The sequence below is a fragment of the Aphelocoma coerulescens genome, chromosome 2 (assembly GCF_041296385.1).
Source record: "Aphelocoma coerulescens isolate FSJ_1873_10779 chromosome 2, UR_Acoe_1.0, whole genome shotgun sequence".
Taxonomy (NCBI): Eukaryota; Metazoa; Chordata; class Aves; order Passeriformes; family Corvidae; genus Aphelocoma; species Aphelocoma coerulescens.
The window spans coordinates 57,108,852-57,166,789 of record NC_091015.1 but is presented as its reverse complement, the minus strand read 5'-3'; the positions used below and the strand labels follow the sequence as shown (position 1 = coordinate 57,166,789).

The 57,938-nt window shown below is 40.4% G+C and overlaps 2 protein-coding genes across 9 annotated transcripts; one reads left to right on the top strand and one right to left on the bottom strand.

Moving 5' to 3' along the window:
- The first annotated feature begins 6,300 nt into the window (after positions 1-6,300).
- MLH1 (mutL homolog 1) lies at positions 6,301-24,368 on the top strand. Its single transcript, XM_069007652.1, has 19 exons — positions 6,301-6,449; positions 7,719-7,809; positions 7,938-8,036; positions 9,121-9,194; positions 10,271-10,343; positions 10,621-10,712; positions 12,061-12,103; positions 12,740-12,828; positions 14,882-14,994; positions 15,523-15,616; positions 16,134-16,287; positions 17,012-17,370; positions 18,135-18,283; positions 20,232-20,340; positions 21,176-21,239; positions 21,783-21,947; positions 22,859-22,951; positions 23,310-23,423; positions 23,954-24,368. Exons 1-19 carry the CDS (start codon positions 6,343-6,345, stop codon positions 24,119-24,121), a joined length of 2,250 nt encoding a protein of 749 aa, XP_068863753.1. The 5' UTR covers positions 6,301-6,342; the 3' UTR covers positions 24,122-24,368.
- A 4,585-nt stretch (positions 24,369-28,953) lies between these two features.
- Positions 28,954-54,089, bottom strand: STARD3NL (STARD3 N-terminal like). 8 transcript variants are annotated; one of them, XM_069007643.1, is made up of 8 exons: positions 54,005-54,089; positions 39,363-39,659; positions 36,523-36,600; positions 34,635-34,712; positions 32,869-32,922; positions 32,657-32,774; positions 31,027-31,125; positions 28,954-29,023 (listed from the first exon to the last, which is right to left on the bottom strand). In XM_069007643.1, exons 2-8 carry the CDS (start codon positions 39,585-39,587, stop codon positions 28,971-28,973), a joined length of 705 nt encoding a protein of 234 aa, XP_068863744.1. In that variant the 5' UTR covers positions 39,588-39,659; positions 54,005-54,089; the 3' UTR covers positions 28,954-28,970. The 8 variants fall into 8 exon arrangements, with proteins under 8 accessions (XP_068863744.1, XP_068863745.1, XP_068863746.1 ...); XM_069007644.1 differs by lacking the exon at positions 54,005-54,089 and adding an exon at positions 53,482-53,650; XM_069007645.1 differs by lacking the exon at positions 54,005-54,089 and adding an exon at positions 48,140-48,980.
- Between the last annotated feature and the right edge of the window lie 3,849 nt (positions 54,090-57,938).

Genomic DNA, 57,938 nt, shown 5'->3' with positions numbered 1-57,938 from the left:
TCACACAGGAAATAAGTTACAAAAACGAAGGAATAAAACAGCCCTTTTGTTTCATACTTCCTGAATGGCCCAGATGTTTTGTTTCAAAGGAAAATATAAGTAGAATACCAGAAAAACTACTATCATTGTGAACAGCACCGTGGAAAAATCTAAACACCATGGAATGATGCAATTACTGGAATGGGGGGGAAAAAAAAAGGTAGCATAAATTTGGTCTCAAAAATTCCATCTTTATGACGTTTTAAGACCACGGAAAATGCTGTTTTCATAATAACATGTGATTAATTTGCACAAGCATCCTGCTTGTGACAGTTTTTAATGCCAGATGAAGAGATAACAAGTAATGCTTTGGTATGGTTGCAAAGGACAAATGCAAACTGTCCTTTGTGCCCTCTCTAAAAATCAGGACTTAGTCTGCGGTCAAGTAAACACCAGTTTTGCTGCTACAAATGAAAGCCTGAAGGATTTGCATCAGCTTGACAGGGCAGGGTCTCAGCACTTGTCTGGGTTATGCTGGCCCAGGCTGATTCTGATAGATTTTAGTGGTGATAGCAACCACCCAGTGGTCACGCTGGGTTTAGGTTACCTTTAGTTGATTGTGACAACACAAAGTTATTTTCTGTTGACTGTGTTATCTGGTATCCTAGAACAAAACTGGAGGTACAATAATCAAAAATGGGATGGTACCAGAGGTCCCAAGGTGTGAGGACAAACCACAGGGGTCAGTACAGGAAGATAAGCTTGTTAAACCAGTTCAGCTATAAAAGAAAGAACAGAAATTTGAACAGTTGAGAACCAATAGAGAGCAAGTTCCCCTACATACACTGCATTAAGGGAACTCCAACTATATAGTGTGCACCATTTTTTCCTGCAAGACCTGGAGTGTAACAAATCTTCAGCTTGTACAGTAGAGTATTTCTTTTTCCCTAGGAAATGCAACTATGAGTGTTTTAAGGTCCATAGAAAAAAATGCCCATATTCTAGAGAAGTGATTTTATGGTTAACATACTGACAAAAAAGAATTATTCCAAATATAGGCATATCCTATCGGGCCTTGCACAAATCGTCCTGTTCCTCTGAGTGTTCCAGGGCCGGCTCAAGTGGACTTAATAAGAACTCCTTACCTGACAGGACTGCCTGAGCAGGGTGTGACGAGGGGATGCAAATACTTCAGTTATTTTCTCATCATGAGCTTCCAGAACATGTTTTGCTTCAGAACTCATAAAAATGCACTATAAACTAGGGTGAAAAAAATTCATCTTAACTGGGGCAATATTGTCCAGCAAAAACTCCTCTTGCCTTACACAAATGCCTGATGCTGTGTATAACAGAGTGTGACACATACTCTTGAGCAGCTGTTCTACTCATAGAAGCACGTTTTCACCAAAGCCTGGACCATGAGTGACCAACCCAGAATAAAATTACTGTGGCTAAACAAGTGATCCTATGTCAGTTAATGTCCTGAATTATATATGGGATCATCTGATTTCAGTGGAACGAGTCTGAGACCTTTTTTTCTGTCATGGGATGGGGGGTTATGTGGGGCAGGCGGGGTTAGGTAGGCACTGCATTAACTCAAAGCAGCTCCTTGTCTGTAAGTAGTTTTAGTAACACAACGTTACTGCCAGTACTGTTTCTTCTGTTGTTGATATACAGCTAACCTTTGTTGCACAAATTTTGTGTTAATACTTTATTCTGCATCTTAAAGAATTCACTGCAAGAAGTGTGGGTCTGTATTCTGCAATAATAAGGGTTAAAAGAACTGTCTGGACACTCTGGGTGCTTGTCAAGACAAGCTGAAAAGAAGCAGAGGTCTGTGAATCAAGGTTATTTGCATTCTTTCAGTTATCTCTTCCTTGGCAACTGGAGACATTTTTGAGAAACTGTGTTAAACTATGCTGCAGTTTGGCATTAAAAACTGCAAGAAGGGGTGAAATATGCCATTTTCCACTAACATGCATATCATGGGAAATTATTCAAGGGCAAATGAGAAGACATTTCCAGATACAGGCTGGTCACCTAGAAAAAAAAAGCAGCTGTTTTTTACAAGGAATTCTGTAAAAGTAGTAGCATACTGGAATGCTGCTCAACTTGCTTCTCTTTAAAAACAAACAAAAAATCAGGCTTTTTTTGTTCAAGCAATACTCATCTTTTAACCTCCTATTCTGCTTGAGCTGCAGTCTAAAACCCTAATAATCTTAAGCTTTCAAGCTGATTTCAACAATCATCAGTCCTTTCTTCAGTGTAGCAGATCTCTGCCTTTTTTTCAGCCATGTCTCATGTTACAGGATGTAGTCTTTGGTTCCAGTTTTGCACAGAAGACAGTGTTGTGCCAGCCAGGCTTTATTTGCTTCCCCTGTGTTATAATCCCATGCTCCAATTCTTTCTTAAACCTTATTTACTATTTCTTAATACTCTCTTTTAACTGCTCAAGGCAAATAAAGCAATGTTGACTTTGAAGGGGTCAATAACAACTTACAAATAAGCTTCAAATATATTTGAGTTGGAATAATAAGTACGTGCTGCAGATAATGAGTGGTAGGACTTCAAAATGGTATAAAGTCTCATAGAATCAGAACAGTTTGGATTGGAAAGGACCTTTAAAAACCATTTAGCCCAACCCCCCCTGAAATGAGCAGAGACATCTTCAACTAGACCAGGTTGCTCAGAGCCCCATCCAACCTGATCTCAAATGTTTACAGGGATGGGGCTGCCACCACCTCCCTGCACAACCTGTTCCAGTATTTTACCACTCTCATTATAAAAAACTTCTTTCTTATATCTAAAATAATATATTAGATTAATATTATCAGACCCAAAACTAGACAGATCTTTGCATTTAAGAAAATAGATTTTATAATTAAAAAAAAAAAAAAGGCATTCAAAATCCATATTGTTTATTGACACGTAGGCCACCTCTTCCCAGCATGAGAGATTTTGGTAAGATTGCAGCTCTTCCATTGCATTATTTACTTTTTTCTTTAAAATTAAATGATCCTCTGTGTGTCAAGGGAAAAAAGTCGCTACATTTCTCTGATGACTGTGGAGTTGTTTCAGTTTCATGTCTTTCTAAGAAACTAATTCTTGTCTTCTGAAATTTCATAGGATTGATTGCTAAATATATCAGCTTTCCTCTCTGAGATCTTAAAAAGCCTTAAGAGTCCAACAGGCTCTTTCCATTCATTCTTCACCACTTCTTTTGCCCCAACACCACTTCTGAGCTCTGGCACCAAAATACACTGGTTATATCTTCCTAAATAATTGAAAAAGAAATCTAGATAATTTTCTTTTTATTTGCTTTAATAAAAACAAATTCATTTTTTAACATGCTGTCACACAAAACAATCCAAACTGGAATGGGTCAGAGCAAAGCTTGCAAGGTATGAGCAGGCACGGCTGACCTCCAGTTGGAGCAGTTGCGATGCAAATATGAAAAAGTCTTTTGATGGCTGCTTGCAGCCAAACAAAGAAATAGACTTCTTCCCACTGCTTCCACATGGACATTAGGATTTTGGCACAGACAAACAAAATTTTAAAGCTTCATACAGGCAACATCCAGTAAAATGAGCTGCATCTCTGTGCTACAAACTGTAACACCAGTATAAGGTACAAAGTGAAGATTTTCCTACTGGCTGGTCCAGGGCAGATACTGACAGGGCAAATAGCTGTCAGCAACAGCATGGACAAGGAAGAATTGGAGTAAATGTCTTCTGTCCCAGACTGACTGTGAGATCCAGCAGATTCCTACTCCCATTTCCAGCTGCTCTGGGTGAGGCTTGTGGCAGACTGCCCAAGGCCATTGAAAACAGATTCCTCCTCAAAGTTCAGATCCTGGAGCAGAGCCAGATTCATTTGATCTGAAGTTCAGTGCTCCCCACACTCCTGGTGCTTCCCAGGCCAGTACAAAGTCAATGTTAACGTACAGTAGGTCACCCTCTCTTTGTCCCTATGAACCCTTTGCTCCCTGCCCCACTCATCCTAACAGCTCCTGAATCTCTTCCTGCAAGTCAAAGCAAAAGTGCACCGTGGCCAATGTAGTTGTCACTGCAACCTGGAGGTTCAGGAAGCCACAGGTTGGGGAGGTGGCAGGGCAGGACTACTGTCTTCCATCCAGGTATTTCTGCCAAGGTCAACAATTGGGGAACCTGAAGTCAGTCTCAAAAGGGGCTTTTGTGGAGATCTGTCATGTCTGAGGGCACCGCAGGGAATTGGACAGAGGGAAACTTTGTAGCAACCATCCCAGACAGTGCTGAGGACAAAATGTCCTTGGAAGGCAAAGCACCTTATAGCAAGGCACCACCAGTCCAAGTCACACACTTAAGTGGTTTTGTTTCTTGCTTTCCATGTTCATTCCTCAGAGAGACCGTATCTTCTTCATGCCCTTGGCCAGGATCATCCTGTTTAAAGTGACACCTGTGAAGGGATACTTGCAGGATAGAGTTTTTTTTCTTCTCCCTTCTGCAAAATGAAAACTGCTTTGTTTATTGCTGTCAACATTTCACAAATAATGTATAGTTTCAAAGATGAAGACAGGTGTTTATGAAGAGGATGGGAAGAGATGCCAGTTGTAGAGCATCTTCAAGTGGAATGATGCCCATTTCTTGGCACTGCAGCTACAAGCAAGACGCCACAAACATGAATATACTCTGGTGTTTTACAAAGCAATACACTTGCTACATCACCCTGACAAGGCACTGCAGTGACACTGCCATCCTGGAGAAGCTTTTGGGGATAATATCTAAAAGAATGTATTAGAACTGGCCCAAATCCACGCTGGGTGTGCAGCAATTTAATTCATGTGTGTTACACTAACTCCTTTGTGTACAACCCTTCTAGTCAAGATCACTCTGAGAGCAACAGGTTTCATTGCATCATGGCTATGGTCTCTTCCTCCACTGCAAAGAAGGGAACAGCTTCCTGTCTCCTGTACACTGGTCATACTCCAACCACGAGACCCAGAACAACGCACGAGGTTGTACAGAATCACAGAATTACAGAATCATTCAGACTGGAAAAGATCTTTGAGATCATCAAGTTCAACCTTTGACTGACCTTGTCAACAAGACCATGGCACCAAGTGTCACATAAAATAGTTTCTTGAACACCACCAGGGCTGTTGACTCCACCACATCCCTGGGCACTCCATTCCAATACTTAACCACCCTTTCCATATGCACTGGCAGAGAAAGCAAGAGCTCTGCTGGACAAGTGTCTCCAAACCTCAAGAGACCCCAAAGCTTGGGAGTTTCTGCCAAGTTTTAGCCGTTGCACAAATAAGGATCTGCTTTATATTTTTAAGTAATTACTGAGTAACAACATGTAACTGTGATTGCCTGGACATATATCACTGTGGACACAGGGACACCCTGAAAAGCATCCTGCAACTGGAGACATGCAGTGGCGGCCACACAGCCAGTGCAGTCCTGCTGTCATAAGCACAAAGCTCAGCCTTGATGGACACACATGCCACAGTGCTCATAGCATTTCACAGAAGCACAGAGTGGGTCAGGTTGGAAGGGACCACAGCGGGTCATCTGGTCCAAACTCCCTGCTCAGACAGGGTCATCCTGGAGCACATGGCACAGAACTGCATCCAGGTGAATGTCTCCAGTGAGGGAGACTCTACAGACTCTACGGACAACCTGTTCCAGTGCACAGTCACCCACACAGTGAAGTTCTTCCTCATATTCAGGTGGAATTTCCTGTGCATCAGTTTCTGCCTATTGCCTTTCTCATTGCATTGCTTGGCTCCACCAGGGAAACTGGCTCCATCTCCTTCACAGCCACCTTTTAGGTATTTATACACATTAATGAGGTCCCATCTCAGTCATCTCATCTCAAGGCTGAACAGGCCGAGCTTCCTCAGCCTGTCCTCGTAAGAGAGATGCTCCGGTCCCCCAGTCATCCTTGTTGCCCTCCTCTGGACCTGCTCAAGTCTCTCTGGCACCCAGGAGCCCAGAACTGGACACAGCACTCCGGATGTGGCCTCACCAGGCCTGAGTAGACGGGCAGGATCACCTCCTTCGACCTGCTGGCAATGCTCTTCCTAATGTACCCCAGGATACCACTGGGTTTCCTGGCCGCAAGGGCACTGATGGCTCAGGGACAGCCTGCTGGCTCAGGGACAGCCTGCTGTCCCCCGGCCGCCCGGGTCAGACACACGCGGGGCTCCTGCGCGCCGCGGCCTCGGCGGCTCCGGCCTCCGCTCCCTCAGCGCCTTCGCGGCGCGGCCTCCCGCCGCCAGGGGGCGCGCCCCTCCGCCGCGGCCTGCGCGCTCCCAGCCCCGCCCCCGCCCCGCTTCCCGCCCGGCCGCGGCGCGAGCGCGGCCCCCGCGCGGCGCCCATGGCCGGCGTCATCCGGCGGCTGGATGAGGCCGTGGTGAACCGCATCGCCGCCGGCGAGGTCATCCAGAGGCCGGCCAACGCCATCAAGGAGATGATCGAGAACTGGTAACGCGGGGTGCGCCCCTCCCGCGGCCCGGCCGCGCTGCGTGGGGCGGGGGGGGCTCTGCCGGGGCTGGCACCGCGTCCCGGCTCCGCGTCCCGGCTCCGCGTCCCGGCGGGCAGCGAGGGGGGAGCGGGAGCCCGGGTGCCGAGGAGGGGCGGTACCCGTGTGTGCTCGTACGGAACGCGCGGGAGGGCAGCTCCGCTCGGAAAGCCGCGTTCCTGTCTGCGTTTGTGCTCCGGCTGGTTTTGTTCCTGTTTGAGAAACCTATGAATCGTTTGGTTTCGGAGCCAAGTTAGCATTCACAGAATCATTTAGGCTGGAAAAGACCCTTAAGATCGTCAAGTCCAGCCATTAACCCACCACTTCAAATCTACGGCTAAGCCATGTCCCTAAGCACCACATCTTCAGGTCTTTTAAATACCCCCAGGGTCAGCGACTCAAACACTTCCTTGGCTGCCTGTTCTATGCTTGACCACCCTTTCTGTGAAGACATGTATCCTAATATCCAATCGACACTTCTCCTTACACAAGTTGAGGCCGTTTTCTCTTGACCCATCACTTGTTCCTTGGGAGAAGAGGCCAATCCCCACCTTGGTACAACCTCCTTTCGGGGAGGTGAGAGCAATAAGGTCACCCCTGAGCCTCCTTTTCTCGAAGTTAAACACCCCCAGCTTCCTCAGCCTCTCTTCATCAGACTTGTGCTCCAGACCCTTCATCAGCTCCACTGCCCTTCTCTGGACATGCTCCAGCACCCCAATATCTTTCTAGCAGTGAGGGGCCCAAAGCTGAACGCAGGATTTGAGTTGTGGCCTCACCAGTGCCGAGTGCAGGGGAACACTCCTTGTCCTGCTGGTCACACTTTTGCTGATACAGGCCAGGATGCCTTTGGCCTTTTTGGCCACCTGGTTACACACTGGCTCATGTTCAGCCAGCTGTTAGAGCAGCACCCCCGGATCCTTTTCCATGTGGCAGCCTTCCAGCCACTCTCCCCTCAGCCTGTAGCACTGCATGGGGTTGTTGTCACGCAAGGGCAGGACCTGGCACTTCATCTTGTTGACCTTCATACCATTTGCCTCAACCTATCAATCCAGCGTGACCAGATCCCTCTGCAGAGCCTTCCTACCCTCCAGCAGATCAATGCTTCTGCCCAGCTTGGTGTTATCTGCAAACTGACTAAGGGTACACTCGATCCTGTCATCCAGGTCATGGATAAAGATATTAAGCAGAACTCTGGGATTGAAATTGCTTTCTTGGTTTCTTGGTTTCTGCAGTTTGGATGCTAAATCTACGAGTATCCAGGTAATAGTTAAAGAAGGTGGTCTGAAGTTCATCCAGGTCCAAGATAATGGCTGTGGTATCAGAGTAAGTAAACAGAGTTGACAGGTGTATGCTGTTGTTTAATACTACCTTTTAAAAATTATTTCAATTTATTAATGTTTCTGATCTTGAAAAAACTCAGAGAGTGACTATTGCTTGTCCTTTTCACATAGAAAGAAGATCTGGACATTGTATGTGAGAGATTTACTACGAGTAAACTGCAAAAATTTGAAGACTTGGCTAGTATTTCTACATATGGTTTTAGGGGCGAGGTAAGGTCTTCATCAAGGTTTTGAAACTGTTCATTGTTATTCTGCTGTACTGGGCTGTACATACTGTCTCATTCCCAGTACTTTTTACAGAAGCTTCTGTTTTCTGAGAGAGTCTGCTATGTGAATATTGTATTCAAAATACATTTCAGTGTCTTTCAAGATTAGGTGGATTCCTATAGGGAGGTATATATTCTTTTTGCTTTCTGGATTAAGATTTTTTTTTTTAATTGAAACAAAGCCTGTCTTCTCAAATGATGGTTCAGGAACCTACAGATAAAAGTGGAAGATTTGAGTTGAAGGTGAATCTTTGATGTCAGACATTTGTCTAAATACCACATTTAAAACTAAGTCTTCAAAATGCACAGTGGTCTTCCTTTTCTTTTGCTATTAGACAAAGTTAGTATCTCTTACCCCTCAGATATACTGGTTCTTTATACTCTTACAGGCTGTATCTGAACTCTGGAAGAAAAGTCAAGGATGAGCTTAACTTTCTCCTCTGGATGAGCAAGATATATAAGTGTGTGTCCTGTGCTCAGATACAGAGATCCTCACATGCTCCAAAGAGTAGACTGCTTGAGTCCTCTCTTCACACACTTTCGACATAATCATCTCCACAGTCAGTGGAGTCTAGTCCTGAGGCTGGTTTCATCTGCGTGGACATGTCCATTGAGTTTTCCAGGAAAACCATTATGACCTAACTTTGTAATATTACTTACAGCCAAGAGAAGGACTTGGGCAGAAGTGAGAAAGTAACAGCTAAAACCTTCCAACTGCTTTCTTGTTAACATGAAAAAGGCACAACTGTAATAATTTTGCAAATTTCTTTTAGTTATGCTACGTGGTTAATCACTTGCATTGTCAGCAATAATGAAATATTAGGGGAGCCAGAAGGATCTCCTGGATTAAATTCAGTATTATAGATACTAACATTTTTTTAAGCTTTACTGACCAGCAATTTCCTTGTAAGGACTTTTATTAATTACTTGCAAGTGGTATACTGAAATTTAGTGATGGTGTTTAAAGTGTGGACATGCCTCAGTGTTCTCCAGAGCAAGGTTTACAAAGATGCTTTCTCTTTTCCTAGGCTTTGGCCAGCATCAGTCATGTTGCCCATGTTACAGTAACAACTAAAACAGCTGATGCAAAGTGTGCATTCAGGTATGCTACCTATTATCCAGGTGACTTCTGCTGCATGCAGTAACAGATGTATCTATTTCAGAGCTCCTATTACGGAAGAGGGTATGGTAAGGGTAGGTACCAAAAAGGCTTGGAATGTGAGAAAATGTATTTTTCCAAATTGTAAATGGAAGCTTGAGCTAAACAGTGTATTTTAAAATTGGTGGAGGTAGGGTGGGGAGGCAAGAAATCTTGAAGGAACTTCTACTTCAGTAGTTAATGTAGACTAAACATTTGTCTTTTTCTCAATTTCAGCATAAAAGGTTATACATATATATTACGGGCATTGTGTCTAGCAAATTTCGGATGTCTCAGCACAGGACCTTACAGCTTAGTTTGTTATCCTGTGGTGCTTTATCCTATCCAAAAAGAGTTTTGAATGTTCTTTTGAAAACTTAATCTAAATTATAAGCAAGCTTTTCCATTAATTTCTTAACTACTTTTAAGAAAAGGAAGTAGTAAAAAAGAGATGTTCTGAATCTTGGTTTTTCAAAAGATTGTGTGGCTGTTGTCTTTCTTGCACTAAATACACAGGGTATGTGAGACAGCAAAAGAAAGTCTGTCCTTTGAATTTATGCATCTGTGTAACTTGCTGAAAGACCTACGTGGGTCAGAAATCTCTTATGCTCAAAATCCTGTTAGTGTCAAAAAGGAAACAGACTAAAGTCAAGAATTTCTTACTAGCATGATTGAAGTGTAAAGTCTAGTGAGAGAATTGTTATTAGGCTGTGTCTACCTCTTAAAGAAAAAATGCAGTAATCCTACCTTTAGAGGAAAAGTCTCAGTAATACAATTTCAAAACACATATGCCATGATCTCCCTCCTTTCCTCTGCTATTATTCCCATCCCCCCCACTGCCCCTCTGGCTCTTAAAATCAGCGAAGACAGTTTTACTCTAGCGGAAAGGTGTAGAAAGCTAATTCTCAGGGTCCCAAATTGTTTGCTGGGAGGAGTGTGACAATGATGGGATTTCTTTTGTTTTCTTCCTTTGTTGTCATCTGTCCATGTCTGCCCTCCTGTAAATCTAGATGTCTGACAACTTTTTATTTTCTGCCTAGAGCTACTTACAGTGATGGAAAAATCAAAGCCCCTCCGAAGCCCTGTGCTGGAAACCAAGGAACTCAGATCACGGTAGGTTTTAGTGCCCGTTTTCTCTTGCTCCTTTTCTGTTCCTTGCTTGTTAGGCTTGCACCAATTACATTGAAAGGTACATGACAGTATCACCTCTGGAGTTGCAGTTTGTTAGGTGAATGTAGGGAGGTAAGGAATAAATTGAATGTTGATTCTTCGTAAAGTATTCTCAGAAAATTCATATATAAAATAAAAATTAACAGGATGGATTTAGATTAATTCTATAGTAAGAGAGAATTTTAAAAATTGTTTTTAATTGTGAACTTTTTCTCTGTAGGTTGAAGATCTCTTTTACAATGTAAATACAAGGAGGAAGGCTTTAAAGAATCCAAATGAAGAATATGCAAAAATACTAGAAGTTGTTAGCAGGTAAAAAACTGAAATAGGGGGCTCCCAATTCTATATACTGCTATAGGGAGTACCAGGGTTTTTCAGAGGGACTGGCAAGTGTGTGTTTGGTGTCATTTTGTTGGTGGTGGTGGTGATTTTGTTTGTTAAGGTTTTTTTAAGCTATTTTTTAGTGTGCACTGCCAGATAACAGTCTGTCCAATTTGATGTGAAAAATCCACATAGGAAGTAGTGTATTCTATCTGTGACTATTAATTATTTCTAAGAATTCCAGCAAAGAAATGGTGATGGACTGGAACAAGTGAACTTTAAATGTACTTGGGCTGAATAGAATTAATGTAAAATCTGCTCAGGAGCATTGAGATTTGGCTGAATACAGAAAAGTTGAATGGCGACTTAACATCTCCAAAAAGGAGTAATGTCACTTTAGCTACTCGATGTTCCTTGCCTGGGCCCTTTGGTTGCATCTTTTGCCACGTGCAGAGGCTTTGCAAGCAGGATCTGCACAATTTAAGCAAAAGAACTGCTTTACACTTTCAGAAGACATGAAAGGTAGCAAAGAGTAGCAAGTGTACCAGGGTTTAGCCTACTCCCCAAATGAACTATTTAAGAGTCTTTACTGGGTCAGGCAGACTTCAGCCAGGAGGTGGAAGGTCAGCTCCTGCTGCTCTGTCAAACAGGATGATCTGAAGTCTTGCTGAGTTACAGCCCTCCAGCTCGTTGGTTGTTGTTTTTCATTAGGATTTTTCTATTACTTAATTTTGGTGGTTTTTTCCACTTGAATTTTTGAGTTCACAGTCACAGCAGTCTAATCTTTGTCTGCATTTTTACATTTCTCATCGTGCAAGGTTCTGTGGTGTGTTTTTTATTCACTATGCAGTAATTTCCCTGGAAGTTTGAGCCAAGATTTTGGAGCTGTAGGGTATCAGATCAGTGTATCAGCTGTGGGATCACAGATAGCTGAACTGTCTGGGTAGGGGAAGTTATAAGGGTGGGCCAGCCATTATTCAGATGCTTCTCCAGAATAGTTGAGACTTGCTTCTGTTGTACTTAGGATGTTTTGGTGTTTTTATTTAGTTAAACCTGTGCAGTGAAACTGAAAAAACAGGTCTGTAGGAGCTGATCCTTTTTTTTTTGAGAAATAAGCTAAGCTGATCCTTGAATTTCTTATGGTTACAGTTGAGTTATAAATAGGACACACTTTTTTTTTAGCTATGCAGTCTACAAAAGCTCAGGTTGGCTCAAATTGCATTACTGTCTAACAGGAAGTGAAATTGCTTGCCCCTATTACTAGCTGCTTTTCAGCAATCAGGGGAAACAATTAACTTTTCTTCCACATACTGCAGACTTACATTTATGTGTTTTTCAGGTATGCTATCCATAACTCAGGCATCAGCTTTTCAGTTAAAAAGGTGTGTAGATAAAGTCTTTGTAACTTCACTGTGTGTCTGTATGTGCCTGTGTATATATACATAATGTGTGTATCTGAAAATGCCAGAAAATTCGCACTGCATCTTTTGCAACAGGAACAGCACACAGAGCTTTCCCTTGGACTGCACTGTTGAAGGGTATGTTGGTGCAGTTTGCCTAGAAAGCACATCAGTGAGAAGTAAGCAAGACAAAAATAGATTTGTCAGGAGTTTGTATGTTTCTGTGTGGTCAGTGCTGTATTTGGTTTAGCTTTATGAGCTGTTTCAGCTTCTCTGGAGAGGCTGGTTACTAAGTACTACATGAAAGAGGCTGGGTAGATTACCCTCATTCTGTGCCATTCTTGATAATTATTTACTGAACTGAGTGTGTTCCTCACTTTCCACGGTGGAGTTACTAGCCTCAGTGGGTCTGATGTGCTCCAGCTGATCTTGTAAATATGAGCCATTTACCATCCATTGCTTTTTGAACATAAGTAAGTAAATAAGAATACAAAACAATATAATGATGTTATGTTGTTTCCTGCCTTTGTTTTAGAAGTGTTATTGTGTAGTTTAAAGTATTTCTAAAACTTTGTCCCGAAAGGTGAATTGATTGACACTCATTTCTGCTCTCTTTAGCAAGGTGACACCGTGTCAGATGTTAGAACCTTATCCAACGCCTCAACAGTGGACAACATTAGGGCCATCTTTGGAAATGCTGTTAGCAGGTATGTTGATGTCAAATTTCCTTTTGATATTCCAGTGAATCACCCTCCCTTTTCTCTTTAAATAGCATGGGCTGTGGTAATTTTTCTTGCTTCCTTCAAGGTTAATTTCAGAGAAGAGGGCGTGCAGCAATTAGAGAGCTCATACTTCTTTTCAGAATGTGTGACTTTTTTTGTGCACCAAAGGGAAGAGGAAAGTTACAAAGTTGTTCCTTTAATGCACTGAAAAGGAACCATCTGCTTGTAACTTTCTGAGTGCTCACGTAAAAACAGCAAGCTTAACCTGTGTTCTCTACAAGTTCATATTCTCCTCCTATACCATGAAAATCTTACCTCTTACTGTCTGCTATCTCATAAATTTTGAAGCTACTCATATTGTTTTTTCTGAAATCTTATGGTTTCTTGTTTTGACAAAAGCTACATTAGCTGAGGCTGTGTAAATCAGATAGAAAAGTTAAAAAACTAAAAGATCGTATTTTGAAGATGTTTCTGCCATTGTAGGAAAAATCTTCTTTATGAGACTTTCAGCTGTGAAGAATTCATTGTATGAATTTATCCCATGAATAGCTGGGTGTCATTTTGATTCTGTTCTGTTACTGACTGAAGTCAAACTTCACATTTAATGAATGTAATTTCTAATTAATGAAAACACCTTTAGGAAGCATAGCAAAATAGAGAGGCTCCTCAGTAATAAGGTTTGCAGCTTTATGTACTTCCTTGTTAAGCATTCATTTTGTCCTACTATGGATGCTCCTTTGGTAAGAGTTTTTCCTTTGTACAGTTCAGGATAAATTGCCCACTTCACAGTAAATGTTGTGATAATTTATTTTCAAACAAAAATTTTAATTTACCCAGTTCAAGGTGGTGTTAAAAACTGAACACAAATAAAAATGGCACTTGGTATATATTTAAGTTGAACTGGAAAGAAGAAGTTTTTACATTTTAATGACTACTCAACAGACCCCCAAGACATATTAGACTGACAAAAGTGGACAAAGTAGTCCAAGAAATAATGTACTTGTTCTTCCCTGGCTGTAGACAATTTTGAAGTGTTGTCAATCACTGTCAATGACTTAAACAATGAAATGCATGTTAGAATTATCAATAGATTATAATTCTGTGGATACTGTAATATGTTGCAGTATTAAAAAGATAATGGGGGTAATTTCACAGACTCCAACCATACAACATTACCAGTTTACACTTAGTTGAGAAGAGGAAATGATAACAGTTCAGGTTAAATAATTACTGTGGCCCAGCAATCAGTGTTTGAGCTCTGAAATAATTCTAATGTTTTCATTAACTGGGATAGAAGATAGATCATATATGAAGTAGTGAGATTGAGCAATAGGCCCTGAGCCAAAGTTGACCTTTAGATGAACCTTCCAACCATATGTTATATGATATTTGTATCTGCTCATTAGCAAAATATGCATGATCATTAGCAAAATATATAGTGTAATAAGAATATCTTTCCAAATTTAGAGGATGGACAAGGTGGTGAAATCAGACATCTGACCTTGTCTGGGGGTGTATAGTCAAAGCCAACTCCCTTGGTTCCTCCTTGAGCCCTGGCCAGGTTTTGGGTGGAACCCAAGAAGAGAATGAAACCAGATGTTTCTGCATTAGGGTTATGTGGGCTTTTTTAGTCAACAGTATAAAAGCTGGACCCTCTCACAGTGAAGGTGGAGTCTTCACCTACAAGTGAGCTCACTGTGTAGGATTTCCCAGTTACCAGGAGTGGTTCTGCTGTCCTTCACTGTGACCACGGCTCCCCAGCTGATGTGCGGGTCTGGGTGATGGTAAAGTGTTAGGGTAACTGGTGTTGTATCTTCTTAATCACTGTAGGCAATCTTCTGTAGTAATGAGTAGGTGCATTACTTAGGTTATCCCTTTGTAATTCTTTGCTGTTTGAACTACAGTTAATTACACTCATCCCTTAAAGCTGGTGTCTGTATCTTTTGTGCTGACCCTGCCAGCTGGCGAAACGGAATATCATGTACTCTTCAAAATTTGCAGAATTAATTTTTTATTGTGTTTCTGTCAAACTTAATAGGGAACTGATAGAAGTGGGCTGTGAAGATGCAAATCTGGCCTTTAAAATGAAAGGTTACATCACGAATGCAAACTACTCAGTGAAGAAATGCATATTTTTACTCTTCATAAACCGTAAGTTTAAAAAAAGGCAGCATTATGTACAGTCATGTGTTGCTTACATAATCAGAAGAACAAAACTTTCTGAAGACCTACAAAGTACCTGAGCATTCTTAAAAACATTTTTAAGAATAAATATTACAGTTAATTGTAAATCTTAAAGTGTTTTTTGATTTGTAATGTGCATCACACTTGGCACTGTATTTAGTGGAAAACAGCTAAAACTGGGCCTAAAGAGTGATCTCTCCATTCTGTACCAACACTGGCATGGGTTGCCACAAACATTGACTATATGAAATAATGAAAAGGTAGTCTGGTTATTTCAGCATTTGTGGAAAAAAATACTTCTGAGTATAAAACATGCTAAGAAAATATTGTCTATTCCTGGTTTTATATGAAGCATAAATAGGTCTTGGGGGAAAATGTGCTTAACAGATACCTTTTGAAGACGTGAAGCATGAAGATGTCTGAAGGAGCAGCTGGGCACTGTGCAGTGTGTTTTAGCTGGGCTCTTTGGAAACAGCGCTGTGTTCTGTGTTTCAGATCGGTTGGTAGAGTCAGCCGCTATGCGCAAAGCCATAGAAACTGTGTACGCTGCTTATTTGCCAAAAAGCACGCACCCATTCCTATACTTAAGGTAAAGTAATAGGAAGATGTAGCCTTTCAATGTTGTAGGATATAACTAGGGTGAGTAGTTTAGAAGGACATTTCTGTTCCTCGTAATAGTGTTAAGCATTGCACTGAGGTAATTAATTGCGAGACAGGAGATTATTAAGTGACATTAAGGAAATCTTAAGAAGACAGACCTTGTTTTTAGAAGTAGTGAGTATCTGTAATTTCAGCTGAAGTCCTTTCCTGTTAATTCATGAGACACTGCAAGTAAAAGATATTTGTAAAAATGGGTTTTTGTAGTTGTACAATGGCGATGTTGGTTTAAGCTTACCTATGTAAGCTTGTTTTGCTGAGTGATTTTGGATTATTTTTTAATACACTAAACAAGTCTGACTGTAATACAATTTTAGCAGGTTTCAGGATCTTCTTGACTTCTTTGTATGGAATTTGTGTGGACAAATTTTGTCAAATTTGAACCAATTTTTTCTTTCTCTGACATCCATGGGGTATTTTAGGTTAACTTCTTTTAAAATGTTTTCCAGCCTGGAAATAGCTCCCCAGAATGTAGATGTGAATGTGCATCCTACAAAACACGAGGTCCATTTTCTTCATGAAGACAGTATTCTGGAACGTGTGCAACAACATGTAGAGAGCAAGTTACTGGGCTCTAATTCTTCAAGGATGTACTTCACTCAGGTGAGAACGTGTATGGAGTGATGGGAGTTCTGCATTATTGTAATGATCAGGGATACTTTTACTCTGTTCAATAGTACAATCTTTGCAGATATGGCACTTAAAAGTGTTGTACTGATACCTTAAGATATTTGCTCTATGTTTCAGGGATGAAGTCACTTTAATATACCAGTGTGGCAAAAGAGAGAAAAAAAAAGTATGGAAACATTTTAAGTATATTTCTGTCAAGTACCTGTTTGGTTGTCTTGATTTTATAAGTATGTTAGCCTTCACATGTGGTAAATTGTTTTCTTATTCTGCCCTGGTTTATGTGAAGATGATGTGATTGAGGAAACTGTTCTGTGTATTTGATAACACTTTGGATTTAATCTGACCAGAAAAAAAGTCAGGAAGATATTCTACTCTCTTTATGTAAAGCATAGCATAAGAACTACTGTAATTTTTATACCAACTAATTTCCTTGTGATTTTTTTACCTTAAAGATTTTTTTCCTTTGGGACAAAGGAATGGTAACTAATGATTTTAGCTGCCAAGATGATGACATTCCCTTTATGTGGATAGCAAGCGGAAAGATGGTGGCCTTTTAAGCAGTTGACAGTGTGTTGGTGGGGTTTCAAATTTGCTCCTGAGCAGTAAGAAGTGTGATTGATCTTTCTGGGCTTTATTCAATCAATATTTCTGGCTGTTATTCAATCTCTTCTCTTTGTTTCCCCATATCTGAATGAAGACGTTGCTTCCGGGGGCTGACTGCTCTTCCAGTGAGGTTGTAAAATCAGCAGGGAGCCCTTCTGTGGTTACGAAGGGAGCCAGCGATAAAGTTTACGCGCACCAGATGGTCCGCACTGATTCCCGAGAGCAGAAACTGGATGCTTTTCTTCAGCCAGTGAACAACCCCCTAGGTTCAGGCCCCACTGAAGTGACAGCAGAGGTTAATGCAGAACCTCCAGAGGGTGCAGGCAGACCCCAGGATGCTGAAATGGAAGAAGTCAGGGACCTGGTTGAAATGGCTGATGTTCAGGAGGATGCAGTGAAGCCTGGGGGGCCAAGCGAGAGTCGACACCTGTCTCCTGAGACTGTCCCCTCTCGGTGAGTCTCACCTTTCCTCAGGTGGTGCAAGGCTACCTATTTATTTCATGGCATAGCCCTGAAACTATAGATTTTTCTGATCTCTTTGGACTTCTGTTTTTCCAGAGGGGAAAAATTCTCTAGAATAACTTTTCATGACATTTTATTGAGAAATTAAAATTAATCTGTGAACTGTGAATTATGTAATTTGTGGTAAATTTTGTGACTGGAATAGGATTTCCATGCATACTGAAAGGCAGGAAGCAATATACATAATGGCATTAGTTTAGGGAGATCATACTGGTCTGTCTCTTTCTGGAAGCTTCCCTTTTGTGGAGGGATAGAAACTACATCACTGAATTTGACAGGCATTACCCTAGCAAAGGTAAAAGTGCTATTATTATTGTTAGAGCTCCTGGAAGAGCTGTTAGGAGAGGCCAAAGTCTTCTGAGGGAATCTGATTCCCTCTCCCCAGTATTACAGAAAAATGGGCATGGAAAAAAAAATCATTAGAAATACCAACATATTTAGATATGTCCTTTAGAGCCCAGTTTGCTTGGTGCTTAAGCAACAATTGCCTAATATTAGAGTCACAAATTCTCTTAAAATTCTGAACTACCCTTTCCTAACAAATTATTCCTCAGAAGCAAAATAAAACTTTCTGGGAAACTGTCTGCATTTCCTGTGTTGACATACAGCATGTGAATTGAGCATCCCATCTGTTGCTGTGTTTGGCCTAAGTGATAGGAGAATTGAACATAATTCCTTTTGTTTTGGTCTTGCAGGAAGAGACCACGGGAAGACATGGACATAGAATTGGAGAAAGATCACACCAGAAAGGACATGACTGCTGCTTGCACCCCTAGAAGAAGAATTATCAACTTGACTAGTGTGTTGACTCTCCAGGAAGAAATTGAGAACCAGGCACATGCAAGTAAGCAAGGCTTGTTTCTCAAAATTACTGTTATTCAACCAACTAAATATGACTGTTTGAACTGGAAAAAGGTGTTTAAAAGGAGGCCCAGTGAGCTTACTGTGTTGCTAAGCAAGTTTTTAACAAAAGCTTTTGCTTTTCATTTTTATTTGTATCTGTCCCACTTATATGAAATGGTGAGACTTGTAAAATATTGTCTCTTTTGTTAAGAGTTGTTTTAGACAAAGGTAAAAGGTTTGCGATTCTTTCTAGGGTGTTTCCCTCTTAGCTCAGTTGCCTCTGAAGGCAACTTACACTGACTCATACCCTTATTATTCATATGTCTAAATGCTAGGAATATCACATCCTGGAGGCTTTGTTGGATTTGTTTTGATTTTTCTGCTTTTAAGAGCTGGGGACACTCCACACAGACATCTGTAATAAATAACTTTTCATAAACTGCTAAAAATCTTAAACTTTAGAAAGCATGAACTTTTACTTTACTTGTGCTGCAGTAAATGTTTTGCAGAAGACTGGTAATTCTGAGCCAGTAATTCCATATGTGACTGTCACTGTTTAAATACTGAAATCAAAGAGTTGTCCCTGAACCATAAAATACCCAAAAATGTTTCAAAATGTGTGATAGAACTTTTGAAGCTACCTATGGTTGTGTCTCATCTTCACATCTGTAAGAAATACCGAAAAGAGACTTTGGGAAGAGGGAAATCTTTTCTCAGACTGTTACCCTCTTTTGGAAAACATAAGAGTGGAATTAGGGTAGCGTAGTGCTTTGTACATGTTGTGACTGCAGTGCCAAATATCTGTAACAAAGCTGCTCCCAAGGATGGCAACTAGTGAATTTTTTTGTGGAATGCCTAAAATGGACTCTTTTATGAAATCTGACATCTCATACCCTTCCCAGCCTTCTCATTCATATATATATATTTAAAAAAACTTTGTGAGAGAAAAATAAAGAAATTATGAAAAAAAATTACGGACCTATTGTATCACACTTTTAGAATTTAGTTTGACAGTATTGAGATTGTGCTGCAAAGCTGGTTTACACCTGCAGCTTTTGAAGTACATATGTGCTCCTCACCAATCTCCTGTGGCTGGAAATTAATTGTGGAAGGTATTCAAACACAGGGACTTTAATTTTATTTTTTTTCTAATTTGCATTTGTAGTTTAAATGTTAAATAACTATTCTTCCTTATGCTTTAATAGTATGAGTATGCACAGAAGTTATTAATATTTCAAAACTTGTGAATAACAGGTCATACAGGGATATAAGAAGGAAGCAGGGGTGTAGTAGGACTGAACAGTAATCTGAGAGTTTCATGCTAAGAAGAAACAAACCACTCAACTAAATAAATGAGGGCAGGGTTGTGTCTCGGTTTTGGAGACAAAACTTCAGGAGGAAACACTCCAGAGTGAGTGTCTGCTCCGAAGGGAAAAGGGCCTTCCCTTTTCCTCCACGAATAAGACAAGTGGGTCACAGCAAGTGAAAGCGGAAAAAAGAAACAGTTTATTAACACCCAAACAAAACAGGGTAGAACAGGATAAAAATAAAACCTCAAAATACAACAAATTCCCGGAGAGGGAACAGACACACAGGCTCGGACCAGCCGGGGCCACCCCCGCAGGCTCCCCGGACCAGCGAGGAGGGAAGGGAGGCAGTGAGGCAAGGGAGAGGGAAGGGAAAAAGAACAAGAAAAAAACCCAATAGAACCTTTTCCAAGATATCCAGAACACAAAAGAAACCCAAAGAGCAGCACGGCGCTCCCGGTGCACTCCCTCAGCCCTTGGGCTGAGCCATTTAAGTGCCCCGGGTCCAGCTTAAAGGCACAGCGTCCTTGGGCATTGAGCGGATGGTTAAGGAATAAAGTGGCTTCATAACATCACCCCAGGACAGGCTGCAACTATGAAATGACATCCTTTTGTTTCTTCCCCACCTCTCTATTGTTTCAGAACTTCAGGAGATGCTACGTGATCACTCGTTTGTTGGTTGTGTTAGTCCTCAGTGGGCTCTGGCCCAGTATCAGACAAAGCTGTACCTTCTCAATACAACAAAACTCAGGTAAAAGAGTTGTAAGACCTGTTGGCAGCTGAAATAAGTACCAGTTGCGAAGCTAATTAGAAGAAGGAAGGAAATGACAGAGAAAACAACATCATTCTCGTTGCCTATCTGAAAAGTCACGAGGCTAAAGATTAAGCACAGTTCAAAACAGTGGAAACAAGTCTGGCACACTTGGGAAAAGTTGCAGGGAATCAGTGTAACTAAAATGCCAACTACTGTATTCTGTACTCACAGAGAGTGGGAAGGGAAAGAATTTTTCTTGCTTCATGATGATCTATGATCATCATCATAATTTGCTGCAGGATCATCTACAGCACACTGTATAAAGCAGAGGCTTCAGAAAAGTCCTGTAAAACATTGTATCCAGTTGGGTTAAGAGTATCTGCAGGACATGATTGTAACACAAAATGTGTAATTTTGCCTCTGCAGCCTTACAGGGCCAGCTACATAATTTTTTGTAACAAATCAGAGAATAGACTTGAGGTAGATATGTCTATTAATTTCACAGTTCCTTTGCATTTCTTACAGTGCAGTAAAGGAGTAAAGAAGTGGAAATATAAACTATCAGGGAATAAATCGATAGGGATTGGATACTTGAGTATGTAACCTTTCTGCACCAGTGTGGCTGATGAGGTCAGAAACCAAGAAAAATAGACTTGTAAATATCTAGATAGTGCAGGTGAACCCTTAAACTCTTTAGTTAAAGTAAGATCTTTATTAATAGGACTGGATATGTACATCTGATGTTTCCAGGATGATACTTTCCCTTCTTAATTATGGTAACTTGGAGATATGATATCCTGTCCATATAACTAATTTTTATGCTTCAATTTAGCCAAGAGCTCTTCTACCAGATACTTATTTATGACTTTGCAAACTTTGGAGTCCTAAGGTTGTCTGTAAGTATAATTTTACATTATATCCTATATAAAAAGATTTTAAAATAATGTATTTACAAAATGTCTGTCCTTTCAGACAAATGCATGGTTTTTGGTTGCACAGTCAGGTTGGCTTTTGTCCACTACAAGGGTATTGTTTTGTTTCTCAGTAAGAATATAGAAAATTCAGTAATTTTGTAGCTGCTACTGTTAAATTGTCATCCTGGCTGCTTGTTATTAGTGTCAGTTGTAGTTGTTCACCAAGTTTTGCTGTTGCTCATTACATTGGGACAAATAATTAATTTGAATATACAATTTACAGAAATACAGTGCTGATTGCCAGTGTTTGTCCTGTAAAATATCACAGTTCTTGGCAGGATTGTGGACTGTAGAGAAAGAAGAAAGAAATTCATACCTTTTTAGCCTGGTTGTGATAAACAGAACTGTTAGTTCTGCAGGCCAGATGTAGTGTATTACAATTAGTTAGTATGTGAAGGAAGAAGCTATAGATTTCCAATAGGGTGTGCTGATCATTAACCAAAGTTTTGCCTTCTTCATTTGTAGGAGCCAGCTCCTTTATATGAGCTTTCAATGCTTGCTTTAGAGGATCCTGAAAGTGGCTGGACAGAAGAAGATGGCCCAAAAGAAGGGCTTGCTGAGTACATTGTGGAGTTTTTGAAAAAGAAGACTGAAATGTTGAAAGATTATTTTTCTCTTGAAATTGATGAGGTGACTGCAGCTATTACTTCTGACAGTAAATGAATGGTGGACTTGGCAGTGTTAGGTTTATGGCTGGATTCAATCTTAAAGGTCTTTTCCAACCTAAATGATTCCATAATTCTACATTTTGGTGACAGATAACTGCAGTAGTTTGCTTGCAGTGCTTACCATCAATAAGAATTAGTTCCAGTAAGATTTTAGGTGGCATAAGCCTTTCGTTAAAAATGCTCAGCACTTACGCTGCCTCTAAGAAGGGTGCTACACAAAGTTTCTGTTTAATTAGTTACCAAGTCACAGAATGGGTTAGGTTGGCAGGGACCACAGCGGGTCATCTGTTCCAACCTCCTTTCTCAGGCAGGGTCATCCTGGAGCACACGGCACAGGATTGCATCCAGGTGGTTCTTGAATTTGTCCAGTGAGAGAGACTCCACAGCCTCTCTGGGCAATCCACAATTTAGTCATTGCTTCCATAACTAATGCATATCTCTTGACCAACAAGGTGTGAATCTTAACCAGCTTTCAAGTCAGACAGGGCTGCAGCACCACTGTGGCTCTTAATGTGTCTTTTTTGTGTGGCTTTAAGGCATCCCTTACTTTATACAAAAGTGAACAACTTCATCAAGCCCAGGCACTTCATTTGGATGTTTGCCCGGGAAGTGAGTGGTACCTGTGTATCCTAGAGCTAGAGGAGAAGGTTGAATTCAGCCACTACCTGAGCTGAGTGGCTTAATCCATGCCTTGTGAAATTAAACACCACCAATAACTCTCTTCCTGCAATGTCTGCCTGGCATCAGGCTTTAAAAACTTGTAAGGCTCACGGAGTTTGGTAAGAAACAGTCTTACAATATGTAACAGTTTTGGTGCTTTTACTGCGAGGAAGAACTTCCTTTTTTTACTGAAGTAGCAGTGTTGCCTTGCAGGAAGGAAATCTTACTGGGTTACCACTTCTGATAGACAACTATGTCCCACCACTGGAAGGACTGCCTATGTTTATCCTGCGCTTGGCCACAGAGGTATATTCTCTCAATTATTCTAATAATGCACAATTACTTTTTTTACTTTACATTTAAGCAATTCCAGCCTTCCTTTGCAGTTTCTGGTGCAGCTTAAGTGTACTGTTGTGTGTTCCAGATGCTTTTCAGTGGTTGCTGATTAATTATGCTTTGCCTCTGTATTTATAACTACTGACTGAATGAGCCTCTATTTTGATTTAAAAGCCTGCATTCCTACCCTCTTTTTTCATTCTATAATTTTACCTTACCAGGACAAAAATGGCCAATACATTAATATGAATTTTCCATGTTAAGAATCTCTATCAAGTCTCTTACTGCTACCCAGATTCTGTAAGATGACCTTTTTTTTTTGTAACAGGTAAACTGGGATGAAGAAAAGGAGTGTTTTGAAAGCCTAAGTAAAGAACTATCCATGTTCTACTCCATCAGAAAGCAGTATATAATAGAGGAAGCCAACCCGGCAAACTCTCAGGTACAAGAATACTGTAACTAGTCCTGTGAGCAGATAACTAGCAACATACAGGAAACTGCTGCTCTTTCAGATATAGACTTATAATCCCAGCTCTTTCAGTGAACTGAGTCAAGTAGCAGTGTGGCAAGATTCTGAAAGAATGTGGCTTAAATTTTCTGAAGTATTACAGGTATTGAGGGAGCCTTTTAACTTTGGGCATTGCAGTGTACTTAACATTATAACAAGCCTCCTTGGCCTCCAAGTTGGAAATGTATTTTTTATGCTATATTTCTACAGAAGAACAAGGATGCATATAAATTTAAAATACAGCCTGATTGTGTCTAAATATCTGCCTAATCATTCAGTTAAGCTCACCCATTCTGCAAGTGACTTCACAGAGCTTAGAATTTACTGTATAGAATGAACTTTTCTAATACCAGCAGAATTTTACAATTGCTGTAGTCTTACATAGTAAAGTTTTTAAGGAGTGCTGTCCTCTAGTTAAACAGAACCTCAGTTTAATTGTTTGTACTTTTCTTCCTGTATTTCAGAATGAAGATTCTGAATCTGGTTCAACAACATGGAAATGGACTGTGGAACATGTGCTTTACAAAGCTTTTAGGACTCATCTTTTACCTCCTAAACACTTTGCAGAAGATGGCAACATTTTGCAGCTTGCTAACCTACCTGACCTGTATAAAGTTTTTGAAAGATGTTGAGCACATAGTTATTAAAGACTGTTTTTTTAGATAGACACCATTTATGTTACCTTCAGTTTTACTTAGTAGAAGATAAAGCTGGAATCTTGATGGAAGAAAAAAAGAGGGGATTTAGTATCATACTAAACTACTAACATGGCAGAAAATGGTCTATTTTCCTTCTGTTGATCAAAGTATAAAAAGCATAATTTTTGCTTTGTCTAAACCCGCCAAAATCCCTACAATAAAATCTCCACTTACACTCTGAGTTTCCCTATTAACCAATCTGCTGACAGAATACACTTCTACTGAAGAAAATTAACTGGGTTAAGTGATTGTGGAAGAAGATAGAGCTTAATTTAGTTGAAATGTGAGTGCTTTAACTTCACTGCTTTTGGAAATCAAATTAGGTTACCTGCATTCTTTTAAGCATGACTGTTGTCTGACACTACCTGCAATGTGAGTGTACATGCAAAGCTCTTAAAATCATCCATAACTGCAGGAGTTAGGTTTGTAATATTTCAGGACTCTTGCTGAAATAAGGCAAATCCCTTCCGTTTTAATCAAGGAGTCAGAGAATAGAAATGGGAATGCTCTGGCAGGTAGTAAATGAGCATGCACACATAATATTAATTGTCTCCAATTTAATGAGTAGGGCTTAGGAGATCTGTTACTTACAAGGCTGTCCCAACAGAGAAAACATTTTTCTAAGTCCAAGAGGCATCTAGCGTCCAAAAAGGAAAGCAAGCTTCATTTTTTACACTGTAAAGATTTCTGTTCCATTTGAAAGCAGCTCTGGTACAAGCAGAAGCATTAATGCTCTTGGATTGCTGAGGTGCCAAACCCTGCCTTACTTTGAGAAATACTCATGAAGGGCAGCAGTTTGATGTGAGTCCAAAAAGACAGGTCCTCTCAGATGGGCATCTGCTGACCTCAAGTAAAGTATAACACAGGGGCTGTGTAACTTCAACTATTTCAAGGATGCCAAGTGCAGATGCTGATAATTTCTCACCAATGATGTGCCAGCTTCAAAAGAGTGGGAGTTCTCAATAGTAGAAAACCACACTGTTCCAGAAAGCGTCTCCTTCCTTCTGCTCCCCCTCTTGGACGACAATTCTGGCGATGGGATAACTACTGGGGAATTCGTGTCTTCTTGAGCCAGGCAGCCCAGCAAATGACATCTGAAGTGAGCAGAATCTGGCTTCAGCTGGCCTCAGCCCACATACTACTTCTGGCAATGAGGGGGCATGGAGAATGTGGAGAATATAGGAACTACTAATGGAAATAATATTTGTATTGTGATTCCATTCTGCTTGCCCTTGCTAGGTGTGCTTGTCTTGTGATTTTGGCATACTGCTGTATCACTCTTCACATGTAATACCTAATATATCAAATAAGTAAATTTGATATTGAACATGAAAAGCTCCCTCTGTGGAACATCCAATAGAACCTGGACTCCGACATGTACATGTGAGAAATGTCTAGAGATCACCACAGGCATAATTACATTGTATGTTAAGTGTGGCAGCAGTCTGGTGTGCACTCTCATGCCATGTAACAAATGCCAGCTCCTCATCAAACTGTTGTGCGGGTTCCTGGACCCCCACAAAACTAACAAACCCCAAAATCATAAGTATATTTTGAGTTACGCTCATTTTCTTCTGCTTTTGGTATTTTTTCCCCTTTTGGGATTTAATGGAAACCTGATGACATAGTGCCAAATTTCTGTCACAAAATGAAAAATACTGATAGCTCAAATAGGTTTTTTTTTCTTCTAATCTGTGTATATTTCAGAGCATTAAGCAACCTGATACAGCTTAACTGACTTCCTTTGGGTAAAAAATGCAGGAAATCTTTCCTGCAAAATACATTTTGAAGTTAAGATTGCAATAAACCATCAATCAAAACATTCCTGTCACAGATATATGACAGGCAGATGATGGTACTTTGGTTAACATCTTGCTTGGGTTATCTTTCCTTTTAAATCCTTGATTCAAATCTGCTTCTTGAAACAAAACTTCTTAAATCTCATTTTCAAGCCCAATGAAAAGCAAACCCAACACATTAAGAGCACATAGGCACACTGCTGTCACAGTCATGCCAAGCAATTCAGTCCATTACCACGGGCCTTCACATGAACAATCACCTCACCTGTATTAAGCAAACAGCTTTTTCTAGTAAAGGCTGGTGAAAAGTTCTTCTGGAGATATATTTGGGGCTACCCAAGGAGAAACAACATCCCTGGGGAGGGCAGGATTGAACAATAGTTTTTGCAGGTTTTACAAGTAGGTTTGAGAGGAGTGAACAAAATTAATCCAGATTGAGTGTTTTAACTCCTTTCCATACTGTAACTGATGCATTTTAGATTTACAGGAGATGCAGCCTCTCATGGCAGCAACTGGAACTGTTTGTGGATGCACCAAAGGGAGTAACATCCTTGGCAAACTACCCATGTATGAGAATATGGCATCTCAGTTAACTCACTATGCAGAGTCCCCAAACCATGCACCACAGGAAGAAAGATGCTTGTTTAGGAGAGGCTTGCAAAATCTTTACCTGACATTTGCCAAATATAACTATTCATGTTTGGTGTAACAAAATAACCCCCACCCCAAGGGCTTTCTGTCACCAGTGCATATGGCTTGTTCTGCTTTGCAGTTTTTGTATTAATTCCATTAAATTTTTTCCAAGTACTGAACTGCAGGAGGAAACAGGCACTGAGAATATGTTGAATTTCTTAGATACACAGAGGAATTTCATATGGCAGATTGAGGAAGGTGTTCAAGTAAAGTCATGGGTTGTGCACCTAGATGAAGTTCATAGCTTTAATGGAACCTCTGGCCTCCTATCCCAGATGCATTTTTCTCATTGAGTTTATTCACAGAATCATTAGGGCTGGATGGGACCTCGAGATCATCCTCTCCAACCCTCCTGCCAAAGCAGGGTCACCTAGAGCAGGTTACCCAGGCATGCATCCAGGTGGGTTTGGAATGTCTCCAGAGAGGGAGACTCCATGACCTCCCTGGGCAGCCTGTTTGGTGCTTTGCCACCCTCAATGTGAAGAAGTTCCTCCTCGTCTTGAGGTGAAACTTCGGTGTTTTAGTTTACAGTCATTGTTCCTCCTCCTGTTGCTGGGCACCACCAAAAATAGTCTGGCACCATCCTCTTGGCACCTGCCTTAGAGATATTTATCTGCATTAATGAGATCCCCTCCTCCAGACAGGCCCAAGCTCCTGCTGTCTTGTCTCGTAAGAGAGATGCTTCAGACCTTTGGTTAGCAACATTCCAACATTGTTAAATGACAGGGTTGGAATTTGTTTTTTCTTCTAATGGTTTAGTCTTACCTGCATCCTCTGAAACAGATATTGGCTATTCTGAAGCAATGTAAGGGATAAACTTGGCCCTGGCTTATATTTTCATTCAGCAATCACAGAAGAGAACTTTAGGAAGAGCATACTGAAGCCAATGCAACAAAGAAGTGATGTGCCACTACCACTAACATGGCCTCCCTACAGGCAAACAGCACTATAACACATTTTGCACAAAATCTTTGCAAACTGGAATCCTTATTACCCCACATATACAGGAATGGTTTATCAGATTTTCTGATAACAGAGCAATGAAATATCATAATACATTACTCATGTTTTAATGTTTTTATTTTAGAAAGTGAACATATCCATTAAAAAAAAGAAAATGCATGGAGTTAAAAAAAAGTAACATAAACTAATGACAAATTGCAAGAACATAAAATAGTTTTATCTAGTGAGACCCAACAATTATTAAATATACTTCCACCACAGAGAAGTTTTACTTCATTATATTACCAGTCTCTTGATTAGGTACACAAGACAACACTTTCCAGTAATTACCTAGTCATTAGAAGATCAACTTCAGGAATCACTGAATAATAAAATACATCATGGACAAATACTTTCATACCACCTGGGAGGCAACCTAATATACATATGTCAACAAGGTACATCTTCATGAGGTATTACAGTACATGGGAACCCTTCCCTTTACTTTCTAATGAGCAAATTCTTCTGTCAGCAGCTCCACCAGCAAGTCAGCCACAGACTCTGTTGCCAGTTTCTAAACTCCAACAACTTCCTGCAGAGATTTTCTTTCTGCAACAGATCACACAAGCCAGGATGAATGAAGATGGGAGTAAAGAAAACAGATATTGTAAACAGGGAGGCTGAAAAGAAAAGGACATCCACTCTTCCAGGTGAGCACTAGAAGACTTCAAATCAGTAGCTTCAGCTTCTCAAGAACATTTAATACCTCCCCTAGCTTCAGCTTTGCTGTGAGTGGTGAAGTGAAAGCATGGGGCACGATAATTCCAAAAGTAAATAAAGTCATTTCAAAAATAAGGAAGCAATCTCATACTTAACCAAAGTAGACTACAAAATTCTTAAGATGAGGCTGCTCCAATGTAACCCATTTGTAGTATTAAACAGACTGAGGAGGGGGAATACCAAAGTAGGTTTGCCCTTGAAATCTTCAGGCATACATGTCCTAGACTTAAACCAGAGACAATCTCTTCCTAGCATTCCTGCGGTGCCATCTCCAAAGGAGTATCTCTCTCCGCTGCCAAAAAAAGGAGCTTTTACAAATCTGGTCCACTATTGTCCTTTCCAGGAGAGCCAAAAAATAAATGCAGAGGACCCCAACTCCAGGCTCTCAAGAGCTTGGCAGGATTTCCTTCTTGAAGGCTGCTATGAGAGACAGACTGAGTTCAAAAATGATGAACTCCTAAGAGTTAACGCACCATTTAATTTGTTTGGGAAGGAACTAGGAAGGTAAAACATACCTTTAGGAAAATTCAGGTTCTATGCAAAGGAACTTACCTGCTTTTTTATATTTGCTATACAATTGGTTTTTCACTGTCTTGTTTTTCTTCAGAGTCTTCATCAGAACCTGAAAAGGAAGACAAGAATGCTGTAGATCAGTTGAGAGAAGTAAAAAGACACACAAAAGTGTTCAGCATTTTTTGGACAAATTACTCTGAATTTCTTTCATTTCTTCGAATAGCATATCTGCCTCCTTTTGAAGCTCAAATTGTACAGGAACTGAATAAATTTAGTCTTTCCAGGCTGATTTTCCACTTGCTACCTCCAGAATAGACTTGGTTACCAAGTAACCAATGTTGAAGAGGAAGGGTCACCCCATACAAAGAAGTGGTTCCAGGGTATGTTCCTGGACATGTGTAGCTTCAAGAAAGACAAAAAGAGACAAATACGCTGAAAATTCCACCAGAACTCATTTTAAACATCACCTCCTAAAAGCAAAGATTTGTTTTTAGAAATGTTGCTGCATCAGCAGAGGGCTTTATTCCCCACTGCATGATCACAGGGAATAGTTTATCTCTAAGTATTTGTCAAATCAGTTTGTATGGCAAAATGACCAAAAACTGCTCTCTTAGAACAATCCATTGTTTGTCTTCTCAGAAAGAAATGCAGATTTTTAAAGAAATATTTCAATTATGAGCTATTTTTACTCTACATTATCTAGCAGTTTCACTTTGTGACTACCAGTGTGTGCGTTTCAGTTCAAATATATTAATTTGACTGTTCCTTTTACTTCTCATACCCATAAAGGGTGCTTAAACAAATGTACTTGGCAGTCAGGGCAGACCTGGAGAAGGCACCTGAGCTGTTACTGAATCCCATTGGACAAGCTGAAAGTAATGGCACACCTAGAGTTAACGCATGCATGCTGCGACACAGCACCTCACTGCACGAGCAGCCCAGACACAACGTCTAGAGAAACGTTAGCTCCACTTACACTCCTCTCACACTCGATATTCTGTTGCTAAAAACCCCACAAAGCCCAGGCTGAACGGCTGAGTCCGGTATAACACTTCCAACCATGATTCCTCAAAACAGACCCGCGGTTTCAGCTAAAATCCATTTTCACTTTGAATCATTGGTTAAACTCGACATTAATGCTCTGTGACCCCTAGATGGAGCTCGAAGTCATTCACCGAGCCAAGACGCTCAGCACAGAGAAACCAGACAAATATTAAAATGAAAAATATCACCTACATGTATAACTCTATAATGCAAGATAGGTGAACGTATCTGTAGTAATTAGCAGATATTATTTTAATTATATTGCATAACACAGCACAGCATTACAGAAGAGGTTTACATATTAGGGGAAAAAAACTGATACAGGATTTGGGGGTTCCCACTGCACTCTAGGGTAACACAAATTGATCCGATCCATAAAGAAATTACTCATTTCCTTGAAATGCTTGAAAACATATTATTAAATCTTGCCATATTTACATTTATTTTTGACTTAATCGACGCATACCTCAACTAGACCAAAGCACATGATATGCAGAGTTACAATATAATTAACATTACACACAGGTGACCCTTTTTATACAGAGAGGGCTTTTTCTTTTTGAGAAAAGAGAAGAGCCTCTGATTGAAATTTCAGTTTGCCTTATAGCAGTTTCAGGTTCATTGTCTATCCTAAGACAGTATAAAGCCCCAAGTTCAGGCTGGATGAAATAGTGCCTTGCTGCATAAATGCTATTGCTGGCAGATAAGAGATCACAGAGTCATAGAACACCTCACGTTGGAAGGGACCTGTAAGGATCACCGATGGCAGAAGCAAACCATAACTGCCTCCTTTCAGTTGTGGTGCCATTTTCTTTCAGACTTACCTTGTTTTTAGTCAGAACATGACTTAAAATACACTAAGCACGTGTATTGTAACTCATCTGGTAGGTAGGAGCTAAACCGAATTACTGAATAAAAAAGAATCTTGCATTTCAGGATGGTAAATACACTTTTTATTTAAAAAGAAAAATACATTTTTTCCCTTCCCCCTTCCCCTCTTGAAGGGGGTGAAATATGCAGGAGTGTAAAGTGAATATGAAAAATCGTTCACTAAGGAAACATCATTACCTGCTACAGACTCAGGCGGAGAATAGAACTGCCCATCAGAGAGGACTCCTGGGTGAAGAAGAGCTGCTCGTTCTGAAGCATCCTGTGCTATCAAAAACCCTAAAAGAAAAAGAATACCAGAAAACAATTCCTCAATGCTAACGCATAGCATCTTAGAGATCAAATATTGATGAAGAACCTTGAAGACTGATGCATTATACTAGCATTCCTAACAAGTTACTTCTTTAAATAAATATCTTTTTAAAAAGCATCAACAATTAATTTAACACTTACGTCTTCTATTTAAATGCTGGAAGCTAAGGTGGCACACACTAGCAAAACAGACATACTGCACACATGAATTAAGGAATCTTTCCTTCTACTACGTGCAATTACATGACTAGGTTGCCATATGTAAATGCATCTCTACTCACTGGCTAACTAAAACTTCTGAAATGTATTTTTAATGATCAGTGAGGTACCATGCATAACCAAATAAATTATTTTCTCACTTTGCCACTATGACTCTTCACTAATGGCTTCCTTTCACCTATCTGTCTCAACATACTTAGTTTCTGCAACCTTCATGAAGTATTTGCAGGTGTATGTATGGAATACTTTCTTTGTCTATGAATATTCAACATGAAAAAATGCAAAAGTCTCTGAACTGGTTAAATTTCTTATCTATTTAGATAACACTGTGATGCAGCTGTATTTTGTCATCCCCTCAAAAGATAAAAAAAGTTACCCTAAAAGTTACCCTAAGTTTCTTTTTCTCCAGACAAAACCCACTGCTCTCATTTTACCAATTTCTTTCTTGGACTGGTGAAAAAGAAGAGGGAAGGGATCAAAGTAGGAAGACTGCATTCAGAGCACGTAAAAATGGAGGCATCCATGCCCATATAAAGTCTTCAGATTTACCTAGCACATAAACATGCCCTCCCAACAGAGTTTCAGACTGTATTTCAGGTGATGGTGCATAAATAACAGCTTGGCTGTATAACTACCCTCCTGCTGTTGAAACTCAAAAAGCATCTGTAAGCTCTCTTTTCCTCACCACTCAAGCAATACTCTGTTTCAACTGCAACTGTGGGTTTTCTCCATTTAGTTGAACACACTGAGTGTCAGATGACCTGGTGTCTTATCTCAAAGGTCGGAATTCAGTTGTTCTGGTCTCATTCTGCCTGTGCATGAAGCAGAATCTCCACAACACTTCTTTGCTTTTCCCTTTCCACCTCAAAAGAAGAGTTAGTGACATTGAATTAGTTATTGTGTCTACCCTTCCTAAAAGAGGAGCCAGACACTTTATGCACTATCCAAAAAATGAAGTTTTACAAGCCCAGTTAAATTTTACAAGTCAGTTAAATTTTCATATCTTAAGCATACAAAATTATATGCATTTCTAAGCATTTGAAAAATTGCTGATCTGGCCTTTGTAACTTTTAACTTTGCCTCCCTAAATTAATTAAAAACCTCATTTCTTTGAAGGCATATGTTCCTTTCCCAAAAAAAGAAAAAACCATGCCATATGATTTAATTTTTTCCTCAGCTCTTCAAATTTTGAGAAGCTGAAAGAAGCATTCTTCTGCCAGCTAACATGGCATCAAATGTCGCCAACTGCAGTGACTGAGGGGAAATATCACAAGCTTACTATTTTCTTCTTCAGCTTCTTGTGGTAACACTTTAAAGTCCAGGAACCAAGTTTCAATCCAGGCAAGTATGAAGGATATGATGGGCAGCACATAGCCAAAAGCACCCTGTGAGAACAGCTAGAAAGAAAGAAAACATTACAAAAATTACCCTGAAGAATCTTGCTTTTAAGAAAACAACAAAATAAAACAAACATTTGATTAGAGTATATACCTGTGAAATAATTACTTTTGCTAATAAAAAGGCACTGGTCACTGCTGTTGTAAACTGAAAGAGACAGAACAGATAAACTAATAAATTGATTTAGTTTTATATTTCTGCCATTATCTATTAGTTGCAACTTTAAATATTTACTGACAACAGCAAGATCACATAGATTAATAAAATGTAACAAGCATGATACAATTAACTTAGTGTTATTAAAATAACCTCCTTAATAAAGATAACTTCTAATACGAGCACCTCCAAACATTGATTTCCACATAGCAGATAGCATATATGTAGAATCTAAACTGCCTGAGTTACATTAATTGTGATCTTACTGAACAATGAAGACAGTGTACTCTAGTCATCAAGTCCCTTAAAAAAATCCCAACTATTTATGTATTTGGGAAAAAAGCAAACAGCAGCTGTTCCAAATGCTTTTCACTACCATCCAAATCAAAATATCCATCTCAAACAACAAAACATCTTTGTGGGGATAAATTGGAATAAATATTTCAATCCATGAAGTGATCTTTTGAAAAATTTATTTCTTTGAAGACTTGATATTCCCTGATATATTTTTTTAAAATGGCAGGCTGGATAAAACATCTTAAAAAACGCCAAAACCTGAAAAAGCAGTGAACAAGTATTGTTCACAGAAGCAAGGCCTCTGTATCTTCTGGTGCATTTGGGTGCAGCAATTCTTTAAGTAACAGCAGAACCTAACTAACTTCTGTCAATCACAGGTAGGATATTAAGATTAAAGGCTTTGGCAAAACCTTCAGTGAAGCTTTATGTATCTAATTACTTGCTACCATGATGGGTTCACTCTCATCACCTCACAAACAAAGGCTTAAGGATTAAGAAATAGCTAAAGCTACACAACTAAGAGCAAGGACTTCTAAGAGGCATGCATTTAAATATAAGCACAATCAGAGCAGCAGCTATTATTATGTATGTGTTTGTGCCATGCTAGTAACACAATCTATAAAAATCATGGCATGTAGTCTCAGAGTACTAAGCAAACTGCATGCTACTCACTTGAAGAAAGTTATACATGAACCTGTTCTACATGCACCTACCACAGCATAAGGGAAAAAAAAAGTCTGATTTACAAAGCACTAAGCCAGCAGCACACCTATTGTATTACAATCTATAGTATTGACTGGTGGAAGCATGAATTTTACATCAAATTTTGCTTTCTTTGTCATTCACACAGTACAGCTGCATTAAAAATATTGGCTCCAATCCACTGTGGCTGCATACAGTTCTCGAGAACTTCCTTTTTAAGAGGGGATGCATATTCAACATTTTTTATTGGAGCATGAAGCAATAGAGGTGCTAGTGTTCAATGGGTGGCACCTAAAACTTTAAAAAGTAAGAATGTGGGAGTTAATGGACACCTGGATCTCTGATCCAATAATGCCAATTCTTGTTTCTGAAGAAGGTTCACTATTTCAAATGCAAATATATTTCCAACATTAATTAACAAATCGGAGGTAACAAGCAGTTATGACTAGCCATCCATACCGGATTAAACATAAATCTTCAATTTGTATTAACATGATACCTAGTAAGAACCACACCCACTGTGTTAATAAATTCTTGCCTTTAGGCTGAAAATCTTTCAGAAAACAAGTTTTTAATTTGTTACTGCAGGACAAATGTTTGTATATACCATCAAGATGATTCTTAACAAACAAGTGTTAAGAGGCATCTAAAATTGTGTCTGATCCAGTCTAGGAAAAACTCCATTACGCTTGGCTACTACTCACAGCTATTGCCCACCAATGGCGCAGTCTGCACATTGCATATGCCAGTATTAACACCTTAAACCGAAAGACTGCCAGTAGCTACAGAGAGAGGAAAACACATTGGTTGGTTAATTCAGAACACAGAAGAACCACAATATTCTCAGCTCACTGAAAATACTAACTGCTTACAAAGCAACTTAGGACAGTCTAAGTTCTGTTACCAAGAAACAAATTTGAATGCGTCCTTATAAAACAGAAATAGAAGTCAATTTCCCAATTTGTAAAGCAACATCCACACGCAAACATGTGCGATTCCACAAATTAGTTAGAAACATAAGAAAGCTACACAAAGTATGTTCATGATCATTTTACCTGACTGGAATCTAAACAGTTAAATTTGGATGCAGTTAATCCAGCAAATACCTTGAGCATCACTGTGCATCTCACTAATCTTAGTGGTCTGCTACTATACTTCTAGTATTTTTTGAAATATTAACATTGCAACAATCAATTATCCTTTATGTAGGTGCCTGCAATAGCAAGTCATTCTATTTTGCAGTAGAGAAAAGTAAGTTATGGTATTTCTAGGCCATAAAATTAAATCAATAGCAGACAGACAAGATCTCTGAATCAGGGACCCCGACCTTCAATTTCCCTGTTTATTTTTTGATACTAGATTGTCTCCAACTTGTTTTAAAAGATGTGTTCAGAATCAAAAAAATGGGAAAAAAATGCTTAAAAATGAAGAGAAGTCAAAGACAGCCATGGCCAGAAGTATGATAAACCCACTTAATCTTATGCAAATGTGTAGTAGAAACAGGAAATTCTGTAAAAGCCCACAAATAATTTTGCAAAATTTAATGTTCTAGTCCCTTCCCAGGGAATAAAAGTCTGTTGTTTTGCATTTGCATTTGCATGTTCTTAACCCTTGGTTAAACTACGGGATAAAATAACTTCCAGAGCTTCAACATTTAGAGATAACATTTTTTGCCTTCTGCAGTATGGTTTATCATGGAGAACCTGCCAGCAAAACAATGAAAGAGGGAGAAGTAGCAGAGTTTGCTAGCTTATATAATATTTGAATCTAGTAAGTAAGTTCATTTGACACAGCAAATGTCCAATGCAGAAGTAAGGATGGGTTTTTACACCAGTTTCAAAGAGAGGTTCTGGATATGGTCATCAGTATAAAATGACTGATACCGAACCAAGTCATCTCTGTAAGGCAAACAAGATCATGTAGAATTAACAATCCTGCCCTTTAGAAGAACTGTAATGAAATACCTTTTACTTGGGCCATGCAGTGCAAAATGCATTGCAACTACAGAGCTACAGCTTCACCTAAAGAAAGAAATTTCCTGATGCAATAGAGTTCCTCTTATGTGCCTAAGCTACTTATACATAGTAAAGGAGACTCCTACTTCATGCCAACTCTTTTTACTGTTGGAGTGAAAACACAACTCTGAAAAATCCTGCCCTGTGCAGGCCACCCTAGGAACAAGCCTGTCCTCATTGCAGCCACCTTATGCCCAAGGAAGGACGAAAACATCGGTTTGAGCAAAATTATTTTAGAGCTCGAGGGCTCTGGGTCTTGTTCTCTTAATGAATTACCTTATGTTACATCAGACTCACATTCTTGACTGGGTTTTCCATCTGCTTTTCCATGCACCCCAAAGCTAAAGATGCAAATTAATTTCCCCTAAGCATTTCTATCCACAGGCTCCATGAGCCTGCTGCAAGGGCAGGACTGGGCAACCCCTAGATGGATGAAATTTGGCACAAGCCCTTCTGGTTTAAATTATCGAGAAAAGATCAACCTTTTCACAAGACTCAAACTAGGAAACATCTGTGGAAGGAGGAATGGGAAAACTGTAGTTTTGCTGCTCCTTTTTCTTTTTTTAAGAACACTTACAAATATATCAAAATATGAAGAAGAGTAGTCATAATGTAGGACTTCTTTCTCTAAGGTAGTCTCAATGCCTCCTTTTACCTACAAAGGAACAACAAAACACACAGCTTCAGAAAACAAAATACACACAAATATGAAGGGTAAAACTAATAATTCCCTAATAATTCCTGCTGATATGCAAAAAGATCATTAAACTAAATACAGAAGAGTGGTCTGCCAAGAATGATAGTGTCAAGACTATAGTTGTTATTTGTTTTTCATGATTACATAGACTTTTCAAAGTGAAAACATTAAGGATTATCATCCTTGCCCTAGGCAAGCTACATTTCAGGCTGTCCCAAAATAAAAGCAAACAAGTTGTTGAGGGAGGAAGAAACGATTAAATGTTAAGAAGGTCTGTTACACAAACTCACAAAGCATTTTATGTCTTATAAGGAGGATCAGAATAGCTGATCAAAAAGCCAACCATAACCCGGTTCTGGTTAGTCTCATGTTAGCAAATAGGAAACAGAACAGAAACTGAATTCATACTTCAGGTCTTTTCCTTATCAGCCCTCACATGATTTGTTAAGAAAGCTGAGCAAAAAGATCCACAGTAAAAAAAACAGAAGCTGCAAGTATTAGACTAATCTCCCACAAATAACTAACATTCAATTCCTCCATTTGCTGATGAGATTCAAAATTCCACCTTCATTAGCCACCGTGTTTCTTTCCAGTGGAAGGATTCTACCATTCAAACAGGCCTCATAAGAAAATAATTTAAGGTGTGTTGGGTCAGAGAATGAGAGGAGTATCTATCTTAGTTGAAAATTGAAAACCTCAGTGTCCATCTCTTATTGCTTTTAATATGAAGTTCCACAATTAAGCACTGCATGAAATAGTTATGTAAAAAAACACCAACGGAAGGCTTTAATATTGAGTTCGACCACTGTCATCTTTTTAAGGAAAGGAGCTACCAAAGCATGCCAACAACATATGCTCACCATCTCAAAGCCATGCAGTCTACACACTTCCACACTTTTCCAGCTATACTGCCGGACAGTGTTTCCCTGAGACTAGTCTTTCAAACTCCAAATTTCTTCTATTTCTTCTCCTCTCCCTCCCCTCTATGGCTACCTGACAAATAACTTTATAAATACAGTTTTCCCTTGGTTGCTCTACTGCATCAGGTGCAATTATCTTTTTCCAGCATAAATAAGGAAGATCAACTTCCCCCACTCCAAGCTGTTCGTAACTGTGTGGCTGTGTGAGCACCATGTTAACATAAGGATAAACAGAGAACCATGGAAGTCTTGACTTTTGCTCAAAATGCCAGGGAGCCACTCCCTGAAGCATTTAATGATAAAGTACACTATACCTAAGGAAACTGGATCATGGCAACAAAGTGAAAAGACTATTTACAGGAACTCTCCTAGCAATTCTGACCCATTACTTATGCACCAATGACATACAGTCCTAACACAGTGCTATTTGACTTCCCAGCGAACAAAGCAATTCAAAGAAAAACAGAACAAAACCCTAAGCACACGTCAGATCCCAGATATCAAAATTTAGCTTCTAATATCATGACTTCTAATGACAAAAACCTGGTTTTCATTCTTGCTGACATGTGGAAGTATAGGACACCAGTTCATAATGTGCTGTCCTGAAAATACAGCTTTTCACAGAGAAACTGCTATGATCTTGAGGTCCCTTGATGCTGTAGCATTCAAAATAAAATATCATGAGTTGGTAGCATTTTCTATTCAGAGTCTTCAGTATTCTGAGAGCACCCATGCGAAAATCTGTACTCTGAAACCTCAACAAGAGATATAAACCCACTCTGTTCCTCTTACTTATACAAGCTGTTGAGAAACTGGCCTAAAAACCAGAACTGCCTAAGAACACTATGCTACAACCATTTTTCCACCTAGAGAGAAAACAGAAAGTCTAGTCCCAAAATTACATCATTCAGGCAAGCAAAATCTGCTTTCTCTAATTAAATCAGAATGAGTATTTTTCACTGCATCAACAAACTATTGAACAGTCAGCTCCTGAGGCTTCATAATGTCAAATTAATAAACAAGGTTATTCATCTAGTAAAGGAATGCTGACAAAAAATATTTACTTAAGATCTTTCTTGTCTAGAAAAGGGATTCCTCCCTAGTGTGTCCTTTCTTAAATGGAAACTTTAGATTATAGCTTAAAATCCAGCTCAAGAACTAGGATGCTACTTATGAAATAACAACAAATGAGCTATCCTATTGCTTTCTGGAAATTTTAGGAGAACAGCCTCATTTTCCAGATTACAAATGGTGGAGTTAAAAGATGGCAACTGTGGGAGTTTAAATGTTTAAAGTTGTTTAAATGCACCCTGCCATCCATAATGTGTAACACACTAAGTTTACATCAAAGAAAATACATCACAACAAAAGAAAGGTTTTGGCCATCAGAAGTCTTTTCAGGGACTAACACCTCAGTGAAATATCACTGACTTAAAGTTACTCAGAAGGCAAAGTCTTGAAGCCTGTAAATTTCTTGCTAAAATCAAAGATGTACAGCAACATTTTCGTTTATTTGATGCTTGAAGAGTTCCCTGGATTTCCAATGTTTTTTTCAGCATGGTTCACAGACTACAGGAACATCTAAAGGTTTCATAATAAGATAAACATGTCCTAATGAATAAAAGTAGATGCAGTTGAGTAGACACTGTGTTCATGGAAGCTTAAAGTAACAAGCAGCTTCAACTTAAATAGATACAAATAACATAATTTTGGATAGAAAGGAGCAACTTACTAACCGTCTCTGAAGTGAATAAATATTTAATATAATGTCTAAGGGTAGGTACCGAAAAGACGACTCACATTTAATTCTATTATCCACAGTAAGGTTATGAATAAGAGATCAAATGTAACAAACAAACAGAAAGTCCTTCTGACATCTGATATGCCTTTCTTCTCCCTGCCTTCATATGACTCAATCCTTGCCATCAGCTGTGTGGGGTTGATGGAGTGGACATCCCGCAAGGAAGGACAAGATTCCACGCTGCTACTGTGAGCATTTTCTGCATCAGCTGGGACCCGATTCATCCTGAGTTTGCTTAGAGTGGTCTTCTTCCAGTTTCACCATCACTAGAAGGCTGATCCATATAGGAAGAATTTCTAAACAAACAAACAAAATCAAACCACATTAGTCACCAAATCCCCATAATTCCAAGAGGTATTTTCACCTTACAGTGTCAGTTCTCTTTTTGCTAAATTGATGACTGAGAGAATTAGGCAAGTTAGCCCTAGAAATTGTTTCTAACACAGTATCTAGCTCCTCTTCATCTCTCAGGAGATTTGTGAAGCAAGAGAATTAATGTTCAATTAGACCATTTGAAATAAGGGAGCACTGTCTAGATTTAAAAGGGCCATTTCTCCATGTTGTTTGAGTGAGATCATTGAATAGAATGAATAAAAAGCATGATGTTGTGCATCCTGAAGGTTTCCAATACTGATTTAAATGCTCTCAATAAATCGGAAGACAACTTAAACGAACTTCCACATACAATTCCTGAAAAATGGCAGTGTTAGCACATCCAGAGCTGCCACAAACAAAAGATTAAAATTCCATTAAAATCCCCAAATAGTGTACTAATCATTCTATAAAGCATATACACTGCTATTAGCTTTGTAAATTCAGCTGCTATAGCAACTTACATTGCCAGACAGTTTCTCCATGAAAAAAAATGTGTGCAACCAGTGGTTAAAGGTAATGCAATTACCCTAAGTCTCTTTTGAATACAAGGCTTTTAAAAGAAGTTTCAGGCTGAATTTCCTATAAAACTGGAGCAGCTTGATGCATGATTCACTTAAATCCTCTGTGAGAACATTTGTCCAATTAAAGCTTCTAGAAAGGGTGGACTCAGAAGGTTACAAAAGTTTCATGGAAACACACAGAAAATGTAATTTTATGCAAAATGCTCAGAAGATGAAACTATACATCCTCCAGTACAAATCACATCAGACAAAGTTTTTTAACACTGGCAAAATAGCTTTTTGAAATTCAAGAACAAGACTTTGCTTCCTGCTGTGTGGATTGTTTTACAGTAAATGGCAAGAGATAGAGAAATTCTTCCCACTCCTGTCTTTCAACAGTGTTTCAACCCCAAGGCTTCCAGAGCACAGTCAGTCAAAGCCCAACAGGGGACCTGTAACACACCACTAAGCAAACACAAGGGAGGATACAAGGACACGGGGAAAAAGTAAAGGTGGTGTGGGGAGCTGCCAGAGCACACACATCACAGCTGAGGAAGACACTGGCCAGCCAGGGATGGTCAATGCCTACGTCAAGTCACACAAAGCAGCCTTCAGGGAGTTCAAAGCACCAGACAAGGGCGGACAAGCACAATGCATCCTTAAATCTTCCTCCTTTATTTCTACAGCAGCTGCCTGAAACATGGCTGGCAAAGGCTGTAGAGGAGGGAGACATACGTGGTGTGTGTTTGGTCAGGTGTCTTGAGCACTACAGTGAACTTTGGCCGCCTGAACCCGAGGGCGTGAGCAGAATTGCTGCACTCCAGTGCTGTGAACAGCACTTGCTTTGTACTGAAAACCCTCACACTAAAGTGCCCTGCTATGTAACAGCAGGCCATAGGAAAATGTTTGGGATGAGACATAAACCTCAGATCAGGCCATTAATGGCCATAATTAAAAGCAAAATAAAAAGACAAGTTAACACCTGAACTTCCAAAAAATTTCCATCTACATTGGCTAAAATATTTATTTTATTTTGATGTGGCACTCAGTGCCAATTATATAGGAAGTTGTTACTTCCAGTCTGGATTAGTGCTAGATACAGCACAGTATGGGAATGCAATTCATACAGCAAGAGCTAATTGTTTTAGGATGTGCTAGTTCAGCATCCATTTGCCTCTGCAAAGAGAAAAGCATGGCCTTAAAATGCACTGGCTACCAGTTTGTTTTCAAGCATGACTCAAAATGTCAGATTCACCTTATAAATGCCTGAAATCCTTGCTACTGACAGACTGTTTTTTGCATCAAAGCCCTCTGGACAGGGGATACTCACAGTAAGGGAATTTGTCTCTAGCCTTGCTCTGCCTGCTGATCCATCAGATCCATGTTTGGACACATGGCAGGGCCTCTCTCATCACACTAAGCTGGCATCAAAATGTTGTGATTCTTTAACTGAACAGACATAGCTTGGCAGCTTTCTGCACTCATTGCAATAGCTCTGTGAACTGATTAAGCACCAAGTGTGTGCTAGAGGATTGTTTCCCAGTCTCTTTCATTAATTAAAATAAAAAGTTCCTTTGTACCTGAAGGACATTATCAGCCATTTCATCACACTAGCATTCTCAAATGGCTTGAGGTGGGTGCACAAAAAAATCTTAAATTGGTCCTGGCAGCTGTCTTACAGGCACCTAGGGATTACTAAAAAGCAGTGTTAGTGTTAGATGGTGACTTGGCCAGACACTTTCATACACATCTCAGCATTGCCAGCAACAACATTTCTCCTCCCTTGCACTTCCAAAGCACCAGTCATGCCCCATCTCTTGTCCATTACAAGTTTGCAGCAGGAGTGAGCTCTGCGCTTCCCTTGGCTCCATTTCTCCAGGGGTTCTTGCTTGTGCAGAACAGCCCATGCTTGGAAGGGCTCCAGGCTTGCACCCTCATGAGGAGATGTCACTTTTCAGCACTCCATGTGGGCAATACAAGCACCAGGCAGACACAGGAGTGCTTTCCATGCGCCCCTGGCCAAGAAACTCAGTGGTGGAACAAGTTTAGGAAAGGTGTGTTTGTCATTGAGATGTGTCATACTTTTAAAAATACCACACAATTCTTTTGCATGTGACTGTTACCGATCTTTATTCTTGCTCTTCAGGAAACATGGACAGCTTGACCTCTATTCCTACTGCCATACTATTTGAATTCCTGTATCCAAATTGATACCTTACACTGATTATTGTTCTTTCTAAAAACCAAAATAATTTTGAATCAGAGAAAAAAATAATTATAAACTGGGTGTGTGAATGTTTGGGGCTTGGGTTTTTGAAAATGCAAATTCAGACAGAAAAATTTCATTATCAAATAAAGAGAGAAAATCACATTCTTATAACTTTTGAGGTATTTTCTAAAAAGAACCTTTTTTGTGCATCAGTGAGTTATCTACTTTCCTGTTTCTGATAAAGGTTATGTAAAGGTTATAAAGGTTTTATAGATAATTTTCAGAGGTTTTTTTCAATATCAGTAACATATTTTCAAGACTGTTGTATCATCTGTGGGTTGACCCAGTGTCTGCCTCTGATTTGAAGGAGACTGGGTTCACCTGGCACCCCTTCTTTTGGCTCCAGGCAGTCCCACTGCTTGGGTTATTCTATATGGCAGGCTCCAGGAAGGATGTGTGGTCAAAACAAGTATGTCTTATGAAGGAATGATGTTTACAGACCATCATGTTCACTCTCTCCAGAGAGAGCCTGGGTGAAGGACACTCACCAGGAAGATAAACAGCCCATAATTCATAATATTCCAAGAAACTCTATGGGCAAACTTGCCTGGAGAGGTGGAGTTCATAGCAACTGTGTTGGATGTAAACCGTGCCATTAACTCCTTGCTACAAGAGACACATGAGCGAGACAGAAATCTGTTTTCCCCATGCAGTCTGTATTGGTTTGGCACACCTGGTTTTAGGTAGCAGGGGGCCACAGAGATAGCTCCTGAGGAAGCTGCTGGAAGCTTCCCACCATGTCCAGCAGAGCCAGCGGCTGATGGCTCTGAAGACGGACATGCTGCTGGCCAAAACTGGGCCAGTGAGAGAGGCTGGTAACACCTCTGTGATGACATATTTAAAGAGAAAATCAAAACAAAGTCACAAGATTTTGGATTCTAGTCAGAGAAGAGGAGGAGGTGAGAACACGTGAGGGAAAACATGGTGACACCGAGGTCAGTGAAGGAGGGGGAGGAGGTGCTCCAGGAGCTGAAGCCGAGGTTCCTCTGCAGGCCGTGGTGCAGACCATGGTGAAGCTGCTGTGCCCCTGCAGCCCATGGGGATCCACGGGGGATGCAGAGATCCACCCACAGCCCGTGGGGGAGGTGCCCGTGCCAGAGCGGGTGGATGCCTGGAGGGGGCTGTGATCCAGTGGGAGACCCGCTGGAGAGAGAGGGCCCTGCTTCCAGGCTGGAGCAGCCTGTCCTTGGAGGGCTGCACCCCGTGGAAAGAGAGAGCCACAGTGCAGGAGGGCTGTGTGCCCGTGGGAGGGGCTCAGGCTGCAGCAGGGGCGGTGGGGCTGCTGCTCCTGAGAGTGGACAAACGCCAGGGAAGTTCAGGGAGAACTGTCCCCTGTGGGAGGGACCCACGGCCTCACAGGGGAAGGACTCCTCTCCTGGAGCAGCAGAAGGAAATCTCAGTGATGAACTGACCAAACCCCCATGCCCTGTCTCCCTGTGCTGTTGGTGGGAAGCAGGGAGGGGCTGGGAGGGGGAAGATGTTCTAAGGGCTTATTTTACTTCTCATTATCCTCCTCTGATTCTGTTAGTAAGAAATTCACTTTGCAACGTAAGTTGAGCCTGTTTCGCCCTTGAAGCGTTTCTCCTGGTCCTTAGCTCACGGAGCCTTTGTTAACTTTTTTTTTCCCTTTCTCTCCTCTGCCCAGCTGTGACAGGGGAGGGTGAGTGAGCAGCTCTCGTGGGTGCCTGGCATTGGGCCAGTGTCAAACCACGACAGTCCCACTAGCAAATGTCTCTCCACAAAATGTAGGGGATTTGCAATGCTCTGTAGCTCTCTGACTTTCCTTTGCCAGACTTCAAGTGATGTTTTTTCAAGCTAAACTGAGGATTGCATTAACCTGCTCCTAGCTACACCTGCACACTGTGATAATGCTTGTGAACATCTGTTCTGAAATAGAGTGAGAAAAATGAAATCCTGTTTCCAGTTATATCTCTTGTGTTACATGTCTTTGAAAGTGTTCTCAAAGCTAAAATCCCCTGGCATTTCAGGCATATAACAGTCTTATTGTTATTTGACTCATCATGAGTGCAGAATAGAGTATTCAGTTGAAAGGGACAGACAACAGTCACCTTATCCAACTGCCTGACCACTTCAGGGCTGACCAAAAGTTTAAGTATGGCATTAAGGGCAATGCTCAAATGCCTCAAACACTGACAGGCTTGGGGCATCAACCCTTTCTCAAAGAAGACTCTTCCACAGTTTGACAACCCTCTTGGTAAAGAAATGTTTCCTCATGTCAAGTCTGAACCTGCTCTGATGGATGCAGCTTTCAGCCACTCCCACATGCCCTGGTACTGGGTACCACTGGGAAGAGATCAGCAACTTCCCTCTCTACCACCTCAGGAAGCTGCAGAAAACAGTGTGGTCACCCCTCAGCCTCCTTCTCTCCAAACTAGATGAACCCTGTGTCTTCAGCTACTTCTCACAGGGCATTGCTTCTAGCCCCTTCACCAGCTTCAGTGCCCTCCTCTTGGACACATTTAAGGACCTTCACACCGTTGTTAAATTTTGGAGTTCAGACATGCACACAGTACTCAAAATGAAGTTGCAGCAGTGCTAAACAGAGTGAGATGATCACCCTTTTTGACCAGCTGGTTGTGCTGTATTTGAAGGCTTGCCACTGCTGACTTTGAGCCTGCTGTCAGCCAGTATCCCCAGACCCATTTCTGTGGGGCTGCTCTCCAGCCATGCCTCTCCCAATTTGTACTTGTGGAAGGTTCTGCTGTATCCCTGGTGCAGAGTCCAGCATTTGTTCTTGTTCAGTTTCATACCACTGATGATTGTTCAACACTCCAATCCATCCATATCCCTCTGCAAGGCCTCTTGTCCCTCAGAAATGTCAACAGCACCTCCCACTTCAGCATCATCAGCAAACTTGCTAACAGTGCACTCGACTCCTGCCTCCAAATCATTGATAAAAATTTTGAGCAGAACTGGCCTTGGGATTGAGCTCTGAGGAACACCACTGGTGACTGGTCTCCAGCCAGGTGTAGTCCCATCCTCTACAACCCTTTGAGCCCTGCCCTTCAGCCAGTTCTTTCAGCACACCATCTACCTGCTCACTTCACAGTCAGACTAGTCCAGAAGGATGCTGGGAGGGACAATATCAAAAGCCTAAACAAAATCCAGAAAACTCATATTCACCACCTTCCCTTCATCTACTAGGCAGGTGAAATGACAGAATTTATAAGCTTACTGAAGTGTCAAAACACTTAAGAGCGAAATAAAACTTCTGAAATAAGAATCCACATCAGTATATTTGTGATATACTTTCTCCTCATTTCCCCTGATTTCAAGAGATGTAATATTTTAATGTTTTTTCTTTCTTTTTTTCATAACTGCATTGTGGGAACCCAGCATGCAGAGAATATTTCTCTGCCTGTTTTGAAAGGTTTTACCCCCCTGGACAGTACTGTTTTTGGCCTTTGTCCATGGGAAAATTTGCCTAGCTTCTGGGAAGAGTTTGAATCTACAATGGTGTGAATTAGGTGGTAGAATACTATGTGAGATTATCACAGGGTGAAAAATTTAGAGTTTTTTGGTCTATTTGCATAGTAAATAGATAGAAGTAGAAAACCCCAAAATGGAGGATAAGTTGTCGTTAAAATCTTCTTTCTCCTTCTTCACTAACTCCATATTTTGCAGCAATAGTGGTTTGGGATGATTGGATAAAGAATTCTGCAGTTCCTGTCTATGTGATTTAGGAACTTGTTGGGCATTGGTAAAAAAGTGAAAATATCTTGCATTTTAAGTTTTCATTGGGTAATTTACCTTTAAAAAGGCTGTGAAATCTTGATAAGTTGTCTTCTTGCTGCCTTCTCTGCTCTGTGCTATGTCTAGGCCATGCCAGTGGCTTGTTCTCCTTAGATAAGAATTAATAAACACCTATCTGGAGACTGAGAAGCATGAAGTCCCATTTGCCTCCTTTCTTCTCCTGGCAAACATCTGAACGTCTCCTCCATCACATCAGGGAAGACAACAATTAATGACATGGACAGCGTTACTGCGTATATTCACTCAACTCCCACTAAAATATTTAGCTAAGTAAGTTTTCTATGCTGACATATTCAAAGTCATAGATAACAGTGGCATAATTTTCCTGGAAGGAAAACCCCAAAGTTTCCATCTATTTAAATAAAAATAAAGAATTAAAATAAAGGTATGTTTTGCTTTTGTTTTTTTTTAAACCCTTAATTGTTATGGCCACAACTCAAACTTCCAAACAGAGAATTAAATTCTCAAACTTTCTATTGAAATACAGATTTTACACTTATTAATAGTATTAGCTAGTATAATAAGTGAAAAGTAAAGGAATTAAAATTATCAAGCTTAGGACTGCAGTCCTTCCCTGCCCTCAAAGTCTAATAAAGACTTTAACAATACAACGGTGAGAGCTTGCCCATGATTTCAGGTAACATTCACAATTAACATCATTATTTTCATTCATACTGACAGAAGCAGATGGCACGCACTGCATTTGTAATTTTACACTTATCTTAAAGATGCAAGATCAGAACGCTACTTCTCTTTTCCACCATTATTCTACCCCTATTCTTCCAGTCTATTATCCTTGGTTTAATTTTTTTTTTTTACTCTATTACTGTATCATACATGAGCAACAGCACCACATATGATACGTTTTTCTTTCCAAGAAAAAAAAAAAAAGACACAGCAGAATTTAACTGAGAAGAGATAATAGATGTGATTAAAAAGAAAAAAAAAAAAAAAAAAAAAGAAAAAAAAAAAAAGGCTTACTCAAAGGCTATCAAGAGCTCAGCAAAACCAAAACTTAAAGAGTCACATGGAGGCAAGTCTGAAAAGGCAATGCTAGTTTAGGTTAAAATACCAGAGAAGTCACGTTTGCATAAAGTAACTAGGCACACAATGTAACATTGCGTCACAACTGCTGTTGAAACATACTGAATACCTAGAATACTTATGTGTCCTGATAACACTAAATAGGGCCCAAAAATTACCACCATAAACAGCTTTTCTGTGAATTAAAAAAAAAAATCTGAAAATATTTCTTTTTTTCCAATGAGTAAAATAGGATGACATGGCCAATATAGCAGCCAAGATGCTCAAGTACTGTGAAAACTACAGGGTAGTAGAAAAGCTGACACTGAAAGAGCAGCAATTTTCACTCCTAACAAAAAAAAAAAAAAAAAATAAAGCATTTCCTTGCTAAAAACTTTCCTCATAGGGAGACAAATAACACATGCCAGTTCTTTACCAAAAGAGTTATTTTCTGATAAGAGGGCTTACATTTCTGCTTAGACTACCTGCTATTCTGTAGGAACACACTACATGGCACAGGTAAACCCAAAATTTCTCACAAGAACAGAGCTTAATACAGTAACTGGTGCAATTATAACACTAACATTCACATATTTAAGTTATACTTAAAGACAGTTTCAGACAATTTTAACATACCTAAAGGAAAATAGTCTTGAACCACTGTTTGCTCTCTCACCATCATGAAGCCCAACTTCATTCTTTATCTAGGCATAGACACAAATTGCCCTAGCCAACACCTTGGACAGAATATGCAATTATCTGTAAAGACTGCTTTGGTACACCCCATATTGGAAGTCCAAGAAACTGAGAGTTTCTGGTATAAAGCCGTACTAACCTGCAGGAGTATTAGCAGAAATCTCTCAGTGTATCTTCTGACAGTACCAGCACATACTCTGATTAAGAGCCAACACAGATAAAATCAATTTCTGTGAAGATGAAGTAACGCTGATTATAAATCAAGGGGGGGAAAAAAAATCCTGAAGAGCTGAAGATTGCCTCCAAAGCTTACCTGGACACATTTTTTACACTGTTTTCTACTATAAATGACCCCACTCTGCTGACATACTCTGTCCCTCTTCTGTTTATATAACTGCAAGAACTAATTTTCCTGAAATCCGCTTGTAGTGGATACATTACTAGTGACCTCCTGATAGTCATTGCTCCTGTTCCTGAAGGGCACTCAAATCCCTTCCAATCTGCACTCATTCTGTCTCTAGCTGTAACACATCATTGCCTCAGAAACATTTTAAGGTTTCATTGCCTTTAAAAACAGTCTGAAGCACTGTTCTGTTCAAAACAAATGCTCCTTAGTGAACATGAAGGAATATTAAAAAAAAACAACCAAAACACCACCAACAAAAAAAACCCAAACCTGGGCCAAACACTTTAATCAAAATAAGACTGAAAAATTCAAACTGATGCACACCCACAAAATTCCCCAAACATAAGCAGAAGATACTGTCAAGTGCTTTGGCAATAGTCTAGCTTTTCAATTAAGCAATACAGCAGGAATTACAAGTTACAAATATGTAATACATTTAAAGACTGGGAAGGTTTCCCACTGGAGGGGCAGGGCAAGACTTACCAGCATACAGGAGAGAGCACCTTACAAAGAGTTTGGGTTTATCTGGGTGTTCAGAACTAGAGTAGCTCTGCTTTACCCTGAAGTAGCAGCTCTTAGCTTACATAACTTGTCCCTGTAAAAACAAAACTGAAACAATAAACCCCCAGTTTCCTTGAGAAAAATGTTTCCCCAATTTCCTGTGCTCTAATGGTGACCTAGCAAAAGTAACGGGGCAGTTGCACACATTTGTACTGAATAGTATTTTTCTCGGACCACTGAAAGAAGGTGAAAAAGAGAAAGAAAAAAAAAGGAAATATATTTTTTTAGGTTAGTAGAGCATCTGAGGAAACAGCAGTGTCACCTTTCTCCATCCCAAGAGTGAGACATGTAGATTCAGAAAATCAAATCAAAGTGTCCCAACCTTGGACTAGTTTTCCCTGCAGCTGAAGAATCCCTGCTACTGAGCCATGTCCTGCAAAACACTATTGTCCTTTTCCAAACACTTCATTTCTTATTCTACAAGAGCTGAGAAAAATGGCAGAGTAAACAGCTTGTAAATTTGGCATCAGCATTGTCCTTACTTTTATCTCCCTCATCTCTTCCCCTCTGGACTCCTATTTAACAGCATATCCCAGACTTTTACTTTTAAAATGGACTCAAACCAGACATGTGAAAGAGCATGTGAAACAACAGCTCTTCAGAGTTATCCCCACCTGGAGCACTGCATCCAGCTCTGGGGCCCCCAGCATCAGAAGGATGTGGATCTGGTGGAGTAAATCAGCTTCAGAAGCTGAAGACAAGCTGAGTGAGTTGGGGTTGACAGCCTGGAGAAGAGAAGGCTCCAGGAACACCCTAGAGCACTTTCCAGTACCTAAAGGGGGCCTACAGAAGAGCTGGAGAGGGGCTTTTTGCAAGCGCATGGAGTGACAGGACAAGGGGGAAATGGACTTATATTGAAAGCAGGAAGGTTTAGACTAGATATTAGGAAAAAGTTGTTTACTGTGAGGGTCGTAGGACACAGGAACAGGTTGCCCAGAGAAGTTATGGCTGCCCCATCCCTAGAAGTATTCAAGGCCAGGTTGGATAGGGCTTGCAACCACCTGGTCTAGTGGAACGTGTTCCTGCCCATGGCAGTGGGATTGGAACTAGATGGTCTCCTGAGGTCCTTCCAACCCAAACCATTCTATGGTTTTATGACTCTCAGAATATTCCATGCTGAATTCATGATACACTTGAAAACACACTTGTCAGAACTCAAAATGTATAGAGTTCAAATTTTGTTTAATCAAGAGTATGATCTTAAATCACAGAATCACCTGAGTTGGAAGGACCCACAAGGGTCATCAAGTCCAGCTCTTAAATGAATGGCCCATACAGCAATCTGAAACCTGCAACCCCGGCATTATTAGAACCATGCTCTAAACAACTGAGCTAATTTGCAACTATATTCTAAAAAAAACCTAACAAAAAAGGATGCACCATAACATGTTCCAAAGGTCTGCCTCAGTTCTCAGCTGCACTCAAGATACTTAAGCATTGCAAACTCCAGAACTGAATTCTGTGCACGTTATCACTGTTAGGTCCTTAGAGAGAGAAAGTATCCCAGTTGCATATCATCCCATTTACAACCAATAATTCCAACTGATAGTAATGACTTCATAGAATCAGAGAATGCTAAGGGATTGGAACAGAACTTGAAGATCATCCAGTCCCAACTCTTATTTAATTAATTATCAAACCAAAACTATAGTTTTCTTAAAAATAACATAAGCTTTTTATTTGGTTTAAATGTTCTGGAGTAATCTTGCCAAAGACCTGAAACCACATCAGGATTTTAAGGTTTAACACAGTCAGCTCCCTACAGTTATATTAACATACGTAAACAGTATTTTTGTATGTTTTATGTATGCATACACATTCCAGTCACAAGCAATACCTGCATGCAATAAAAAATATAAAGAAAAAAAAGATGCTAATGATTTCTTGCAAAAGCTGGGAGGGAGAGGTGGGCATAAAGGGGAAGTGATACAAAGATAGAGGAAAGACAGTTAAAAAACCTCCAACGAATCTGGTATTAACTCTTCTTCACATCTGTTACCTGCTCTCTGAAGCTGACTTTGCAGCCCACCCAACACCAGCTCACAGAAATGAAGATTTCACGGCAAACTTTCTCCACTAAGCACAACATAAGCAATAAGGGCTTATTATTCATTCAGTTTCTCAGACTTAACTGTGGGTCAAATAAACCATTTAGATATCAAAATCATACCTATTTTATCACACCAGCATTTCTCTAAGTAGAAAACACAGTTTTTTAAAGAGGCCAAACATCTCACTGATTGCCTCAAACATCAAGCACGATACTGGTTTATAACACTGACTACTCCTACACATTTGTTGGTTTTTTCCCAGATCAACAACAAACATATGCCCCAGGGCTGCTAGCCAGATACAACTTGGACAAGAAAAGCTATTCTTTTGCTAGCACAGAATTGTGGGACTCTTCCTGAAATAGGTCAGTCACTTTATGTATTAGTGAGAAACACTCAGGATTCTGTCACTCCCTCAAAAACTATTCCACAAAATGGTGCAAGTTTACTCCAGGCAAACAACCCCCAAAAATTCTTCAGAGCTCTTAAAGAAAACAGCCCTTCAAGAAACTGACATCCATTTCAGAATACAGGATAAACTTTTGTAAGATTTTTTCACTCTTAACTCCTCTTTTATAGGTCTTGAAGATGCTTCAAAATAAAAGGAAGTATCAGGTTTTACATTTTACCTCTATTTTTCTTCTTAAAATACATTGTAAGGAAACAATTACCTAGTCCACGCAGCAGCAAGTTCTAGCAAAGACCTGCATCTGAACCTTCAGAAGAAAAGACTTAGTTTAACACACCCCCACATAATTTATCTAATTTTTCTGTCAGTGCAAGATAGAAATTAACTCCTGATGTCTGAAGTGATGCTATTTTAGGGCTTCAGCTGATGACTGAGTAGCTGAACTTAATATGAAAAGCATAATGTCATTATAAGACATTCAGTTGGTTCTTTTTGGTTCTAAGATTACTTTTTTCAAATTTTCATTTTTAATTCTACTCCTAGCTGAATTTAAGTCAGCAAGGCAGAGAGGTAATGTACAAGCTGTCTTTTCACACAGTCGTTAACGATTCCAAATTAAGACCAGATATTTAGCACATACAGTTAAATTAGAGAATGTTTAACAAGCAACAAATCTGTGATCCTTTAAAGTGACTCATCTGAGTAGCTGGATGCTGCTGTCTAACCATGAGAAATCACAGGCCCTGCTGTCACAAGTCTGATTTACCACTATCATGTCATCCATATCTTCTGCAAAATCACTGGTAATATTGTGCATGCTGACTTAATTCACTGAGTGAAATCCATTAGTCATGTTAATTAGAAACTAGGTTTGGCCCTGTAAAACATTACAACAAAGATGTTTTAATAACTGTATGTTTGACTAGGATGCTCTGACAAAGTTTAAAATGGTAAAGTCTAAATACATTCTTTCTCATTAATTATGACCTAGGACAATTGTGCTAAACTCACTTTGAAAAAATCATGGCTAAACACTTGAGAATTTAAGAAAATTAGACCACATCACATCAAGATCACCACACTCAAGCCCAAATGCACAAAAAAGAATGCCTAATCCATGTGAACTGAGTTTAGTATTTCACAAATTCCAGCATCGTTAAAAGATCATATCTCTTTCTCAACATATCAAGTCTACAGAAAGCAACATTCACCCTAAAAAAGCCTAATACACGAATAACGGAAAATACTTAAAATTATGGATTTGCATCACAACAAGAGGATCACTGGTGCCTTTTATGCAGTGTATCTGGCCCTGAACACCATCAACAAACAAACAAACAAAACCCAAATCACTCTGCATCTGGCCTACTTAAAATTGCAAAGCTGACGAAAAACATCTACTAAAAATAGTAACACCACTATGGACTTATAAATAGAAAGGAGCCTCCTCACAATGTTGGATTCACTAACAGTGCCCCAAAACACTACCAGCAAAAAATGAAATCTTTCATAGCAATTAATATTCAACACAGTTCTACATATTATATAAACCAAGATGACAAATGCGCACCATAAAATGTATTGACAACGTTGTGCAAAATACAGTGATCACCTTATGCCTTTATGCACACTAACATGATTTAAAAACAAACAAACGACCTCTTTCGACAAGTTTAGTATTTGTGGTGAATATTTTCCAGGTTGAAGTCGACCACTGTGTCTGCTTACAGCTAATTGGGAACTGCTGAGCGCTAGCACTTCATCAATGAGTAACAAGAACTGCTGCTGGAGACCAAATGCTGCGGGTTTAACCAGCTCGCTCTGCAGACGTACAGCGTCACCCTCAACACAGATTAAAAACCCTACACTTCAGGAATGAATGATCCACTTTAAATTCGGATGCTGAACGCAGGCAGTACCTCTCCGAAGCTGTCTAAATTCAGCCCGACGCTAAAATTAACCCTCAGCACAGTATTTTCCCGCGATGGAAGCCGGGGATTCGCAGGGCCCGGCTCGCTCACCCCATTACCAGCAGGACAAACAGGTCGCCGTACCTCCGTGAGGATGGATTTGCTGGGCTAGGATCGCGAGGAGAGGGGAAAAAGCAATCCTCCCGCGGGCCCGACAACAGAAGCAGCGGCGCCGGGCATGTGGGAGAGGCGGCCGTGCCCGCTGAGCATCCGCCGAGCGCCGCAGGCACTCCCTTCCCGGAGAGGGATCCCCTTCCCAGAAAGGGACCCCCGCCCCGCCCCGCCTCCCAGCACGTGATCGCCTTCCTCCTCCTTCCTCCTCTTCCTCTTCCTCTCCCTGCCCCCACCTCGCCCCAGCAGGACAGCGAGCTCCGTACCAAGGGGAACAAACCCGTACCCTCCCCGGAGAAAGCGGCGGCACCGGCACAGGAGGAAGCGGGCAAAGGGAAGGGAGAGAAAGGAAAGGAAGGAAGGGAGGGAAGGCGGGCCGGGCCGCTCCGGCGGCCCCACCGCGCCACCACCAGCAACACGCCCCGCATCCCTCTCGGCCTATTCCCCGCCGTGTTCCCCTCGCCCCCCGCTCCGGGCGAGGGGGCAGCGAGCTCACCCCGGCGCGGCGCTCCCCCGCGCAGAGACGGCCCCGCCGCACCGGGCAGCGCCGCAGGCCGCGGGGACGGGCGGGGCGGGGCCCGGCGGCAGGGGGCGGGCCCGGCCCGGCCTCCCTCTCCCCTCACGGGGCGCGGGATGCGGCGGGACCGGCCCGCACTGCCACCCGCGCCCGGCCCTGGCGCGAGGGACACGCAGAGCCCAGGCGGAGGCAGCGCGGGCGGCCCATAGATAAGGCTCTTATCTTTGAGTGTCAACACCGCCAACTTGTAGTGGAGCCATCGGAACGAGCAGAGGGACTGGTTAGCTGTCGTTCGCCCGGATTCCACTTGTGTGGAATCATAGCACAGTCCTTGTCTTTGCAGAGATTAGCACAGAGAATCACAGAGTATTCTGAGTTGACAGGGACCCACAAGGATCATCGAGTCCAACTCCCGGCCCTGCACAGACACCCCAAGCTCACACCATGTGCCCGAGAGCATTGTCCAAACGCTTCTTGAACTCGGTCAGGCTTGGTGCTGTGACCACTGCCCTGGGGAGCTGTTCCAGTGCCTAACCACCCTCTGGGTGAAGGAGCTTTTTCTAATATCGAATCTAAACTTCCTCTAACACAACTTCAGGTCATTCCCTTGCGTTTTGCCTCTGGTCACCACAGAGAAGAGATCCAGGCATGATTCCCGTCATCGTGAAAATAAGGACACAAAATCAGTCGACCAGCCACTGTAGGAAACCATCCATTCCTTTGGGAAGCATGGTCTCCAACCTTATTGAAGCCCAGACCTTGTCAAATGCTTACATATGTCGTAAGGTTTGTCTGCAGTTCAGTGCTGCAGGCTAGATCCACAATACACCTCTTTTAACAAGAAACAGTGTAGCAGGGAAACAGAGGAAGAAGGGTTAAAAGACAGGTCTAGGAAATATTGAGATAAAGGTCACTTGCTCCACCCTGCCTTGCTCACTCCACTAGACCCCAGCATCTTCAGGGATATCAGTGCACAACAGCAGCAGGAAGGTGATGCTGGGGTGTTCAACCTGGAATTAGAACACTGATGGAAAAAAGTAGTCTAAGAATTTATTATTAAAAAAATTATGATAAATGATAGTTGAGGTGAATTGCTTAATCTTTGTTTCACAAACCCAGAACTCACAATAAAATGTCCTCTTCACTATTACCTCTCATTAGTGGGAAGGGAGAGCAATTTCTGTAGGTGTGAGGAAAATCTTGCAAGATACAAGATCCTTTTTCTTTCTTTTTTTTTTTTTTTTGTGCTAATAATTTTTTCTTCATCTGAGTTTGTAAATAAAATCACTTTATCCACTTTTATGCTTTTTACTTATGTTTGTTTACTTCTATTATCCATGTTTGTTTTGTTTTGTTGTGCTTTTTGCAGTTATTGTAGTAAAAATCACCTCAGGCTTTCAGCCAGGTAACTATTTTTAGGAATTACTGTTATTTTTCATGCAAATGCAAAGAGAAAGACTTTTGGATCTCAGCTGGCAATCTGTATTTGAATTACCTGTCACCTAATAAGTTTGATGTTTAACACATTGCAAACCAAAGGCAGCAATCCTTTGTCACAGCACACTTTGAAGTAAATATAGCTTGGAATAAATTGTGGTTGAAGTTTAGCTGAACAGATTAGGAGCATAATTTGCGATAAGACGTGAATGGCCACTGTTATTCAGGCCTCATCAGTAGTTACAAAATTATATGAAAATATGAATGTTATGTCTTGAAAATATAGCCAATAAATAGAGACTAGCTTTCAGAAAACTAAAACCTGTGCAGGTTGTGTGTAACTATTAACATCATGAGGAAAGCAGAACCCTCAATATTCCTTCATATTGCTAATGGAATGATTTTTTTTATAATCCAGTTTAAAAAGTATGACGTATTTGATAGTTATAACCAGCTGAGGCTCAGATTTGATAGCCATGTATTTTCACAGAACCAGCCAGCTTGCTGGTTAGTGGGAAAAGGGAGATCTGACTGCAAGAAAAGGCAATTAGATTGTAGCTCTTCTGTTTTGTAGTTATGCTACAATAGACACAGGATTAGAAGAGCAAAAAAACCCCAAACCTAATTTCCTTAAAATCCAGGTGTTACAGAAATTTTTGACACTGGGCACTCGTGTCTATTAGATAGGTTTATTGGCACAGATCAATTATGATACCTAATAGCTTGAGCCAAGTGCCTGAAAAGAGGAACCATGGAAAAAGAAATCCCTGGGTAAATACACCCTTACAATCTAAGCTCCCCATCCCTCATGTGACAACCTGGACCAGCAGACATGTTAGGGTCTGTGGTATTGTCACCCTTCATTGGTTTTCTGTTTCACTATCGAGTGATGGCTATGTGGTCATTTTTACATCCTCTTAGGTTGGTTTTGGTGGGGTTTTGGCCTGTTCTGTAGTCCATGCTATAATAGTGTTGTTACAGTTCATATGCCACAATCTAGGGGCTGTCCACTCTGGCTATTAATTTTCAAATAATAATTAAGCTGCCAGCTTTGTCTATTCTAACTACTATTAATGTTCAGATTGTTAGCTCCAGATTTCACTATAATACATCTGTACTCATAGAACACAGCCACAGAGTTCAGCTAAAGTTCAGCTTGCAGCATAACAATTCTAGCTACTTATGTCAAGCAAGTACTTTCCAACTTTTGAATAAAATAAAATTTCAGCATCAGAAGTAAAGTACCACTGAAACCAACAGAGAAAATACCTTTTAAAAGTAATTTGTATCTGCTAGTGCAACTCGACTCTCTTCTCAATCCTCTTGTCCTCTTGACAGCCCTTCTAAAATACTGGTGAGAACTGGGAGAATTTAAGATATGGAGAGGTGGAATGCTAGGGAAAAGAACCATCGGCTTTAAGAGAAAGGCATGAGGCAACTATGGAAGGGAGGGGGGATCCTAGGTCAAATCTAGCAGAGATGAGAAATATCTGTCTTCAGTTAAAGAACTGGTATTTAAAGACCTGTCAGATTAATGTTTTAGTCTCTGCCTCCTTCTGGGTGGCCTATCTCCTCTCCTCTGCTAGCTTTGTCAAATCTCACTGGGGAGAAAAAAAGTGTTTGTTCTGCTTTTCCTGTTCTGCAGGGTGTATGGAGGGGATCCTGATGAGTAAAGGACTGTTTCAGTTCCTCCTGCAAGGACATCACATCTTGCATTAATCAAGGAAATTCAAGTAGGGTTTGCTGAGAAGGCTTTGTTAGGCTGTACTAAACCCAGTCAGTAAAGTGCTTAGCATAATATGCTACGGCTATGTTTTCTAATCTACTGAGAACTTTGAGAGTCAAAATATACCACTGTGTATCATACAGTGCTGGATGCCCTAATTTCAGATCATATTAGTGACCTCAACAACAACTTAATTTTGGGAGCTGGTAATCTTCTTCTGCTTTTGGAAAGGGAATTGAGAGATTTGGGGATTTACATTCCATAACCACTAAGGACATGTCTTCAGACAGATTAAATAATGTAGAAGTTGGCTTTGAAGTCCTTGTGAAGAAAATTGGACAGGTAATCTTGTGTTTGTAATTCTGTCCAAAGAGAGGACATTTAGCAGGGAGGACTTGAAAAAAATGAGCTGAGCATGGACTAATGGACTATTTTTTCCAGACTGTACAGAGGTATGTTCCTAACTGTCAGTGGATCTGAACACAGGGAAGGACAGACAAGGTTAGGTCACGTAAGGAAGGACTCTACAGTTTCTTCAATACTGCTGTCGTGGTTTAACTCCAGCTGGCAACTATGTACCACACAGCTGCTTCTCCACTAGCCCCTCCAACCAGTGGGATGGGGAGGACAACTGGAGAAATATAAAACCCATGGGCTGAGATGAGAACAGTTTAAGAATAGGAACAAAGTAAAATATAAAGAAAAGGAAAAGGAAGAGGAAAAGGAGAAATAAAAAAAACTAGAGAAAAA

Excerpts from the sequence above, each read along its gene's own strand:
- STARD3NL (XM_069007643.1), bottom strand. The coding sequence starts at position 39,587 with ATGAATCGGGTCCCAGCTGATGCAGAAAATGCTCACAGTAGCAGCGTG. Across the intron at positions 32,923-34,634 it reads GCCATTGGTGGGCAATAGCT|TTTACAACAGCAGTGACCAG; the intron begins GTGAGTAGTAGC and ends TGTCTCTTTCAG. Across the intron at positions 29,024-31,026 it reads TCCGCCTGAGTCTGTAGCAG|GTTCTGATGAAGACTCTGAA; the intron begins GTAATGATGTTT and ends CTTCCTTTTCAG.
- MLH1 (XM_069007652.1), top strand. The coding sequence starts at position 6,343 with ATGGCCGGCGTCATCCGGCGGCTGGATGAGGCCGTGGTGAACCGCATC. Across the intron at positions 8,037-9,120 it reads CATATGGTTTTAGGGGCGAG|GCTTTGGCCAGCATCAGTCA; the intron begins GTAAGGTCTTCA and ends CTCTTTTCCTAG. Across the intron at positions 10,713-12,060 it reads ATACTAGAAGTTGTTAGCAG|GTATGCTATCCATAACTCAG; the intron begins GTAAAAAACTGA and ends TGTGTTTTTCAG.